The sequence below is a fragment of the Heterocephalus glaber genome, unplaced genomic scaffold, assembly GCF_053883595.1.
Source record: "Heterocephalus glaber isolate CG9 unplaced genomic scaffold, H.glaber_assembly_v1.0 deba00001547, whole genome shotgun sequence".
NCBI classification, from domain to species: Eukaryota; Metazoa; Chordata; class Mammalia; order Rodentia; family Bathyergidae; genus Heterocephalus; species Heterocephalus glaber.
In genome coordinates this window covers 14,509,586-14,570,533 of record NW_028258340.1, presented here as the reverse complement: position 1 = coordinate 14,570,533, position 60,948 = coordinate 14,509,586, and the positions used below count along the sequence as shown (strand labels likewise).

The window sequence follows — 60,948 nt, the reverse complement described above, 5'->3', positions numbered from 1 at the left end:
CAGATCCCCTTTTGTTGCCAGTTCAGTGGGTCCAGGTGGTTGAGTATCAGAGTGTTCCATCTCATTTCCCTTTGGGGTTGCTGTAGGTGATCTGGAAGTCTGGTTTTGAGACTTATTTACGTGTTTTCTCATTTCAACTGGGGAGGGGGGCTGTTAGCGCCTGCAGGGATTACCTCCTCTGAGCTGCATGAGGTGGGACAGGGGCCGGGAGCAGTGGTAGGGCTGGTGACCCAAAAGCCCCTTTCTGTGGGCTGGGAGCATCTGGAGGGATTGTGGCTGGGAAGCCCCTTCCTCTGGACCAGGAGCAGTGGGCTGGTGGCTCAGAAGCCTCTCCCTCTGGGCCGGGAGTGGTTGGAGGTATGGTGGCCTGGAAGCCCCTTCCTCTGGACCAGGAGCAGTGGGACGATGGCTAAGAAGCCCCTACCTCTGGGCCAGGAACAGCTAGACTCAGTACCTTGGTCTGGTGGTCTGGTGTCCTCTGCGTCTCTGTAGTGTGGAACCAGGTGGCTGCCTGTCTGCAGCGGGCTGACTCGGTGTCCTCTGCATGACTCAGGACCTCGGTTGGGCATGCACAGACCTTCCCGTGTGCAGCAGGCTGATTTGTCATATTCTGGGCAACTGGGGACCTCGGTAGGATGTGGGCAGACCTGCCTGTCTGCAGCAGGCCAACCTGGCGTGTTCCGTGTGACTCAGGACCTCGGTAGGGCATGGGCAGACCTGCCTGTCTGCAGCGGGGTTGTTAAAGAATAATTTAAAAGGCCTGGGATTTAGCTCAGTGGTTCCAGTGCCTGCCACGCAAACACAAAGTCCTAAGTTCGATCCCTGGTACCAAAAAAACAAAAAAAATTTAAAAGCACACCATTTAACATTAGACCCATTTTTTCTTTCTGATCCATGTGTATCTAGCATGAAAAACACTAAAGCATCTAAATTATGTAGCATATAAAATCATCTTGAGGTGAGGAATCCAAATTCATTCTAGATTTTTAATGAACGCAAGTCCATTGTGTGTGACAGCATGGGGAGGTACTGAAGACTGAACTCAGGGCCTTTGCACTGAACTACATTTTCAGCTATTTTTAATTTTTTTTGAGACAGGTTACTAAAGTTCTAAGCTGCTTGGGCTGAGCTCAAAATTGAGATCCTCCTGCCTCAACCTCTCTCAGAGCATTGAGACGACAGCCGTGCAACATCACACCTGTTCACAGATATAATCTTTAAGGACTCTTAAACCAATGAAAGCACATGAAATTATAAAGAGAAAAAAAAAATTCAGCTGAAAGTTCATCCAAAGTCAAATTTTACAAAACCCATGAGAAAGCAATTCACAGGAAAGTCAAAACTCATCAAATAGGAAGTTTTTTTTAATGTTTATGAAGCTTGATATCAAAATACCTTGAGGCAAAATTTAACTTGAAATAAAAATATTAGAGAAGATATAAAATAAATATGTAATACATTTCATATTATTAAACAAGTAAAATTGAGAAATCTTAATGAAATGACAAGAACTTAATAAAATATAGGTACTAGGAAAGAGTACCAAATAGAAATTCTAATCATGAAAAATGTGCTCTTTGGAATTCAAAACTCCATAGAAATTTTAAACAATGTATTCAATACAACTGAAGTTGAATTTGTTAAACAGAAAATAAATCAGAAAAAGTAACTTGCTGTGGCATGAAAATATAAATGATAGAAGAATGAAAGAAAAGATGGGAAGCCCCACATTTCTCTAGTAATATTTCTAGAAGAGGAGACTGAAGTGAACGTAAGAATTATCTGAAGAAGTAATTGATGAATATTTTCTCAGAGGTGATGTTAGAAATAAATCCCTAGAATGAAGAAGGACTTGGAATCGTGAGTAAAATACATTTTAAAAAATACAAGAGTATACACTTATATCAGGCATCTCTCTTCAACCCCACCTTCCCTTGTTACAGTTCTTATTAAGCTCTAGCAGAATTTTTATACGGATCACCCAACAGTGTCTTATTTACTTTTATGATCCCCTCACATCTATCCTTTCCCAAACTTTCTCCTCATTGCAGCACCTGCTGCTGTTACCAGAACAATTCTTTCAGTGGGGCCCACACATTGAGCCAGTGGATACATTCTTTCTCCTTTCTCCACACAGCCTCCGGTGGTTTTGAGATCTAAAGTTTAGTTCTAATGGAGATGTCTCAGTTGATCATCCATTTTCTCTTGGATCAACCTCCTTCCGGGCTTCCCTGCTCCTCCTCTGCACTCCTGCTCACCTGGATTATATCCTCTAATAAAATAAAGGCTTTGCTTTCTCTTCTGGAGAAACACGGCTAAAAAAATATTGCTAGGGAACTAGAGCACACTAATGGCAAAGAGAAGACTAAAGCAATGTGGAAGAAAGAATATTAAATAAGAAGAGCAGTTGGACTGGTAGCAATCTTTTTAGCAGTTACAATCAACGACAGGAAATAACTGAAAAATACTGTCTTTAAATTACTAATAGAAAAATAACCATTCAATTTTAAAATCAATACTCAACCAAACATATTAAGAAATGAGGGGCTGGGGATTTAGCTCAGTGGTTCCACTGCCTGCCTCCCAAGCACAAGGTCCCGAGTTCAATCCCTGGTACCAAAAAAAAAAAAAAAAAAGAAGAAGAAGAAATGAAATAAAATATTTTCAGACGATGGTAGAAATTTCTACTGCATAACCTTTTTAGGGAAAAAAAAGAAAAGGACTCGAGCTCCATAGCCAAGGATGGGTTTTATGTGATTAAAACCTGAGAGGGCCCACCGGTGAGCAAACACCAGAGCGCTGCTCCTCTCACAGTATGAGGGGGTTTTATGGGGTTTGTAGGAGGAGACTGTAATTATCTTGAGTTGAGATCTCTCTGCAACCTTTGACCACCTCAGTGCTGTGCCTGTGTATGTTTATCTACCAGCTGATGGTTTCAACAAGGGTCCATAAATCTTGGGCACCTGGGGGTGGCAGTTCTACCTCCCTCATTCTCGATTCTTAACAAGGGCCCATAAATCATGAGGTTTGAACTACTACCGTTCTGGTCAAGATAGCAGTTCTTTGACTCCCTCAACCCTCACTGATAGAACTTCTAAAGAATAAATTTCTGTAGAAGACCAGTTCCTGAGGAAAGAGTAGGGTTTATGAAACAGTAATGGACATAGAAATGGATACTCAAGAAGACAAATCCAAGAAGGATTAACTGTTAAAATATCACATAATTGAGTGATTAAATTTGAAACTGATTTTAAAATTAAGTGCAATTAAATTCTATATAATTACAAACAATGTGAGAGAAGACACAATCAATGGATGCTTTGAATTTTTCATTATTTCTGGGTATACTTGGAATGTAAAACATATGACTATGAAAATTCAAATAGGAATGTTATCATTTTAACCAAATAACACTACTATTTATAATAGATGACCTCCAAATCTGTTGAGGGGAATAAAAGACCATCGTGTGAAAAATTAAAGTTATAAAAAGAAATATACTATTTATGTAAAGTCAAAACACATACAACTAGGCAAGGAAAATGACATTGAGCTGGAACACTTTGAAGTGTGTGTCTAATATTTCATTTCTAAAGCAAAACTTTATTAGTCAAATACAGAACAGTTATATCTTGACTCTGAGTTTTAGATAGATTACATTTTTGGTTTTAATTTGAGAAAGTAATAAGTAAAAATTCAAAAAAATGTAATAGATATATGTCCTCTATTAACTCTTTGAATCTTGTATCTTGTTTTCTCTTCTTTTCCTCTTTGGACTAGTCTTTGGCCTCTATTCTTTCTCTTTCTTACCTATTTTTAGTAGATAATCTTATGAAATGAAAGAAAGAATTTATGTATTAAATATGTATCTGGAGCAATTCTACAGAATTTTCTGGAAAAGTAATTTCACAATTAAAATTATGATTAGGCCTAGTTCTCCTGCCTGCAAACCAGCTATGGCATGTCGAGACAACATCATTTTGGTCTCCGTTCACAACTAAAACCTCAATGATCTTGTGATGCTGTGATGCTCCAGGATAAGCCTACACCAGCTGAAGACATCCTGGGAGGAACAAAATCTTCGTCTGCATAGCATAGTTTCTCATTGTTCTAGGATTTTTGCTGCAAGTACCCTCTGAGTCACCTTTTACATTTGTTACTCTCCCATGTACTGAACTTTCTGCCCTGAGTCATCTGTTACACTTGTTTCTCCTGATGTTTTGAATAAAGCTGTGGTAAGCTTGGGAGCTTTCTTTTGCCACCCAAAGCAGCACTGATCAGGCCCAAAGCTCAGCTTCTTCTCAAAGTCTCGTTTTTTCTCTTTTCTGTCTAATAAATTAATTCGCCTTGTGCTGTTGTGGCTCACAGTAGACTAGGACTTACTGCAGAGGTTCTAGTAACATCCACTATCCCTGTTCCCTACAAATATGTACTGACATGAATAGTGAATGTGTTTTGCAAACTAAAATCATTATCATAAATAGAAACTCTTCACAAAACGTCATATTTTCCGATCAAAACCTACTTACCGTAATCTGTAATATTCTAAGGAGCATTTCAAAATTAGAAGATAAAAAATTTTATGTACCATATTTAAAAATTTATATTAAATTATTGTTTTAAATATTTTTAAATGAATAGCATCACAGTATGTGTCAGTTAAAGTTGATTGTGTCAATATGCTTGACTTGGGAGTCACCTAGCGTTTTGGTGGAGCGTACTTTGGGATGTGTCTGGGTTAATCATTGAGGAGTGACCTCAAGTACTACATCTGGACCCTCACCCCTTCCTCTATGGTGCTGCTCCCCTGTTCTGCTTCTCAGCTGCAGGTTTCTTCTGACCACACCCTTGTGCCATGATGTTCCTGCCTTGGAGGCACCCAACCATGTACTAAATCCCCTGAAAACATGAGCTAAATTTAACCTCTCCTTTTTCAAATTGTAGGTGTTGGGTATTGTGTCCCAGCAATGAGAAAACTGGCTAAGATATTATATAAACAAAAAAACTTACGTTGATGCCCTATGAAATTGTTATATTCTAGAACATTTCAGACTGGAATAGTCCTACGTATTATTTTGCCATGAATCTTCTATGTTCTTCTATGCAAGCAAACATTTCTGAGTGAAATTGCCATAAATAAACACTGAAAGAATCCAGTCATTTATGAAGAAAGCATTTATTTGTACACAATTATATATAACTTATGCGGGAGCTCTTAAATATCTAGCATACAAAGACAATCTATTAATCTAATGGCATATTTTATGAAAGAGGTGAGAGTGAACATACAATTGTTATGATAGTACGAATGCTATCAGAATTGTACTTGCAATACATTATAAAGTAGACTATTCACTGAGATAGAAAAAATAAATTTTTCAAGTGTGAGAAATTTTTAAAAAAATAGAAATTTTAACTTTTATTTCACAAAAAAGTAGAAAATATATGCTTCAGCAGTGAAAATGAAATGACAAAATAATAGAAAATATTTTCTTTCTGGTTACTAGGTTCTTCTAAGTAGACCTTTTAATTTCTCATTTCAATCCAAACAGTAATGCATTTTTCTGAAACTGAAATTTCACAGTATATAAGCATAATACTAAACTTAGTGTTGTATGAGATTTTCATATTTTATACAAATGTTATATGAGCAAAACCATCATTATCCTATGTCATCATAATGAGATTTCATAATATGAAGAGAACAAAACAAAATTGAAATAATGTATGAACATTCATATCTTATATTTAGTTCAACATTGGTGAAACACTATAAAATAATTTCTTAATGGTCATGAGCAAGAGCTCTCAAGACTGGAAAAATACTTCATATTCACAAACCTTGGCATTAATTTCATCATTCCCTTTAAACTACTGTGAACTGTGAACTTTTCTTAAAAGTCTATTTGAGAGGCCGGGGATTTAGCTCAGTGGTTCCTCCGCCTGCCCCGGAAGCGCAAGGTCCCGAGTTCGATCCCCAGTATCAAAAAAAAGTCTATTTGAGGTTATCTTTTATGGTTAACTATGATGCCCTATGTTTATTTTGTGTAAATAAAGGGAGTATTTAATTCTAACATCAGAATAAACCTTAAGTCTATTGAGACAATTGTTTCAGTCTACATATGTAACAAAAATCTGAGCTGATATTCATTACATACAATATGCTTCAGATTTATGTGTACAATGTTTGTTTCAAATTGATTTTCTATAGAACTTTATTATATGATTATTACTTCAAAAGAGATGAAAATCTTAAACCATATTATGTTTCATAAATATATGTATAGTTGGCAAAGTCTATAACCATGTCTCAGTCACTTCCTCATTGCTGGGCCAAAATACTTGACACCCACAAGTGAAAGGAGGAAGGGTTTATTTTAGCTCATGGTTTGTAGAGGTTTCAGTCCATAGTTGGCTGGCTCCAAGGCAGGGCAGCATGGCAGAGGAGAAACTGTCCACAGCAAAGCAGGCAGGAACCAGAAAGCCTGCCTTCTTCCATCTTTCCCTTTATATTCCATCCAATCTACAAGCCTATTGGTTGGTGTCACCCACACCCTGGGTGGGGCTTCCCATTACCCACACCCAGACAATGCTAAACATATCAGTGGACTAATCCAATTATCACACCCTTAATCCATATTCACACACCCTAGATCTAGCCACTTCAGAAAAGCTTCACCTATGAGTGCATGAGGCTTGGGAAACATCTAAATACAAACCATGATAAAGCACTTAAATCAAAGCTTTTAATTTGTATATTAGGTCTGTATTTTTTTGGAAAAGTTTCAAGCTTCTCAAAAAGCTGCAAGAACTCTATAATGAATGAGTATTTTAATTATCCTGGTATTAAATTAAAGCCCCCCCACCACACAAACACTCACCTCTTTTTTTATCAAACAATCTCAAATTAGGCTAATAACACCATATTCCACCCCTAAATACTTCACAATGCCACTGTGTACAATAAGGACCTTTTTCTACATATGCATGTCATTATTCCCACAATTAAGAAAATGAACTTTTTAATACTATTATTCACTGTACTAAAACTGTCCTCATTTTGCTCAAAATGTACTTTATGGCTATATGGGTAATCAACTTCAACTATCATATTTCTTCTATAATGGCTCATTAGTTTTCCATGATCTACAAGAGTTGATATGGTTTCCTGTAGTTTTAAAGGCACTGAATAAAAGGATTTGTTAATGGTACTGAATCAAAGTATTCAGTATGTTCCACATTCAGGATTCATCTGAATGCATCCTTGTGTTTAGATTCAGAGCAAATATTAACAGCAAAGACACCATATAGGTGATGTTGTGAAACATCCACTGCATTTCATTAATAGGCATATGTCACCAGACCATAACACTATTAGTGTTTATGAGGTGACCACTGAACCAGTGATATCTTCATTGTAAAGTTATATTTTCCATTTGTAATTAATAGGTAAATAGGCTGGGCATGGTGGTGCATGCCTGTAATCCCAGCACTTGGGAGGCTGAGGCAGGAGATCATCGTGAGTTCAAGGCTAGCCTGGGCTACATAGTGAGTTCAAGTCCAGCCTGAAGTACATTGCATGACGCTGTCTCATAAAAAAATAGGTGACTAAATTGATTGTGAATATCTTGTTCTTCACACATTTTGTGCCACATGGTTTTAATCACTGATACTTACATAAACCTGTTATAGCACCAAAAGTTATGAAATAGTAAGCTTTTAATTCTGAAATCCCTTTTATGTTTTTACTGAGATTAGTTGGTAAGAGAAAACATTTATTATTTTCCTCATCTCTCTCAGTTCTTCTTACAAATATTTCTTTCCCTAGTCATGCAAAATTTTTACTAATTCATTACTATTATTAGTCTCTTTAATGATCACATTGTACCAACTTTATCCATTGGACTCACATTCACAAAAGCTGAATCCTTTTGATTTACTCTCATATCTCCAAGTATATCAGCTAGGGTTCACTAGAGGAACAACAGCTTCCTGCAGACTCAAGGATAGAAGAAAGCAAAAAGGCCAGAGGCTCCAGCTAAAACTGGAGCTCACTGCAGAGTCTCATGCATGTCCATATCGGAAAGCTGAAGGGTCTGTGCTAGAAGGCTGAAGTCTGTGATGGAAGCCTGAATAAACTGGAGACAACTACCCAAAGGTGATGGTAAAGACTGGAGCTTCTCTGAAGTAGCAAAAGGTAAGACTTACTTCTTCTTTCCCTTTTTATTCCATCCAGACTATTGGTTGGTGCCACCCATATTCAGAGAGGGTCTTCTCCATTTGCCAATCACATCAATCATCCAGACACACCCAGAATTTTGCTCCACTAATCTGCTAGGTGTTTCTCAATCTGTTAAAGTTGATGTCACAATTAACTATCACACAAAGGAAGTTTGCTTCATTTCAGCAGAAGTTTATTTTTACAAATCAAGATACCAATTTTATTTATACTTATTGGTACTGGTATGCCAACAATGTCAACATTTCAAAATCTTACAGTTATTTGTGATTCTAATCATTTTTTTCTAATTTTTTTCTACAGTTAGAATATAATTGCTATAGTAGGATAGTAAGACACAGATTCATTAATGATTGACACAGTGAAGAAAAGGTGTATATTTTGATTCTGCACTTTTGTTTCATTTTTAGGACTTCTAACCTCTTCCACTTTTTTTGTTCTCTTCATTTCCAAATGCCCAGAGATGGCTTACTTTTTTCCAAGGTGCTGTTTTCTTCAACTGTACTGTCCTGCAATGACTGTTACCTCCATACCCGTACTTTTGGGTCCCTTTGAATTCTTAGTGGCCAGTGTTGTGATCCTTCTTTTACTTATTATTTTCCCACTCAAATCAGGACTTAACTTTAAAAGGGAAATGTATCTGTATTCTTGCACTGCTATTATCCTGCTGCATTTTCCCGATGTTTGAAATAGTCTAGGGTTAAATCTTCCTTGAGCCTAGGCTCCAGAGCAAGGTCTGTTGGTTTTAGAAATGTTTTCTTTTCCTATTAGATGGCAACTCAAGTTGCACTATTATTTGACTTCTGGCTATGCTCTTGGTACACGATTTATGTTGTTTTATTTACTTTCCTTGTTGATCTGCATGGGTTTTGGAGCATGTGTAGAAAGATTATGATTTACAAAGGTGCTATTATTCTACAGAAATTCAGAGGTCTGAAATATAATTCTGTGAAGCCAACCTGACTCCATTTGTGTAAAGTTGAGTAATTCCGGGGGGCTGCCTTCCCTATCCCCCTTGTGAGTCCCCTCAGTTAATGCATGCAGACTGCCATCCTGTGTGAATCTGCAAATGTTATCTTTACTGCCTTGTAAACAGGATACCTGTGTAAGTCTGCAACTATGCTTTCCCCTGGAGTGGGATTAATATGAGAAAATGGAAAAATAGGAACAAAATCTTTGTAAATAGGGAGGAATGGAGGGGTTGAAGGGAGGGCTGGGCAAGGGTGAAAAATAAGAACCAAGAGAGACTATGTAAAGGTGCAAATTTCCAATGATGAATGTCATTGTATTGTATACCTAAAATGTACCAATGATTAGAATGAATAATCGATAATGCAAAATAGGAAGAAAAGGTCCAAAGGGGTAGGGGTAGTGGGAGGGGCAGGGGAAAGGAAAGAAGGGAAAGGAAAAATGATGAGAAATGGAAAAATGGAAATAAAGTCTTTGTAAATAGGGAAGGGTGGAGGGGGTGAAGGGAAGGCTAGGAATGGGGAAAAAATAAGAACCAAGATGCATTATGTAAAGGTACAATTCCCAATGAGAAATGTAGTTGTGTTGTATACCTACAATGTACCAATAAAAGAATTTAATAAAGTGAAAAACAAATCTGCAACTATGTTATCTTTACTACCTTGTAAACAGAAGACCTTGCAAAATCAGGCATTTTGTTTTAATTAAACTGTGTGAAACTGCCCCACCCCCACTGACTTAGCAAAATTCTGCTCCTGTGAAGTTCCACTTGTGCTCTCCCTCTCCCTGAGCTTTCCCCAAATAGAAGAGCCCTTAAAAGGACCCTGAAAACTGTCTTTCCTTTGTCAAGAACTTTTGTGGCCTGAGCCATTCTCAATCAGCTGGCTTATAATAAAGGACTACATTCAATTCAGAGTTTGGCACATCTCTATAGTTCTAACTCACCCGGCCCTATTACAATTCTAAGTTTAGAAATTATTTTTATGACTTATTTCAGTGTTCAAATTGCCTTGAATTTTGAATTATTGCTCATTTAAAAGAGGGAAAGACTTTAAAAATATACACGTTACCAATTCATTGTAACATTGATAGTAACTCTATACTTAATTCTGGCTTAAGGATCATGCCTCTGAACCAAGTCACTTGATATTTTTTAAATTCAGCTGCACTGCTCTGAAAATTTAAAAACCAAACAAAGAAGTGAAGAGTACTTTTTCTTAATTTACTTGGTTCTACTAAGGAGTCAATGACTTGCTTATGTGCCTCCTGACTTTTGATGTGTTAAGCAAAAAAGTTAATTGTAATCTGTCTTTCATTTCTTTCCATGTCTTTGCTGTTCACCTTGTTAGGCAGTCGGTAAACAGATACATGCCTTTTTAAAATTAAGAAACAATAAACCAAGTGAAAATACCAAAAAATGGCATTGGGAAATGATTACAGCACCCAATTAAATATAAGAAAATCTAGGAACATATCAAAGTCATTTAAAATTCCCAGGCAGACATGATCAATGTCCTCTTAAAGTTTAACAAGTAAATTTTCCATTGTGTAAATCAGATCATTGCAATCAATTGTCTCCCTCTCTGCACTAGTTTACAAGGATTACAAAAGGGGAATTCTCTGATTTGAATATAGTTTTAATGTGTTCCCTAAAGGTTGGTGCACTGCAAACTTGATCTTCAATGTGTCAACTCTGGGAAGTAGTGAAACATTTAAGAGGAAGCGTCTCATGGGAAGTGATTAGATCATAACAGGCATGACCCTCAAATGAGATTATGTTGTTCTTATGGGACCCCAATTAGTTCCTTTCAGAATAGGTTACTATAAATGAATAAGACTGGCCCTTCTCCACTCTGTGTCTTCCTATATTGCAAAATGGGCTCTCCCTTTCACATACACCTGCCATAAGTTGATGCAGTCAAAAGACCCCTCAGCAGAGGCCAATCTAATAAGCCCCTTGAATCTCGAATGTTTTAGCCTTCAAAACTGTGAGCTAAATAAACTTCTTTTATTGTAAAGTACCCAGCCTCGGGTATTTTGTACTGATGCAAATAGACCAATAGAATAAAGATAATTTACTCCTTCTATACACTCCTCATCTTGCTTTGGGCAAGGGGAATAGTCGTGAAGCAGGAATAGAATGAAAGAAAAACCCACTAAATAGATGTAAGAAGGCCAATTGGAATTCAAAATTATAATATGGCTTCTTACCAACTTGAATCTGTGACCCCACTTCCTAATGCAAGGACCTCTGGTAAATTACTATAGATCGTAAGAGACCACATTTTCTAAACTAGTGAAACTTAAATAGCTGCAAGCCAAAGCAGAATATACAGACAATAGTCTGTTTTAATCCTTCTCTGACTTATTAAAAAAAATTTTTCCCCATTAAGTTTATTGGTACATTTTAGGCATAAAATACATTTACATACATCACTGGGATATTGTACCATTACATGAGTCTCTTGGTTCTTATTTTTTTCCCCTTCCCCTGCCCTCCCTTCACCCCTCCACCCTTCCCTATTTGCAAAGATTTTGTTTCCATTTTTTTCCTTTTCTCATATTTTTTCTTTTCCCTTCTTTCCTTTCCCCTACCCCTCCCACTTCCCCTGCTCCTTTAGACCTTTACTTATTATTACACAATATCAATTATACATTTTTAAAATTACTATATCAAGACCTAGGTGACATTACCACAGATTTTACAGAATTTAAAAGGATATAGAAAGCATATTTCAAAAATCTGTTTTGAAATAAATTTGGCAACTTCTAAGAAGTTCCTTGGAAGACAAATTAATGAAACTAACACTGGAGGAAATATAAAATTTGAATAGAACCTATTCAAGAAAGTATATTCCTAGCTTGAAAACCTACCTATATGACTACAACACGCTCATATACATTTTAACTGATAAATTATATCAAATATGTAAAGCAGAAAAAAACGGAACACTTCTCCCCTCATTTTAGGAAATCAACATTGTGCTAATCCTAAAACTGGATAAAGATAATAGAAGAAAAAAGTATGAACATAGATAGAAATTTGTTTAACAAAACAAACTTTTAGAAGTCAGATCTGGCAGTATGTAGAAAGTGGTTTTATTATAGGGATGGCAGTGTTGGTTCAGCATTGGAAGATCCACCCCCAAAAGTCATCATTTTAACAGAGGCAAGGGAAAAGCCATATGATCCTGTCACTAGTTGGAGAAAAAGTATTGGACTAAATTCTACAGCTGTTCATGGCAAAAGCTATCAGGAGACTAGGAGTAGAACAGAACCTTCTCAACAGATTAAAGGTATATACTCCGTACTTCCAGCGAGAACACCTTATATGAATGGAGAAGATACAATGCTTTCTCCTTAAGGTGGGGAACAAGGGCAGATATGCTTACTCTTTATCTGTCCATTAAACTTTGAAACCTAGGCCCAACCCAAAATAGTCTGGCAATAAAATGACACAACTAGGATAGGATTGGCAAGGCAGAAGCAAAATCTTTCTATGTAGATGAAATGATCATCTACAGAGAAAATACTAAGAAATCTCTAGGAGCCCCTAGAACTTGTATTTGAATTTACCAGGATTAGAAAACACAGGGTATGTATAAAAATTCAGGTCTATATATACTTGCTATAAATGAAGAATTGGTTATTGAAATTTAAAAGTTATGCAGGAGTACAAAGGACCTAGAAAAGTAAAACAACAACAACAACAAAAACAGTGTTGGAAGGCATTTAGTACCTAATTTTAAGACTTCTTCTAAAGCTACAGTAATCAAGGTAGTGTTGGTATAAGGAAAGACATATAGTTCATTTGAATAAAACAGAGAATCTAGAAATAGAACCACACATATATGGTCCACTGAGTTTTGAAAGATTATTTAATATTAACATTTTATAGAATATAAACTCAATTCAAGAGCTGAGGAAAAGATAGTGTTTTCAGCAAATGGCACTAGAACACCTGGTATCCGTATATAAAAAATTGCCCTCAACCCTTTATTTCCATACATAAAAAAAATTTGAAGGTATCTATGAACCTAAATATGAAAGCCTAAAAGTATAAAACTTTAAGAAGAAATTATAAGGGAAAATGTTTATGAATTTATGGTAGGCTAGAACTACCTGGGATACAAAAAACATGATGTATAAAAGAAAAAAATTGATAAATGAGATTCCATCAAAATTTAGAACTTTAAATGACATCATTTAAATGAAAAGTAGTCCTTCAACAGACCATATTTACAATGCATATAACCTATGACCAGAATATATAAAGAACTCTTACAGCTCATTAATAGACAACCCAATTAAAATGTAGACATAAGAAGATGATAAATAGCCAGTACAGCACAAGAAAATGTGTGCAACTCTAGAATCAGAAAAATACTAATCAGTACAATATCAAGATTGAATTATACACTCATTAGGGAAATGAAATTAAAATTTTTAAAAGCCTTGTCATGACTTTTTCTTTTTGTTGGATTCTCCCCCTTCGTGTTTAATTTGTCACACCCAATGGATTCATTCTTCTGGGCTTCCTAGGGTTGTGATCATCATTGTCTTTTCCTAGGATATTGTCTAAAATTTTTTGGAGTGCTGGTTTGGTATTCATGAAGTTCCTGAGGTGCTCTTTATCATGAAAGTATCTTATTTCTCCATCAATTTTGAAAGATAGTTTTGCAGGGTACATCAATCTGGGTTGGAGGCTGTTTTCCTTTAGGGCTTGAAATACATCACTCCAAGCTCTTCTTGCCTTGCGGGTTTGCATTGAGAAGTCTGCTGTGATTCTGATGGGCTTTCCCTTATATGTGATTTGTTTCTTTTCTCTCACTGCTTGTAGAATTTTGTTCTTCTGTTGGGTTTCTGGAATCCTATCTATTATATGCCTATGTGTAGATTTTTTTTTGATCAAGGCTATTTGGAGTCCTATATGCCTCATATCTGCATGTCAAGTCCTTTTCCCCTGCTTTGGAAGTTTTCTGCCATCACTTTTGTGAACAGTTGTTTTATGTCATCTGCACTCTCTCTTCTTTCTTCAGTCTTATGTTATTCTTCTTTGCATTGTCTAGCAGCTGCTGGATTGATTTCTCATGTTCCTTTTCAATTTTAAAGCAATTTTTCTTTTCCTGGTCACTAATTGCAATCTTATCATCTATATGTGAAATTCTATCCTCACATTGGTTCATTCTGATGCTTAGACATTTGATGGAGTTTTTAATCTCCTGGAAATCTGTTTGCATCTGTTTTATGGATTCCATTTGTTTCCTATGTTGGGATTCCATCATGTTCCTCAGATCCTCTATTTTTTTATCTGTGTCCTCTCTAGATTTATTAATCATGTCTTGCACTATAAGCACAATCTTTGCTGTTATCTGAGTAATTATTTCTGATTTCATTTTTCCCGGATCCTCTTTTGTTGCCAGTTCAGAGAGTCCAGGTGGCTGAGTATCAGATTATTCCATCTCATTTCCCTTTGGAGTTTCTGTAGGTGATCTGGAAGTCTGTTTTTCAGGCTTGTTCGTGTGTCTTCTTATTTCCATGGGGGTGGAGGGTGCTTCTGGCACCTGTGTGGCTCACCTTCTCTGCCCTAGGAGCGTGGAATGGCAGTGGGGGAGCCTCATTCCGGGTGCTGGGACTGGCTCACCTTCTCTGCTCTAGGAGTGTGGAATCAGTGGACAAGGAGCAGTGCATCAGTCAGAGGAGTTGCTCAGGTATCAGCCTCACCTGATTGTCCTCAACAAAATTTTTAATGTGAGTTTAAAATGTGACTATTTTGATGCTATACACTACATATACATTCTTAAATAAAATACAATTTCTACTACCTTTCCAAAGCTTACAGTGTACAGAAAAAAATAATGAAACAACGACACCAAATATGTGGAATTATAAATATTAAAATTGTTTAAAATAAAAATGAACTATTTTGAGACACATAAATATAACAGCAGTTATGATATCAGTGTGGCATTAGAAAAGACCTCTTTGATGTTTTCCTGAGAATGGAAATTAGCACTTGAGCAAGAACAGGTAAGCAGGCATACAGATGACAGGGCAGGTGTTCAAACTCAAGCTTCTTTGTTTTCAATGTTCTAGCTGTCTGAAAAGAAAAAGCAGAAGAAAAACAAATAAAACATTCCTCATTCCAATGGAGTAGCAATTGGTTTGATTAATGCTCTAGCCACTTGAGTGAAAGTAAAGGACTCACTTGGATTAACTAAAATTTAACACATAGTTTGTTTCAAAAAAAATTAGCAAAGTCTATTCATTCTAAAAAATTCAAAGACTATCCTCATACCTTTGGAAATATTCAATGACAGCTTAGGAAGGATTGGCTAGTGGTCTGATCCTTCTCATGGAAGCAGCATATCTGATTTTGAACAGTTATCAACAAGAAACAATTGGAACCATCCCTCCTCTCCTTGGCCTTTCCCTAGATTTCGGCAGTCACATCTGCTTCTTCTTTCCATCCCATTGAAGGAACTCTTATTCCAAATGACTTATAATTTTTCCATCTGAATTCTAGATTCCACAGATTATCATTTCTTCAAGGACCTTGCCTTGCCTGACTTGTACCATTACCTTCTTCACATTTACCCTCAGCACTCAAGGAAAGAATCATAAATTTAAACCACTCAAATTTTAAAAATCTTGTTAATCTACCTGCATCTTCCAATATTTTTTCTCTTCTCTTTGTCAGTAAAAAGTTTATGGCTCATCTTTATTATTGGTTCTGTTGTCATCCATTCTCTGAAAGAATATGGAAATTCACAGATTTTTTTTTAGTTCTGGTGCACATTGAATTATGAGAAGATCTAGACAAATAACAAAAATATATTATTACTTAAGGAATAGATTTTGGCAAATTTTTAGAGAGGATACAAGAAAGGATTAGGATACTATTCAAAAGGCTATAAAAGAAGAGCTAAGAACTGTTATTTGGTGAACAGAAAGGACATGGGAAAGAAAACATTTAAATAAAGCTGTGGCTAAACTCCAGACAGTTTTGTCAAAATTTGATAAACACAAAGAACTTCAATTATTTTGAAGTATATTTGGTTTATGGGCTGTATTTCTTCTATTAAAATGCCACTCTCACACTAGAATATGTGTTTCATTTATTCAGCTGCATTATCTTCAGATTAAACTGCAGATAAAATGTGTGTTTCATTTCGTGAAGATTAATTTAGCTGTCCACTTATGATTCATATATCTGTCAACCATATTTAGATAAGCAGTTTCCTCAATAAGTTTGTTTTGTCATGACTCTCATCATGATTCCTCAAAAATCATATACTACTCAGATTCCGCTCTTCAGCTACAAATATGAAATTTTAACTACATACCAAATATTTCCTTTACTATGAACTACAGTGTGCAAGTAGAAAACCTTTTCTTACTTATTTCCTATTTTTGTAAGCAGAACCATAATACATCCAGTTTTTCAGAACAGGTTATCATTCTCCAATATAATCTAGATTCTGAGTCAGTCCCAAACTACACTTGTTTCTCTTGCCCATACACACATCTATCATCTTCCCTGGTGCATGCAAAATTTTTAACCCAAAATACTGTAGGTGTCTGGTCTAGTTTATGGCATGTATGTATACCAGCCACAATTCTCCTCAATTCTACTACAAGGATACTGTTTAAATAACATCTAAACATATCCTTGTCCATTCACCATCATTGGTAAAACATAAAGCAGGCAACACTCAAAAGGTATTTGCCACATGCCAGAGGATATTGCAAAACTTTTAAATATTAGCTATTTAATTCTTAGAAAAACTTTATAAGGAAATACCATAAGTATATCTCAATTACACAGATATAAGTCTAAGGGGAAAAATATTACATAACAGCTAACAATTGGTAGAACTTGGATTTGAATGAAGGCAGTGTGATTTCAGAATTTCTGCTACTAGCAAGATTTCAAGATCTGGTACATTTTGTATCTTTCTTTTCATTGACTTTCTTTATGTTTCCTGAAAATAACATAATTGTGAAACCTTTCACATTCTTTTCCATTCACTTCAAATACTCTACTCAGGTCTATACCTATCTTGTCTACCTCACCTACTCTTATTATAAGAAGGAATTCATATTATTTTCTGCAAAACTTCGTCCTAACATCTCTATATTTATATTGTGATACTTACCTGGGAGAGGAGATACCATGATCACAAATGTGGCTTTCCCAAGGCGGGGCTTATCCATTGCACCTTGGCTAAGCTGATCCCTGACATTTCCCCAAATGTGAGAAAATCAACAGTTTAATTTGTGGTAGTGGGGGACTGTGTTCATGCTTTCCCTTGGTGGGAAAAATTAAGGAAAAATGAATATATTATGAGATGCCAGGGATATCTTTACCTTTACCACTTCTGTTATTATAATTATATTCTCTCTTAATTGTTGTACTGTTTAAGAAAAAACCATGAGGTTAATAATTATGTAACGGCATTATACACATATATTACAAGGTATAATATTTGTTCACTATATTGACTAATAAATAAAGATAATGGAGCTTCAACATTTATGTGACTGATGAGTAGCAAAATAACAATAACTGTTTTGGTGATAATTTTATTTTAATTGATAAATGAATGTTTAAAATAGTGTGAAGATTATCCTCTCAAAGTTACCAAACTTCACAAAGAAGACAAGTGAATCAGTTAAGAAAAAAAGAACAGCATCATCTAATCAAGCAACCCTGTCAAAGAAATCTACAAAGTTAAGGGTTTGCAAAGCCATCAAGCCATGACTCTCTTATATTGCACAATAGAAATTCAAAGGGGAACAACTCCATCAATGTTGTATAACCTCATATTGTCTTGTAACAAACCCACAAATACGGACAAATACAAAACAGACAACAAAACTTGTTAATACTCTACCAATGATCTGAACATGACTTACTAGAAATTATTTTAGAAAATAAACTATTAATTTTGTATGGATTACACAGCATGCATACTTATCAATTCCAGCTAGCTAATTTATAAAGTTACAATTTTAATCATTTTTACAAACTCAACTAAGTAGATTTATTTAAAAGTATGAATTCTTGAAATGTAGTCTGGAGAATGTAAGTGTAAAATTTTTGTCATATGACATCAAATTAGAAAAAAAATACAGTCCTATCTTGGAGAAGTACTCTATTGTATTTGATGAATTTGCTCAAACACAGATTTAGGTTGCAATGGGGGAAACATTACTCTGGAAAAATATTAGAAAATCCCTAATGGTTTTTCTTGTTTTCTTTTATCTGTGTATGTGTGTGTATTTCTATTCCCTATCATATTTTTTTGTTAAAATATCTTAGTGGATGAAAAACACAAACCAATCCAAATAATATGAAACAAAAACAATTTTTAAAAAAACCTATCGCAAAATATAATGCAGATTTGAATTGAATCAGGCTTTACCACAGAAACAAAATGTACAGGTCAGAAAACAAGTCAAGATAGATTGTTCAAAAATGATACTCAAATTGTCTATTATCTTTTCCATCTAAAGAGAAAATGGATCCAATGCTATCTCATGGAAAATATAAGAGTTGTTGACCATCAGGTCCAAATCTCATCTGTTTTCAATTTCACATTTCCAAATAGTGCTGGCAAAAAAATCTCTAAATGACTATGAATGCTCATAACATCTTTCAAACCACATTTCATATTCCTAAATTATCAAACTAGTGCAAATTAGTGCTTATTAATGTGATTTATTGCTGGAAATCGTATTTTTTAATGATAAGCATTAACTTTAAATGAAATTAAATAAATGTGGTCCTAGAATATTTTACTTTCCCTATAACCCTGAATTAATTGCACATAAAACAGTATCATGACATAATATGAATAGTGAACAAAATATACATTGTTGACATTGTATACTTAGCAGTAAATCACTGTAATACAGATTGTAAGCCATAGTGTTGCTGCAGTCAGAGTGAAGACTGAAAGGCCAGCTTTATTCATATTGCTTTATTCCCTAATTACAAAATAAAATGTTACAAATATAAAATGTTTTAATGGCTCAGTAGAAAAATTAATGAAGAATAAATGTATTGGGATTTTTTCTTTTTGGTACCGGGAATTGAACTCGGAACCTTGCACTTGTGCAGCAGGCGCTGGAACCACTGAGCTAAATCCTGGCCTAATGAAGAATAAATGTAAATACCCTATGATTAATATTCTTTTTGAATTCTACTGGGAACACAAAAGTTATATAGTATTATAGACAGTTAAGTTAAATAGAAATTAATATACAGTCAAGGAGGGACTGGATCCTCAAGGAAGTCAGCACAAAAAATGAAGACATCAGAATTGTGGCAGGAAGTGGATCTGAAGAAGGCCGGGCCTCAAGAAAGAGACACATGGCCAGGCCTGCATGCCTCCCTAAGGGCTAAACAATAACTTTAAATTATACTGTAATTAGCACCACCTGGACAAGTAAGTCCAGATAGGGATCAGTCACCCAGGTAGGTGACCAGAGCATCGGACCCATCCCTTCCCCAAAGTGCCTTTATTCTCACCACATACCCTTGTTACACGACTCATTTCCCTATTGGATCAATATTAGCTAAGTGGCTATACTTGTAATCCTATAAGTTGATTGTAGTTTGACCCACGTTGTACCTACATTGTGACTTTGCTATATAAATTACTCCCAACAAAGGCCTCAGTGGCCCCCTGCTCAGAACCCCTCCTAGAAATCCAGGAGCTAGTCTTCTTCCCTTTATCTCCAACAAAACTCTCCTAACTTCTTCCTTTGGTTTGCAACTTCATTCCTTGATATTGTAAGACCACGAACTCAGCACATTTGACATCTAACAAACAGGTTGGGAGTTAATTTTTTCCTATATCAATAGTACTTTGAGACAACACATTTGATTATATTGAACAAAGATTTGAGATCATCTATAGGTGGATCTGTGCTAAATAATACTGTAATGTACTAAAAAAAAGTAAGAAATCTTGCCTATGGAAAGCTTGTGGAATAGTATGCTAGAAGAGTATTTATAAAATAACTCATGCAAAGTTTAATGGAACAAAAGCTATGGAAGAAATTTCAACCCATGATGGATTAAGCAGATGACTAAAATACTTCTTTTGCTTCCTGAGGCTGGAAAGGGATTCATGCAGGAGAAACTGGCATTTGAAAGGTCCTTTAACAACTGATAGATATCACAGATAGAGATGGAGGAAAGAATAATGTAGAAAGATTCATACAACAGAAATACCTTTAAGATAGTAAAAAACAAACAAAAAAACTCTTTGGAAATATAAAGGTGTTCTGAGGCAAGTTATTTCTTAGTACAAATAATATACCATGTCTATCAGTTTCTCAAATTCATAAAAGCATTAAAAAATTGCACTTTACAATTCTTATAAATGGTAGAAGAAAATACAAGAAAATTTATAGAAACAAAATCTAAAACCATTCAAACTCCTAAAATAAAAGATTTGTAAATTTAAAAATTACCAATGTTGCTTGGAAAGTATGCCTTATACCCTCAAATTCTCTTTAAATGCTTGACTTATAATTTAGTACTTTAAAAGATTATGGCTAAATTATTTAACAATGTTTTTAGAATGTTACTCTCTGGATAGGCATAATTCATACAATAGTTTTTTTTCCATTAAGAAGAAACCACAGGATAGTTTTAATCACAATTTATGATCAACTGATTAATGCAGTAACAATTTTTTCAGGGATTCAGATGGCATAAAACCAGCAAAGGAATAATGTGGTAATTCTTCACTGTGAAATTCCATCAGTAGTAATATCAAGCCAAGAATCTGACCACTTGGTTGGATTTTGTTTCCACGTGTGCTACTGAGCATTAAAAAATAGGTATACTATGTCGAGCTTTTTCATTTCTTAATTTGAAGAGCAGCTCAATGATTTTGGGCATTGGTTAGCACAATACAGATAAAATAAGGGAAAAGTATGAAATAGTATTTTAACACCAGTGCCAGTACTTATCTCATTATGGTAATAACAAGGATATTATTAATCTGTGTTATTTGCTTTTCTTAGAACATAAATCAAACCCATTAACTTGAATTTGAGGTATATATATAACACATACACAGCCTCAAGCAAAATACTTTTTGTAAGTAACATTACATTTCAAAATATTGGAAAGAGTATGTGCTGATTTTGACTGAATGAAACAAGAAGAGAACAACATTCAACTAGAGAGGGTTATACTGATAATCAAGCTCTTTATAAATTTCACAATGTCTTCCTCTCCCTTTGTACTTACCACAGGTTATACAGTGATCTGTGAGGATTTATTATGAGAAAAATATCAATCACAGCTTCAATAAGGTACTTTGGAAGGAACTAATGAGAGAGCAAATTGGAAGGTGAAACTTTGTTGTCAAATAAGTGGTCTCAATTTTTCTTCCTCAGAAAAAATTTTAATCAGTTTATTATAAATATATCTAAACCATACAATTTTGTAGCTTTCAGGTAAAGTTTGGCACTTTGCTTATGCAAAGTCTATGAGGTCAGTGGAGATCATCTTCATCTAATTTTAAATTGTGACATCATTCATTCAAGTCCTTGGCATAATCCCCTGCCAGTTAGAGGGCAGCATGCCTGGATATGCCACTGGTGATCTTTAATAGAAGTGAGCTTTAAGAACCAGGAGATTTCTGCTACAGTCATGCATCCTTTAACATCTTGTTTATTAGCGAAAATCAGCAATCCAGCTTTCTTTAGGTCCTCATGAGCTAACGTTTTGTAGAGTTCTTCTCTAGTTACAGAAATCCTCTCTCTGTGCTGTCCACAACAAATAAAAACTCTGTATTAGTATAGTAAATGTTCCAGGAAGAGCAAAGAGCTTCCTGGCCACCAATTTCCCACATCAGGAAACATGTGTTATTAATCATTATCTCTTCTACATTACTTCCTATTGTAGGGGATATACGTACTTCATCCATACAAAATGGGTAAAGGATGGAGCTTTTCCCTGCATTATACAACCCAAAACTGATAACTTCGTGTTTCTGGAGATTGAACAGTGTCCATATCGTGGTAAAGAGAATTCCCATTCTCGGGCAGGGAAGCCCTTCCAGCCTCCCCCCGCCCCCACCCAGAAAGAGACGCCCAGAAGCCTCTGCTGATACTAAGCCTGCGCAAACCGCTGGCAGTTTCCAGGGAAGCGGAGGAAGGCCAAAACCCAGGCCGCCCTGCCGCGCAAGGCTCCGCCCATGCACTCGCAGTTGCTCTCGCTGGGCTCCTGGACTCAGAAGCCGTCGAGTTGTTGTTTACAATGAGCCGCGTGGCCCACTGTCCCCCTCAACTCCTCTCTGCGGTGGCAGCGACCACACAGTCTGGTCTGGCTAGGATTATTGTGGTTAAAAAAATGAGAAAAAAATGTTTTGAAGTCATATGGCATATTGACATCCTCAGGACATGTCAATTAATGGTAGATGGAGTAAAAAGAAAAAGAAACTTTCTTCAAAGAAGGGAGTGACATTCAGACTGTAAAGTTTGTTTTCACACTGCACTTGTGGAATGTTAATGTGAGAAACAAACCCATTCCCCATCAAAACAATTATTAACTGGTATAAACTATTTTAAAATGTTTAAAACTCTCAGTCATAGGGCAAGGGCTCTACCCAAGCCCCACAGACTAAGAACACTGGGGTACCAGTCACTCTACCTCACCTCACTCATTAGGTGGAAGGAAGTTCCACACCAGGAGTTTCACAAAGATTAGAAACCGTGAATTACACAGCTGATAACGAGTTTATATAAATAATACAAGAACTCTTGCAGGCGTGGTAGCGCACGCCCGTGATCCCAGCACTTGGGAGGCTAAGGCAGGAGGACTGATGCAAGTTCAAGGCCAGCCTGAGCTACAAAGCGAGACTTTCTCAACAACAACGACGATGACGAGGGCAACAAAACCAAAACCGAAACAAAACTCTTACACGTGAATAGTAAATACACAACACAATTGACAATGGGCAAAATATCTGCATAAATATTTCTTTAAAGAAGACAGACATGTGATTAATAAGCATATGAAAACTGTTTGACATGTTATTATTTCACATACTAGTGTTGTGCCCAGATCACGAAGTCCCCAAAGACCACCAAGGAACCGATTCCGATGTAAACACACGAGGGTTGTTTATTCAAGCTCGAGCAGGGGCACTCAACCGTCACCAACGCAGCGGATCAGGATTGAGAGCCCCGAATTTCAAATCAGCAGGGTTTTTATTGTGGCTACTGCAAGGTTTGGGGATGTTCCATTTAGCAGTTACATGATTGGTTGATATTTAGCAAGCATGGAGGGTTGAGGGGTGGCTACATGTAGAGTTTATGGGAAAAAGGAACAATCAGCACATTGACAGAATGTTCTATAGATAATGGGCCCGGGAGCATCTGTTTTCTGGGAAGACAGAGGATTGAGTTAGGAGCTGTGTCTCTTTTTTTTTTTTTATCTGTTGTCCCACAGCAAGGACATTTTATCATTAGTTTATGGGCACAAAGGAGACTAGGGGAATAGTTGACTTCAGTGAAGTGGAATTTATGTCAAGGCCACTTTACTGTCTTATATTTAAGATGGACTCAAACTTTAAAATGGAGTTAGTTAGGTCTCACACTAGTATGCCTTATAAAAGAGACTTAACAAATGTTGGTGAGGTTGTGGAGAAATTAGAACCTCCATGTATTGATGCAGGCAATGTAAAATGGTGCAATTGTTTTGTAAAACAGTCTCAGATTCCCTTTAAAGGTTAAATATGGAATGGCTGCAAAATAACAAAAATTCCACTTCTATGTATATACCCTAGAAAATTGAAAATGTATGTAATACACAAAAAAATACACAAACTCTTGTAGCAATAAGAGTCACAAAAAAATGGAAACAACTCAAATGTCCATCAACTGATAAATGAATAAATACAATGTAATATATCTACACAATAAAAAGTGATTTGGCAATAAAAAGTAATGCTTGATACAGCATAGGTAGACTTTAAAATCATTATACTTAGTGAAATAAATCAATCACAAAAAACCACACAGTCTATCATTTCATTTACATGAAATGTTGAAATGTACAAATCTACAGACACAGGCAGATTTGTGTTTGTCAATAATTGAAGATGTGGGAGGTGAAAAATAGGAAAAGACTAATAGATATAATTTTCTTTTTAGGGTGATGACAATGTTCTAAAATTGACTGTGTTGATGGTTTCAAAATATGTGAATATATCCATTGAATTATTCACTTTAAAAAGGTTAATAGTATGGTATGTAATATCATAAAACTGAAATGTATAGTAAGAATATTACACATCAGTGCATTAATATAAAGTATGAAGTGGACAAGACAGAAGGAAAAGAAGCCATGAAAAGTGTATTTTCCTGGTGAAACACATTGAAAATATAATCTATGCAAGTATAAGCAGACACATATATCAGACTTGTGAATAGACAAAAGATGTTTTTCCTTTGAGAAATCAAAAATGGTCTTGTACTTTGCTATTTTTTCCTATACAAAATATTGCATTACTATAGGGGATAACTTGTGAGTCTCCTGAGTTCAAAACCAAGCTATAGCCTTTTTGTTGGTTTTGTTTTGTTTTTCAGTACCAGGGATCAAACTCGGGTCCTTGTGCTTTCGAGGCAGGAGGCAGAACCACTGAGCTAAATCCCTGGCCCTAGCCTTGTGTTTTTCATTTCTAAAATTCAACAGTTTTGACCTCTGATTTTGCATTATATTTGCAATATTATAATGATTATTCTTCTCTCGTATAAAGTTTCTCTTTACAAAATATAGGATTTTAGTTGTTTCCTTTGGAAACCCCAGAAATAAATTTAAAATTTCACAGTCATGTTCTTTGAACTTAATTATTCAAATAATAAAATAAGAGCTTTCTTGATATTTCAGCAAGGACAAACTTTGCATGTCTCCGTACTGAAAATTAAGGACATAATTAGATGAAACTGTAGTTCAGAAATGAATAAAAATAATGAATGCCTGAAATGATTACAAAGAATTATTAAACAAGACTAAATCTGGAAAGTCTAGAAAAGCAGATGACTAAGGAAAACATAATTATATACAAATATCTGATAGGTGCCAAAAGAAGGTAAGGTAGCAAACAGAAGCCAAGAATATGGAGAAATAATTAACAATGACATGTTAATAGGGGGAAAATCAAAATTAAAACTAAAAGCTAATTTACAGTATAAAGTGTAGAATATAATGTGATATTGAAAATTATTGCTAGATTACAAGTCATCAAAAATATGTTTACTAAAAGTATAGAGGAGTAAAGTTATGGTAACAATGTTCTTTAAAACACAATATTAGCATGCTCCCTATTACTTTAAGAAGTAATGATTGGGTAATTAAACAAAGGGACAGGAACTGTACATTGATAAGCACTTTTTAAAGACATAACTTTGGGAGAATTACACAACCTAAGCATGTATTTTTTTCCCAATATTCACATCTCCTAATATTGATTTCTGTGTCCAGCATAGAAAGGATAATTAGGGCCAGGGATTTAGCTCAGTGGTTCTGCCACCTGCCTTGCAAGCACAAGGTCCTAAGTTCGATCTCCTTTCCCAAAAAAAAAAAAAAAAAATAGAAAGGATAATTAGAAGATGTTGATTCTCAAACATTAATATTATTTATTTTATTAAAAAGTAAGATGAGCATTATCTTTTACTTGCTAATTTCAATAATGGATACATACAATTTCTGTTGCAACTATATCTTTCACCTTATAGAAAAAATATGATATATGACAAAGCAATTATGGTGAAATTTCAAATGCCTATAAATGTCAAATATTTTCTAGTAACTTCCATTAACTTTAGGCAAGTTATTAGTTATTTTCTTTCAGGTGAAAATGTTACTTTTTCTTTGAACTTAGGAAGAGATGATCTATCTGTGCTTCATATTAAAGGGAATAATAATAATAATTTTTAAAAAATACTTAGAAGCAATGATCTTTGGACTTAGACAAAGTTACTGTTTTCACAGTAATCACCCGGGTTCTTATTCCTTTGCTTCTTTGTTCTAATTATATTTATACATTTAATTCTGTTTCACTGATTTGAAATTTTAACCTACCTCAATCAGTACTCAGAAAATGTATACTTCAAAAATGAACTTTGATCAAAATCTTTGAAATAATTCAAGTCCCTGACAAATTTAGTGCACAAAACAGATATGAGCAAAGCTACACAGCCACACCAAGTATCTACACATACATATTCATGTGCAATTAATATTTGTATTCTATTAGTAGCAATTTAAAATTCATTTTTTAATTTAAAATAGTAAATTGTAAACAATTGTAACTATTGTTTATAATAGACATCAACATTCTCATATCAGCTGTTTCGTTGCTTTCAAAACCTAAAAGATAACATCAGAAATAAATATCTATGAGGGTCAGGGATTTAGCTCAGTGGTGCCATGCCTGCCTCCCAAGTGCAAGGTCCCAAGTTCAATCCCAGCCCCCACAAAAAAAGGAAAGAAATACCTATGTGAACTATAATGTAAATACAAACAAAAGTCTACCACAGAAATAATCTTTCCTTCAATTGTCACACCCAAGGCAGTTTTCACACATGAAAACTGCATGTTCCATGCACAAGTATCACACTGATAGCACATATGTTTTGTTTTCCTGTCATTTTTTGTAGGGCACCGCTGACATCTTTTTGGTTTTCCTGTTGTCATAGTAGGTCTCTGTGATGTTGCACATGCCTGTTCACCTTTGAGCTCACCACTGTGCTGTATAAATTTTTTCATGCAGTTTCCAGGGCAGAAACATTTTATTTTTACTCTTTTGTAATTTATTTCTTATGAGTTCCAGTCCCAATCCTCTAAGAAAATTTCTCCATGATATTTTGGACTTGCTATTTTGTTTGTAAACTATCAAATTATTCATGCCAAAGATATTTAGGATCAAGTAAAACACAACCATTGGCCAACACTTTGTGTTTCAAGTGACATCATAGTTGCTGCATAACTCACCAACAACATCTACTCCACCTTTGGTTTTGTTGTAAAAAGTTGCCATCTCAAGCTTCAGTTTTGTCGAGATTTCTGTCAATTTTTCCATCATTGTGCATTGTTGACATCAGCAGTACCAGCTTGCTTTTCCTTTGTCATATACAAGGCCAAGGTTATATCTTTCTGAAATCCAAAGATTGTACTACACAATTCCCTGTTTTGAAATTGCAGCATTTCATTGGGAATTTCTGCTTTGTTCTTGCATATAGTTCCTATTCTGGTCAATTTGTGCTCTGCTACCAAATGTAACACCAATTGGAAACTGGTACACCAATTGGAAACTGGTAAACCAATTCTCGAATGTCACATTCTGATTCATTTGGGAGATGGAAGCAACAAGTCTGTTCACAACATCATTTGCTTCATTACTGTACTAGTAAAGAGCTAGGGGCTGAGTTCCAGGATAAATTTCTAAACTGAAGGTATACGTCTTCACATCTAGCAGAGCATATATATTTATATCATATTTTGAAGGCTTTTTTTGGCATATACTGCCTAAAGCTACAGCGACCGGGTTTATTTTTTTTATTAGTTCTTTTATTGGTACATATTAGGTATAAAATTCATTTATATTTATCACTGGGTGTTTGTATTGTAAGACCGTGGGCCTTACCAATCGCTCCAAGGAGCTGACTACAGTGAGGATCACCCAGGAGGGAACACACGGGACAAATTGAGAAAGTAAAACAGACCTTTATTAGTCTGGCCAGATGGCACCCTCCAAGCACCAAGCTTAGAGAGGTGCCCGGCTCAGAGTCTGAGGTCCTTTTATAGGGGTCGCAAGAGGGAACTTGGCAAGCAGCTGTACAGAAGCGAGACTTTGGCGGTTATGGGAGTGTTGCAACTAATCTTTACATAGCAGGCATAAGACTATCTTGAGGTTTTTCTTGGAACAACAACAAGTACATTCCGGGAACTCGATGTCCCCATGGTGACCCATAACAGAAGCAGACAAGATGGGGCCTTATTACAAAATGGAGTAACTTCTGTTCAGTCTCACAGTATCTGTACATGATATATCTTGGTAATTATATTTTCCCCATTACCTGTGCTCGCTTCATACCCTCCACCCTTCCAGATTTACATATACATCATTTCCATTTTTTTTCTTTTCTCATAGTTTTTCTTTTCCCTCTTTTCCTTTCCCCTTCCCCTCTCTTTACCCCTTTATCTTTGGACATTTTTTCCTATTTCAAATTACTAATTATTCATTTTAATCATTTTAAACCTTGTTTACACTACCAGTTTCTCACACTAGAGAAACTATTTGGTATTTACACATGTGTGCCCTATTTATTTCACTTAAGAGTATGGCCTTAGTATGCATCCATTTAACTATAAATGACTCTAGTTTTTCATTCTTTATGGCTAAGTAGTACTCCATTTTATTAAAAAAAAACACATTTTCTTTATCCAGTTTCCAGTTGATATGCACTTGGGCTGCTTCCAAGCTTTAGCTATTACAAACTGTGCCGCTATGAACATGGGTGGACATATATTGCTGTGGTATGATTCTTTTAATTCTTTTGGAAAGATACCCAGGAAGGGAATAGCTGGGTTAAATGGGACCTCTAGTCCTAGTTTTTTGAGGAATCTCCATACTGATTTCCACAGTGGTTGCACCAGTCTGCACTCACACCAGCAATGGAGAAGGGTTCCTTTCTCCCCACAACCCCACCAGCATTTGTTATTGGTTGATTTCTTGATAGCAGCCATTCTTTGTGGGGTGAGGTGGAATCTCAGCGTTGTTTCATCTGCGTCTCTCGAATGACCAGTGATGTTGAACATTTTTTCATATATTTGTTTGCTGCTTTTACTTCTTTGTCTGAGAAATATCTGTTCATTTCAGATGCCCATTTTTGAATTGGGTCTTTAAATTTGGGGGGTCTGATTTTTTTCAGTTCTTTATATATTCTTGATAGTAGACCTTTGTCTGAGGTACAGCTGCTAAAAATTTCTTCCCATATTGTAGGTTGTTTCTTAGCTCTGTTGGTGGTTTCTTTTGCAGTGCAGAAGCTTTTTAATAAGACGAGATCCCAGTTGTTGATTCTTTCTGCTAGTTCCCATGCTGCTGAAGTTTTGTTCATGAAGTCTTTTCCTATGTCAATGTCATTAAGAGTTCTACCTAACTTATCTTCCAGCAAGTTTAGTGTTTCTGTATTAATATTTAGATCTTTAATCCACTTTGATCTTAGTTTAGTGCATGGTGGTAGGAATGGTTCTAGTTTTAATTTTTGGCAGATTGAAATCCAGTTTTTCCAACACCATTTATTGAATAGGCTATCTTTCCACCAATGATGGTGGTTGGCTCCTTTGTCAAAGATGAGGTGGCTGAGCATGTCTGGAGTTGTTTCTGCATCTTCTAATCTATTCCACTGATCCTCAGGTCTGTTCCTTTGCCAGTACCATGCTGATTTTATCACAGTAGCTTTGTAGCATAGTTTCATGTTGGGGATTGTGATACCCCCAGCCATGTCTCTGTTGCTTAGAATTGCTTTAGCTATTCTAGGCCTCTTAAGGTTCCAAGTGAATTTTTGGATTGTTTTCTCTAGTTCTGTGAAGTATATTGTTGGAATTTCAATCGGCATTGCATTGAATCTGTATAGTAGTTTTGGAAGTATGGCCATTTTCACTATATTGGTTCTTCACACCCAGGAGCAAGAGATATTTTTCCATTTTCTTGTATCCTCTTCAGTCTCTTTTTTCAGAGTGCTGTAGTTTTCAGTGTAGAGGTCTTTTGCTTCCTTTGTTAGATTGATTCCTAGATATTTCATTTTTTTGGATGCTATTGTAAAAGGAATTGTTTCCCTAATTTCTCTCTCAGTGAGTCTGTTGTTTGTGTAAAAGAAGGCTATTGTTTCTTGAGTGTTGACCTTGTATCCAGCTACTCTACTGAATCTGTCAGTTAAGTCTAGAAGCCTTTTGGTGGAGTTTTTTGGGTCTTCTATGTAAAGTAACATATCATCAGCAAATAATAACAGTTTAACTTCTTTCTTTCCTATCTTTATTCCTTTTATTTCTTTCTCTTGTCTAATTGCTGTGGCTAATGTTTCCAGAACTATATTGAACAGGAGTGGGGATAGTGGGCATCCTTGTCTTGTTCCTGATTATAGCATGAAAATTTTCAGTTTTTGACCATTTAGTATGATGTTGGCTGTTGGTTTTTCAAAGGTAGCCTTAATCAGGTTGAGATAAAGACCTTCTATTCCAATTTTCTGTACCATTTTTATCATGAATGGGTGTTGGATTTTGTCAAATGCCTTTTTGGCATCTATTGAGATGATCAGATGGTTTTTGTCCTTGACTCTATTAATGTAGTGTACTATAATAACATTTATTGATTTACAAATGTTGAACCATCCTTGCATCCCTGGGATAAATCCGACTTGGTCAGGGTGTATGATCTTCTTGATGACCCTCTGTATTCTGTTTGCCAATATCTTGTTGAGGATTTTTGCATCTATGTGCATTAGGGAGATTGGTCTGTAGTTCTCTTTTTGGGTTGGGTCTTTCCCTGGTTTTGGAATCAAAGTAACACTTGCTTCCAGGAATGAATTTAGAAATATTGCTTCCCTTTCAATTTCTTTGATGAGTTTAAAGAGTAATGGCAATAGTTCTTCTTTAAATGTCTTGTAGAATTCAGCAGTGAAGCCATCAGGACCAGGGCTTTTATTTGTTGGTAAATTTTTTATTACATGTTCTATTTCACTTATTGTAATTGGGTTGTTTAGAATTTCTATATCTTCTTCATTTAACTTTGGCAATTCGTATGTATCTAGGAATCTGCCCATTTCCTCTGTGTTTTCCATTTTATTGGAGTACAGGTTCTAGAAGTAGGTATTGATGATCCTCTGGATTTCAGTTGGATCTGTTATGACTTCACCTTTTTCATTCTTAATTGCATGTATTTGTGCCTTTTCTTTCCTTTTTTTAATAAGGTTGGCTAAAGGCTTATCAATTTTATTTATTCTTTCAAAAAACCAACTCTTTGATTCATTGATTTTTTTGTATTGTTCTCTTAGTCTCCATTGCATGGATTTCTGCTCTGATCTTTATAATTTCCTCTCTTGTATGAGCTTTGGATTTGTTATGCTCTTCTTTTTCTAGCAGTTTGAGGTTCTGCATTAGGTTATTTATCTGAGTTTTCTCTGTTTTCCTAATATGGGCATTCACTGCTATGAATTTCCCATGTAGAGCTGCTTTCCTTGTGTCCCACAGATTCCTGTATGTTGTACTGGCATTTTCATTTACTTGTAGAAATTGTCTAATTTCTTCATTAATTTCTTCTGTGATCCATTGGTTGTTTAAGAGGGTTTTATTCAGTTTCCATGTGTTTGTGGGGGTTTTTCAGTTTCTTATGTTATTGATCTCCAATTTTATTGCACTATGGTCTGATAATATACAGAGGGTAACTTCAATTCTTTTACATTTACTTTTACATGTTCTATGAGGTACCATGTGGTCTATTCTGGAGAATGATCTGTGTGCACCCGAACAGAATGTGTATTCCGATTTTGTGGGGTGTGGAACACTCTGTAAACATCTATTAAGTCCATTTGTTCAATAATTTGGTTCAGTTCTAGAATTTCCTTGTTAACTTTTTGTCTAGATCATCTGTCTATTTGTGATAGTGGGGTATTGAGGTCCTCCACTACAATTGTGTTAGTGTTTATTTGGTTTTTCATGTCCATTAATATTTGTTTTGTATAGTTGTGGGCATTCATATTTGTGCATATTTAGGATTTTCTACTCTTCCTCTTGGATTGTTCCCTTCACAAGGATGTAGTGACCATCTTTGTCCCTCTTAATTAATTTGGTTTGAAATCTACTTTGTTTGCAAATAAGATGGCTACACCTGCTTTCTTCTGGGTTTCTGTGGTGTCGAGAACTGTTTTCCATCCTTTTACTTTCAGTCTATGAGCTACTTTTTGAGTTATGTGTGTTTTTGTATGCGGCATATTGTTGGATTTTGCTTCTTAATCCATTCTGCCAGTCTATTTCTTTTGATTGATGAATTGAGGCCATTAATATTGATGGTTATAATTGATAGATATTGATTCATCCTTGTCATGATGTTTTATTTTGTTGGGTCTTTTATTTCTTATTTTTTCCCCTTTCCCTTTAGTGTCTTACCTTGCCTGGTGGCTTCCCTCTGCTGGGCCTCATGGAGTTGTGCCCTGCATTGTTTTTTTCTAGGATATTGTTTAGAATTGCTTGTAGTGCTGGTTTGGCGTTCATGAAATTTCTCAGGTGTTCTTTGTCTTGGAAGTATCTAATTTCCCAATCAATTTTGAAAGATAATTTTGCAGGATACAACAGTCTAGGTTGAAAGTTATTTTCCTTTAGGGCCTGAAATACTTCACTCCAGGCTCTCCTTGATTTGAGGGTTTGTGTTGAGAAGTCTGCTGTGATTCTGATGGGCTTTCCTTTGTAGGTGATTTGTTTCTTTTCTCTAACTGCTTGCAGGATTTTGTTTTTCTGTTGTGTTTCTGGGATCTTGACTATTATATGTCTAGATGTAAATTTTTTGATCAAGGCTATTTGGAGTCCTATATGCCTCACTTATCCATATGTCCAATTCTGTACCTGTGTTTGGGAAGTTTTCCACTATTACATCTGTGAACAGGATTTTTTATGTCAATTGTGCTTTCTCCTGTTTTTTCATGGACTCCTATCAGTCTTATGTTATTCTTCTTTGCATCATCTAGCAGCTGTTGGATTGATTTCTCATGGTCCCTTACTATTTTTAAGAAATCTCTGTTTTCATGGTCTCTAACCACGATCCTGTCTTCTATTTCTGATATTCTATCTTCAGATTCCCTTAATCTGCTGTGTATACTTTCAATGGAGTTTTTAATCTCTTGAATATCTGTTTGAATCTGTTTCATAGATTCCATTTCTTTCTTATGTTGGGAGATCATAGTTTCCATTTCTTTCTTATGCTGGGTATTCATGGCTTCCAGCATGTTTCTGAGCTCATCTTTTTTTTTATCTCTTTCTGTTCTAGATCCTCTAATTATGTCTTTCATTCTGCTCACCATCTCTGTAGATATCTAGAAATTATTTCTGCTTTGTATTTTTCTAGAACCTCATTCATCTGTTTTGTTACTTCCTGTGCTATCAGTTCAGGGTGTCCAGGTTGTTGATTATAGGACTTTTCCATCTCAATTCCCCCAGCATTTACCCTTGGTGGGGTGGAAGTCTGAGTTTGTGCCTTGCTTAAATGTCTTCTCATTTTTGTTTTTGATACTGACCGTGGTTTAACTCCTGTATTGATACTTTGAAATTGCTTATTGTAAGTATCTTTGTTGCTTGTGATTAGAACCCTTATGGAATGATTGCTTCTCAAATGTGTGTTCCAGATATAGCTGGTCTTTAAGGTTTGAGTCTCTAATGACTCTAAGGCTATCTCATTTTCCTTATACTAGGAAGGATCACTGACTAGATCAATAAAAACACCTTAGCCCAAGTGATACAATCAGCAGCACCATTGCATGAACTACATCTTCGAAAATGACATGCTGTGGTAGTTATTTTTTTATTTTTATTTTTTGGGGGTACTGGGGATCGAACTCAGGTCCTTGCTCTTGCACAGCAGGAGGTGAAACCACTGAGCTAAATCCCCTGCCCATGTTGTGGTAGTTATTAATCTATCACCTTTAGCTGTGTGAATTAAATCAAGATCAAGGACCAACCCAACATATAGTGAATAAACTCTTCAATATAACAACTTTACCCTTTGGGATGGGGAGTTAGAAGGAGTTGGGGAGGGAGAGATAGATAGGTAGAAGGATAGGGGAAGGTTAGCAGTGAGGCCAGAGGACACAGGCGAGAAGGAAAAAGAGAATAATAGCAAAATAAAGAAGAACTCCGAATGGTGGCGAGAACATGGACAAAAAAGGAGATGAACAATGTGGGAAAGCAATAGAGTGAATATAAGAGAGATAAAGGAAAGAAAAAAGAAAGAAGAAAAGAAAAAAGAAATAAAGGAGAGAAAAACAAATATTTGCAAAGGGTAGGAAAAAAATTAAAGATAAGAGGAGAAAAAGAAAAGAAAAGAGAAAAAAACAAACCAATAATACTAATTTTGGAAATAAAAAATAAAAATGAAAATGAAAGGCCTCTTTCAGGGTATGTCTCTGTTGTCACAATAGACAACGTATGTAGCAGTGTGGAGATATAAGTCAAGGAGTCTCAGCAAGCCAGTGACAGACCTGTGAGATTCAGGGAGATTTCTGGCCACAAGTCCCAAGTTGAGCTTCCTGTCCTCTTGTAGGGTTGAACTCTGCAAGGTTGTACTGCAGGTTCCAGCTGCCCTTCCCCTGAAGATAGTCCTGGTTCTGATGGGAGGTGTTGATGACTCCAACTTACCCAGTACAGTGGTCTGGTGATCTGGTGTCTTCCGTGTCTTTGTAGTGTGGAACCACGTGGCCATACAGCCAAGAGGCCAGAGGAGCGGTGGGTGGGTGGGTGGGGTTGTCCAGTGGATTGCTGCCTGATGCCGGGGCTTGGGCTGGAATGGCATGTTCCGCACAGCTGGGGACCTTGCTATTGCCTCCGTAGACTTGCCTGTCTGAACCAGGCTGGATCCAGCGACCAGGCTTTTCATGTGCCATTGTACTGAACTGGGCTACTTCTATAAGAAAAATCAAGAGAAATCTTTAAAAAAATCTTAAATGCAATAAATTCAACAATGAATGGGTAAAACTCACCTGCTACTGCTTTGGAGCTCCTGTACCCACCTTGCCATTCATCTGCCACATGGGTGAATGCACAGGTGCGTTCCTGTTTTCCCTAGGCACAGCTACTGTAAGCTGCACCCAGATTCCATTATGGCATTTTATGTGCAGAACAGAAGAATGGTATGGGTATATTTTACTCCCATGATGCTCATGAATACACAGGCAAAAATGTTACACGAACCATCATGTGGGTAAAAAAAATCTCAATTTGAAACTTTTGCCCAAGTGTACACACCTTGCCCTTTGTCGTACCAAATGGGTGATTGCAAAGATTGCTTCCTATATCCCTCAGATGCAGCTACTGAGTCACACAGCTAGCTACCATTATGCTAAAGTACAAAATTTCATTGGAAAAGTATGGAATGGGGTATGGTAACCCACAATGCTCCAAGGTAAATTAATACATTCTGGGCCGGGGATGAAGCTCAGTGGTGCTGTGCTTGCCTGGAAGCACAAGGTCCTGAGTTCAATTCCTGATATCTGTAAAAATAAATGAATGAATTATTTAACACCTTTACAAATTCTCTAGACTTGGCTGAACTTAGCACCACACACACAGACAGACAGACAGACAGACAAAGTGCTCCTGCATTCCAAACTCTGGCCAATATGTCTTTCTTTATCTCTGTGTCCTTTTACAAAATCTTTTTCATGTTACAATCAAACTCTCCCCATGTAATCCTGTTTCAATATTCTCCCCCATCCAGGATAATTGTATGATTTGTTTTATTAAGATCTCATGTTTTAAAACAAGGACAGTCATTTTCTACTTGCCTTCTGCTGAACAAATTACATGAATAGTAGCGAAATCAACTACTAATGCTTTCAAAATCTGAGGAATGTCCATACCTGTTTATTCAGACCTCAGAAAGGTCACTATGATGTGGTCTGCCTCAGTGTTATTTGCCTTCTGTGGTTCTCCATTGAAACTCTGTGCTTGGTGCTGTAGCACTCACTTTCACGTGTTGTGTTCAGTTCTTTGGAGCAGGAGACAGATCTGTCTTTTCATATTTTGGTTATATAACCTTGTCCTTCACAGACTCTGTATCTTAGATGAAATGGAAATCATGTTATCAAATTCCCATTCTGTTGAGAATTAAAGGGTTCCTTTATACAAGTGCTTAAGGCCACATCATCACAAAAATGATATTCAACATATGCTTGTTGAAAGGGAAGAGGGAGTAAGAAGGGAGCTAAAAAGCACAGCAGGAAGAAAATTTAAAAATACATAATTTCTTGATGATGTTTCTTCTGTGATAGCCTTATGCTAAATTTCAAACTTAGCTATTGCTTAAAATGAAAATGTGTATTTACAGAATAAGAATCACAAATCTCATCATTTGCAGCAACGTGGCTAGAATTGGAGAAACTTCTGTTAAGGGAAATATGTCAGGCACAGAAAGGCAAATATTGAATGTTTTCATTCATATGTATAAGCTAAAGGTTTATTTCATAGATGTAGAGAATAGAATAAATTAGAATAATGGTCATTAGAAGCTATAAAGGTTTATAGGAGGAAGGATAGAAATAGGGAAGACCATGGAACTCTTATATACTATTGTTGAGAATGTAAATTAGTAAAACCACTATGCAGAGGAGTTTTGAAGTTCCTCACAAAGAAAGAGAGGTCTACTATATGATCAGCTATCCTACTTGTGAGTATACATCCAAAGGAAATTATCATACCAGAGATACCTCCACGCACATGTTTACTATGGTACTATTCACAACAGCTAAGATATGGAACCACTCTTGATGTACATCAACCAACAAATGGATAATGAATGTGTGGACATTCTGGGAGGCTGAGGTAGGACCATGACAAATTTGAGCCCAGCCTGGAAAACTTAGTAACTTAACAAGACTGTTAAAAAATAAAGGACAAAGAATGTAGATCATTGTGAATGTCCTGGGTTTAATACTCAGTACTGCAAAAAAAAGTTACATATATTTAACAAACTTGATACATTAAGGTAGAAGTAAAAATTCTTAGGGGCATAGAGCAAGGCAGGGTAGCATAACAACTGTCTAAACATCAAAAGAAAGAAAATTAATAGAATTACTTAGCCCCTACATTCAAAATTTAGGTGAAGTCTATTATGGGTGCTTGTAAATTTCTTAAATGTTTGCTTAAAATCAAGTTGAGTCCTTAATCTCTAATTTTTTATTATGTGAGAGGTTGACAGCTACATGTAATTCTTTTTTATCACTGTAAGAACACTTAGCATGAGATGTACCCTTTAAACAAATTTTTAGTACACAATACAGTATTGACAACTATAAGCACCAGGTTGTACAGCAAATTTCTAGAATGTACTCATCTTGTATAACTGAACCTTGATATCTATTGAACAGCAACTCTCTCCTTCCCCACCCAGGTCCTCGCAACTACCATTCTGTTGTCTGTTTCTATGAGTTTGACTATTTTTGATACAATATATAAGTAAAATCATGCAGCATTTGCCCTTTTATGACTGGTTTATTTCACTTAGTTTAATGTCCTTCTTTATAAGAATGAATAATATTATATATATATACACAGAGTGCACCAAAAATGTATACACACTCCAGGAAATGAAAAACTTGTATAAATATTTTAATACTAAATTTATTGAGCTATCATGAGATTAATGCAAGTTACATTTGGCTTCTACAATTAAAAGTGGTGCTCAAAGTGGTGGCCCTTAGCTTCCAGACCTTTATGATTATGGCGAACTGCTACTTGGGTAACCTTGGTCAAAGTGTCCATTGAGATTCCTGCACACATATTTTCAATTTCTTCCCTAAGGACCAGCAGTGTAGTGGGTTTTCTGCATCATATGACATACTTTTGGGTCCTCCATAGATAAAAGTATTAAAATATTTATGCAAGTTTTTCTTTTCCTGAAATGAAGAGTGGTGGACTCTATATATTACATAGTATTTTTTCTTTATTAATTTATTGATGGACATTTAGGTTGTTTTAATATTAGTGTTACTGTGATTATTGCTACAATGAATATGGGAGTGCCTAAATCTCTTGAAGATTCTGATTTCCACTCTTTTGGATATATTCCTGTAAGTGGGAGTGCTATATCATATGACTATTCTATTTTTAACTTTTTGAGAAACTGCTGTACTCTTTTTCATAATTGCTGCACCAATTTGCTTTCAGACTTACGATATACGAGGGTTCCAATTTCTCCACAATCTTCCTCACCAACACTTGTTATATGTATCTCATAACCATCCTAATGGGTATGAGGTGATAGCTCTTTTTGGTTTTGATTTTCACTTCCCTGATTAATAGTAATGTGAATATCTTCGCATATACCTGTTAGCCATTGGTATATATCCTTTGGAGAAGTGTTTACAAGGGTGATAAAAAATATGATGAATGTTTAAATTTCTTTAAAATTAGAATAAAAGACATATTGTGAAGAACAATGGGATAAGCGTGTTTGCAGCAGGAGAGTATTTTGAGAGAGAGTAATGCAGTGTGTCTTTTACTGTAATATATTTTTTAATTCAAACATTCATTGTATATTTTGATCACACCTCTTTGATCAAACATTTACACCAGTTTCTTTCATATAGAAACATGTCTTCATCCACTTTATTCAGAGGATCTGGCAATGCAGGAATTCTGGCTCTTCCCCATAGTCAAAATGAACATTGGAAGGTAATCCTTTTGATTTGATTCAAATCATCAAAGAAGCCATGATAGGGCAATTAAAGACCCTCACAAAAGAGGAATTCCAGAACTGTTCAAGAAAGTAGCAGTAATCATGAGATAAGTGTTTCAAGTGAGGGGGATAATTCTGGGGGATTAATGTCTTTTCATTGGAATTTTAAATTTTTAAACATTAACCACAATTTTTATTACACTTTGTATTCAAATATTTTCCCTATTTTAAAATCAGGCTCTTTCAATAGAGTGAAAATGGCCATACTTCCAAAACTGCTATTTCAATGCAATCCCAATTGAAATCCCAACAGCATATTTCACAAAACGAGAGAAAACAATCCAAAAATTCATTTGGAAGCAGAAGAGACCTAGAATAGCAAAAGCAATTCTATGCAACAGAGCCATGGCAGGGGATATCACAGTCCCCAACCTGAAACTATACTACAAAGCCACTGTGATAAAAACAGCATGGTACTGGCAAAGAAACAGACCCTAAGATCAGTGGGATAGCTTAGAAGATGCAGAAACAACTCCAGACATACTCAGCTATCTAATCTTTTTTTTTTTTTTGTACCAGGGATCAGGGATCAAACTCGGGTCCTGCACTTGCGCAGCAGGGGGTGAAACCACTGAGCCAAATCCCCAGCCCAGCAGCTATCTAATCTTTGACAAAAGAGAGAACTATCCTTACTGGAGGAAAGATAGCCTCTTTAATAAATGGTGTTGGGAAAACTGGATTTCAACTTGCCAAAGATTAAAACTAGACCCATATCTTTCACCATGCACTAAACTAAAATAGAAGTGGATTAAAGATATAAATGTTAAAACAGAAACACTAAACTTGCTGGAAGATAAGTTAGTTAGAACTTTTGAATTCATTGCCACAGGAAAAAACTTTATGAACAAATCCTCAGTAGCATGCAAACTAGCACAATGAATTAACAACTGGGATCTCATCTTATTAAAAAGCTTCTACATGGCAAGAGAAACCACCAACAGAGATAAGAGACACCCTACAATGTGGGAAAAAAATTTTACCAGCTGTTCCTCAGACAAAGAACTACTATCTAGAGTATATAAAGAACTGAAAAAATCAGACCTCCCAAATATAAAAAACCAGATTGAAAAATGGGCATCTGAAATGAACAGACATTTCTCAGACAAACAAGTAGAAAAAGCAAATAAATATATGAAAAATTGTTCAACATCACTGCTCATTCAAGATGCAAGTGAAAACAACACTGAGTTTCCACCTCACCCCACAAAGAATGGCTGCTATCATGAAATCAACCAATAACAAATGCTGGCGGGGCTGTGGAGAAAGAGTAACACTGTTCCACTGCTGCTGGGAGTGTAGACTGGTGCAACCACTGTGGAAATCAGTATGGAGATACCTCAAAGAACTAGGACTGGAAGTCCCATTTGACCCCACTATTCCCCTGCTGGGTATCTTCCCCAAAGAATTAAAAGAATCATACCACAGTGATATACGCTCTCCCATGTTTATAGCGGCACAGTTTGTAATAGCTAAAACTTGGAAACAGCCCAAGTGCCCATAAACTGGAGACTGGATAAAGAAGATGTGGGTTTTTTTTTTTTATAAAAAGGAGTACAACTCAGCCATAAAGAATGAGAAACTAGAGACATTTATAGTTAAGTGTATGCACACTGAGGCCATAGTCTTGAGTGAAATAAATAGGACACACACGTAAGTACTCATATTTTCTTTGGTGTGAAAACTAAAAGTGTAAATAAGGATCAAAATGTATAATTGATATTGTGAAATAGGAATAAAATGTCTAAAGGAGTAGGAGAAGTGGGAGGGGTAGGGGAAAGGAAAGAAAGGAAAAGAAAAAATATGAGAAAAGGAAAAAATGGAAACAAAGTCTTTGTAATTAGGGAAGGGTGGAGGGAGTGAAGGGAGGGCAGGGGAATAGGGAAAAAATAAGAACCAAGATACATTATGTAATGGTACAAGATCCCAATGATGAATGTAACCGTATTGTACACCTAAAATGTACTAATACATTTAATGGAAAAAAATCAAACCAAATCAGGTTCTTTGATATTTTTATTATTGAGCTGTAGGCATTCCTTGTATATTTTGGATATTAAGCCCTTATCATTCATGTGCTTTGCAAATGTTTTCTCCAACTCTGCGAGATGACTTTTCACCTGTTTTGTTTGCTTCTCTTGCTGTGCAGAAGCTTTTTAGTTTGATACAGTTGCATTTGTATATTTTGGTTTTGTTACTTCTGCTTTTAAAGTCATAACCAAGAAGTCACTGCCAAGGCCTAAATCATGAAGCTCTTCTCACCTACATTTTCCTTCTAGAAGTCCTATAGTTCCAGGTCTTATGTTTAAATCTTTAATCAATTTTGAGTCGATTTTTGTGTATGTTGTTAGGTAAGAGTCCAATTTCTTTCTTTTACATGTGGATATACAGTTTTTCCAAAGCAATTTGTTGAAAAGACTGTCTGTTGTTTATTCCTAGCTCCCTTGTCAAAAATCACTAATACCTTATCTGCCGGATTTTCTTTCTGGAGTAGGGGGGATTATGCAAATCAACTAAACATTGTACATTTGCATTATTTCCCTCATTTTCTCTTTTAAAAAAGAAAATTCGTCATTATAAATTGTCATATTTTTCACAATGCAATACAGACTATCAGTACTGGAATTCAGTGGCTCTGCATTTAGTGATCTGAAGTAACTTTATAAAATCTACCAGTCATTACATCATTACTATTAAGCCTCCAACAGAAAAAAAACTAATGAAAACACATAGACAAAGTCTAGGATTTTGTTTTATTTTGTTTTCCTAGAGATATTCTTAAAATTAAAGACAATTCAGAAAATAATAGAAGAAAACTTTAAAGGATATGTAAAAAGTATACGCTATTTTAATAAGCTTTTATAAACCACTTTTTGAAATTTAGTCTCCTTTTCAGAGTATTCTTCAGAATTTATTAATTCCAAAAGCTATTCATATTTTGCATCACCTAATAATTCTTTCAACAGAAATAATATAAGTGAGATTTCAGATTTCAGTTACTGTATGGAAAAGAAAAAATGATAGAATAAAAAGGAGGAACAAATATATTTGTCTTGTAGACTCACAACAGAAGAAAGTTAAAAATAAGGTGAACTTTTTACATAATGAATTGACAACTTTCTCAAGGGAGGTCTACTTTATTTTTTTTTTTGGTACTGGGGATGGAACTCAGGACCTTGCGCTTGCAAGGCCGGCAGCAGCACCACTGAGCTAAATCCTCAGCCCTACTTTTTAAAATAATAGCTAACATGTGTTGATTGCAATGAGCTAAGTTCAATATTAGCATCCTCCTAAATGCATCACATAATCTAATACTTATAGTAACCTGTATTATTAATATTATTTTCTGATGTATAAATAACTCAATATATGCAAATTCACACATTTTAGAAGATATGGAATCAAGCTTTCAACTGAATAAATAATATTTGATACAGACTCCCATATTTTTCACTACCTCCTAGGTAGGGAATAAAGAATGTTTATTGTATTTGTTCTGTATTTATGTACATTACATGAGAAATCTATATACAATATTTTTATATCTTATAGGCAAACGTGTATATTCACATGTTCATATGTATACATACATAAATACATGTATAACTTCTTGTCAACTGCTAGAATATCCACTACTATAACTAAACTTAATGTAAAAGGGACAATTAAATTTATAAATATATGTGATTACAAAATGTTAATGAGTGGTTGTTTCTCAAATAAAGGGATTGACTTTAACCTTTTTAGAATAAAGGTTTACAAAATGACAACATGCTGTTTAAAATATTTTAGCTATGGACTGTTTTCAAGAGGTGAAGACCTTGTGGGTATGCCTTATTTAACTGTTCTTTAGCACGATGTATCCCTTATGGCTCATTTTCTTAGTTAATGATCAACATCAGCAATATGTCTTTCTAATGTGAATATGAAATTTGTGTTCTGAAAGATGATGATGGCAGAAGATAGCAAGTTTTCAATTTATTTTTGCTTACCTTTCTTTTAAAGTAAAGCTATCCTACCAATAATTTAAAATATCAGTTAGAATAAGAGTCTTACTCCTAGGTAGAGATAGGAAAACCTAACAATGCTTATAAAATTGTATTAGCTAATGAACTATAGGTCAATAATGCACAACAATGTGCAAAAGATTTACAAATTGATTAAAATAAATACAATTGCAGCCAAAATATCCCTACCCTGAAAATATTTCAAATATTTCTGAGTATGCTTTGGTGATCTTGTTGGAGGGAAAAGTTAACTGACATCAAAAATGCTTTTCTACATTATGACCACAAAGCAGGCACTATCCAAAACAGTTCACTTTGCTACAAAGATACATACAGTTCATATACATGTTGGCTGATAGGCTTTTTTTTTTTAACAAAGCTATTGCTATGGTTTACTCTTAATCTGATTATAATTAATTTTATGCAATAAATAATGTTATACAGGGCTAATTTTAGACCTTGCCAACAGTTACTCTCCATACAGACAGATCTTGATTGAGAATATGAATAGATATATACCCAATCTTTACCAGAAATGTAAAATACTAAGATGTTAACAGAAAAATGCCTAATCAAACCTGATTTTTATCAAAAATCTATACCAGTTCACAATAACAATTCTGTCAAGTAAAACAAATATGCAAAGGGAACAATATTTTTTTAAATTCTGTGAAAAGTTCTTCAACTAAATGATTTTTAAGTATTGAAGAAATGACATGAGATCTATTAAACTGTAATGGCAAAACCTGACATTAAAAAGAAAACTTCAAAAATAAAAATAAATACAGCGGACTTTGAAAATTTCCTTTTAAGATGAAGGCAATAGTGCTACAGTGTTATTCAATAAATAGGAAACAAAAGCTTTAGTATAGAGAAAATTTTTTGTTTTGTTTTTTTTTGGGGGTTTTTGTGTTTGTTTTTTTGGTACTGGGGATCGAACTCGGGTCCTTGCACTTGCGCAGTAGGCAGCGAAACCACTGAGCTAAATCCCCGGCCCCTAGTATAGAAAAATTAATAATGCATACTACTGACAAGGAAAATGAACATCATCAACCTATTAAATAAATCTTTAATCAAGGGGAAGCTCTGACTGGAGTAACATATAATGAACAAATGAACAAACAAATGAGAATAACTACTGAAAGTCAATGGAACAAAGCTCAAAGTCTGACATTTTTGTGTGCCTGTTCCGGCCCTCAGTTGCCTACCACTCTTACTGCAGATTTAATATGATTTTCATGCCTCAGAAGACTTGGGTGGCCTAAAATCTTGGTGTCTCCCTCACCTGCATGCAGAGTCTGCCAGCCCATCTCAGTTGCCAACCACATTTACTTTGACAGAATGCCAACATTCTTCACTTTGCATTAGCCCTTGCTAACATCCATCTTCTGTGATGGTGATTTTATCTGTCATTGTAACTAGGGTATGGTTCACAGATATTTGGATAACAACTCTGCAGATGTTGTTCTGAATGTAATTTTAGATGTGATTAACATGTAAATCAGTGGACTTTGAATAATTCTGATTTACCTGCCATTTTCATCAGCTTCCCTGTTGCTAGACATAATATCCAATACCCCTAATTTAAAGAGGAGACATTTAATTTGGCTCATGTTTTAAAGGATTCAGGTCATGATTAGCAGGCTCCAGGGTAGAACACCATGATAGAAGGGCAGGCTGGAGCAAAGTTGGTTAGTTTATGCAGCAGGGAAAGCAGAGGAAGGGAATAGTACCACAGAAGGAGGGGTAAGGGACCAGACACAGACCCCAAGGCCATGCATCCATGACTCACTCAGACACACCCAGAAGTGTGCTTCACCAAATCCCTGTGTGGATCCCAAAGCCAATCAGTTTGATACTCTAAGCTAACCTCCATGTCCATACTAGAGTAGGTAGGTAGGTGTCCACCAGTCATTTGAAGACCTTAAAAGCAAAAAGACCAAAGTTCTTGCCAGGAGTTCTGTCTCTAGACATAAAAAATTCTATTGACTTTTGTCTGAATTCCTAGCATGCTAACCAGTTTTTCAGATTTCAGGTTTGTCAACCCCAATTCCTTAAATTCAGTCTCTTCCCTCTCTTTTTTCTCTCTCTCAATCACTCTCATCTCTCTATAAATACATGCATATATTCTATTATATGTATCACTGTATATATTATATTTTTAATATATTATATCATATGTATTTTCATCTATATATCTATATATAGAATCTCTGGAGGCTGCTGATTAAATCAATCTCCATTCTGAACACTTTTCTCTAGTTACACTGTACTCCTATCTTTTTTTTTTTTTAGTTAGTAGCTCTAATTTTTATTTTCTGAAGGAGAGATCTGTTTGATAATACATGGTTGCAATTAAAATTTCAACATATCTGGACTCTTTTAGGATAAAAATGCAAATAAACACTGCAGTTAATTTCTAGACAGGTTATTAATTTTGCCTAGAAAGTAACTGGGCTGTTTCTTTTCATGAAATATCATCATTACAGGTGGTTTTTAACAGATAGATTTTATATATGAAACCTTTATTTAATGCTTTAAAGCAAGCACAAAGAAAGTGAAAGATAATGAGACTTCTCCCTATCACCATTGTGTATATAAGTAACAGTAACTGAATCTTCTTTAGTGCAAAGAATCTAGTTTCTTTGACTCGTTATATAAACTGACTACACTTAACTATTTCTTCCTGGCTACATGGTTAAGATTATCCAGTCTCATCACCTAACCATACTCATATAGTATATCATCCTTTAGGCACAAGTGAAAAAACATAAAAACATGAAAGATGCTACCACAACAATATAATCTCAAAAATTAAAAAAAAGAAAAAGTGGAGGTGGGGACAGTTACTTACAATATTGTAAAAGATGACATTCATTAGAAAAACAAATGAATTTTCATCACTTTTTCATTTCCAACTATAACAGTTAACTTTAGATAAATCTAAACAGTACAGTGAACTCACAGACACTAAAAGTTTTCACAATCAAAATGGCTACTACTTCCCCCCAAACCAAAACAGAGTAAAGCACAAGTCTTTGGCTCTCCTTTAAAGAAAACAGCAGGTTACCATTCTTAACCAGACCTTTGTTTGCCTACCAGTAGGGCAAATACCACATTTGTGCATCACTGAGTAATAACACCATTAGAAAAGGCAACTTCACAGAAGTTATTGGCTAAGCAAATTCATTTGAATGCTCTGTTTTGAGGCAGCAAACTGTCACTGTTACAGATTGGGAAGGGTAGTGGGTAAGTCAAGGGGGAAATTGTGGAATGCAAAAGGATTAGGTAAAAAAAATTATTTATAGGAAAACTAAAATTAAATTTTGAGCTCCAAACTGAAGACCCATGGAAAGTCTGATGGAGCTGTATACTCAAAGTAGCAAATGAGAACATTACCAATTTTCTGATTTTAGGCAAAAGAATAAATACATGGGAAAAAAATAGGAAAAGGGAAGGGAAATAAGATGGGAGAAAGGAATCACATTAATGTTGTACCAAACAAATTTTTTATACATTTTAAGTAGCTGAATATTTGTAGTTGACATTCAGAATAGTGCTTATCATATGAGTAATATTACTACAAACTTATGTTATAATTAGAAAAGTAATAAAGAATAGATCTTTGGTCACTTTAGGCTCTTTATATTATCCAAGACAGGGTAGTTATTACACATATCTTATGACAGTATCTAGAAATCAGTCCAAAGAACTATATGTAAGACAGAAATTAGTGTCTGGATATATTATTAACTCAGTTCTTCTACTCTTTCCTATGGACTTTTCAAAACAGAGTAAGCCAGAGTACTTATATTCCTCACTATAATAAAACCCCTGGCTTTGTTATCTAAATAAGAATGACCATAATGCTCATTACTCCTACCTTAATCCTTTTAGAGGTGTTCATGTTCATATGAGATGTCCAAGTCTTATTTTGAATTCAGGAAAAAGCAAACAGTTTTATTAAGAAGATACTAATATTTAAATAAGAAAGCATGGAATTGTATTACCTATCTAATTGGTTTCATGTCTTAATGTTTCTAAAGGCACTAATAAAATTTAAAAGCCATAAGAAAAAATCAATGCTTTGTGAATGTGGATTTAAAAAGCAGGTAAAAAGTCAATTAGTTATGCCTTAATTGGCTATTTATCCTTATTGGCTCCTCATAGTATAGAGTGTATCAGAGAAAAGTAAAAGGAAAAACTCAAAACCAACCAAACCAAATCCCAAAGTTTGGGGGTTTCATTGAATTCATGAACCTTCTGGTGGGTACTAGAAAAGCTGTAAGAATTTTTCATTAGGCATTAGGCAGAATGACCAATCTAAAATATAAAATAGCTGAATTAGACACAACAGAGGAGTACACCACTATTCCTATCCAGCCAGACTGTGTCTACAGTATGGGACCTTCAAGGGGTACAGCCAGAATTCAAACTACAATTTAAAAATTATGTTGCCCCTAAATGAAATTAAAGGAAGACACTAGCATACTTGGAGGAATAAAAACAAAAATAACAGATTTTGAGTTATTAGGAGTCTCAATCAATACATATTCAAAATGGAACTACATTTTTTCTGAATCTCAACCAACCCAACATCCATAAATTATTTTCCAATTCCAGAATCAATCATTCTAACTTCCAAAGTAAACCAACAGCTTATAAAACTTAGAAATTATCTGACATATCCAAAGAAGAAATAAGATCTAACCAAACCTCCCTATGGAAGGTAACAGGCCAATTATTTTGTCTTTTATAGTTTGTTTATTTGTTTGTTTTTTGGTACTGAGGATCAAACTCAGGACCTTGCACTTGCAAGGCAGGCGCTGGAACCACTGAGCTAAATCCCCGGTCCTATGTCTTTTATAGATACACAGAGAAATGAAAACTCTTAAGACTCTGTCAGACACAACAGAAGTTTCTTTCCTTCTCCCAACAAAGTATTTAAAGTATAAATTAAGAGGGTTTAAGTTTAAAAAAAAGCCAAAAAAGTAAATGCATGAATGTGAAAAAAAGAAAGGAAAATGTATGTTTCAACTAAGAAAAATGCCTCAATTTCGTTCAGTGCTTTTACCTCCCAATCAGTCATTTTATCACAACAGCGATAGAAGAAATCTGTAAAACATACCCAATATATATGCAGATATAGCTATGTATATATGTATATATAATATATATATAAATTTTTATTTAAATAAAAAAGAAAGCTCAAATCCCAAGCCAATATGTGTATATCAAATCCTTGACCAGCCAGGTCTGTAGGGCATAATCAAATTCAATGTGAAATAGTATAAAAACACGGTGCCTTGACTGGGCAAATTAAATAATTGCTACTCAAAAGAGTGTTCTGTTTGGACTCTGCTACTGGTAGGCAACGGCAAGACTGTATTACCCTCCCCCCAATTTGTTTCAGTTAATATGATGGGTACGGAGCTTAGACTGAGGTTGTTACGACCTCAGCAGGAGTTAAGGGTTAGGAATATAAGAAACAAGAAAAATATAAACGTTTGCTTTACCCAAGCAAAGCAATGCAGTAACTTATTACATAACCAGTGCTTTCTGATTTAGTAGTATAATCCAGAAAGGGAATTGAAAATATAAGGCAAATATAGGATGGAGAGAGAGAAAGAGTGACTATAAAAACAATCCCAGTAAACTTTTTATAGGGGTTAAGTATAGACTTGTGGCATCAGAATATGTGCAGCATAACCAAATAATAAAAACATTCTTCCTTACTCTTTTCACCATTCTCATGAAGAAACTTTTTTTTCATTTTTAGGTACTAGGGATTGAATCTAGGGCCTTTGTACTGAGTTCCATCTTCCAGCCCCTTCTTTAGTTTTTATTTTGAGACAAGGTCTCACTAAGTCCCTCAGGCTGGGCTCCAACTTGGAATCCTTCTGCCTCAGCCTCCCAGAGTGCTGAGCTTACAGGTGGGTGCAACCACATCCTGTTATGAAGAAGCTTTGTTAATGCTAGAAAGCTAGTTCTATGAAAGCTGACTGCTAGGTTATTTACTACCTATTTATGCTAGTAATTCTAATGAACTATCCTTAAGACTCAGTTTGTATTTGCCAAATCTCTGAAAGCCAGGAGCTCCAGTATACAGGAATTTTATTTTATGCTTTTAGGTTTTGAAAGTGAAAACAAAAATACCCACTGAAATAATGTATTCCTACCTATTAATTTTTTTTCCTACCTATTAATTTTGAGTTCAAATCAATTATTAGTTTCTAACATGGTTAATTATCCTATGATTTCAGCAAGTTTAATTCAGAAAGCACAACTCCAAGTTTCTAATTATAAACATGAGTTCAACAGGCAATACACCAGCTCCATATTTCCAATGCTAGTAAGTTCCAGTACATTCCTAAAATAAACTTCATATAAATTTAATCAAACAATGTAAACAATGGATCCGTTCTTTGATTACATTAAGAAAATGCAGAGGATCCTTAACATGCAAATGAGGAACTCAATGTTTCAATGTCATAAGGAAAACATAATCTATTCCTGAAGTCAGTGGTCCAGAAAGGAAATAATTCCACAGAACAGCTCTGAGAAAATTTAATAACTTAGTCTACCACTGTCTCTACCACCACAGAAGTCTCAGAAATGCTAGTGCTTTTTTTCTGGTTTAGTTTATGTGGTGGTGAGAGTTAGGAAGGATTGGAGGTAAGGAATTATACACTGGGTATGTAATAATACCAAAGTACAAGAAAACCTACTTCATTAAGATCATACAATTAATCAAACAGAGTGTATATATAATATCTTCTTCTTTTTTAAAGGCCTGGATCCAAGGCATCCAAAGCTATTAAAATAAAGTTCATTCACAGAACAAAAACAAATTTAATCTGAATTGCTTGCAGATACTGCTAATTTTTTTTTACTTTAAATTAAAAAATGCATTAATGTGAACTATGTGCAGGGTTTGTTTTTAGTAGTGGTGTTTGTGCACATTACCTTCGGTGCTTTTCCTGGATTTCTCTGACCGCTCTTAGAGAAAAAGTTTAGAAGTCATCTGTTCTTTTACCCCTGTGCCTCATAACTGATTAGGAGCAGTAGATCAAAGCAGGACTCCTCATGTTTTAGGGAGCAGAACTGGGAGTAACTCTCGATCTCTGGGAGTCACTGTCATCCCCTCTGCCCTTGGGTTCCTCTGACAGGTTCAGAGAGCTGGTCTTGTTTGACAGGAGGCTGATATCCTCTTGTGCCAAGGATGATCCGTTCAGTACATCACTGAATGTCAATGTAAGGTCCTCAGTTGGAACCTTGTTTTGTGGTTCTGGTTGTCCATTTTCTGGTCGCTTACTTGTATTCAATTTGCTTTTCATGTCCAGAGAACACTGATTCTCCATACTGAGCTCCCGAGTTCTCGTCCCGATTTCACTTTCCACCTGGTGCAGTTCCAAGCTCAGCTGCTCACTGGAGATCACTGCAGGCCACTTTGGAGGTGGAGGTGGGGGCTGCGGCTGGCCTCCCAGGGCGTTTGGCTCCCTCTGCAACACCAGCCTGTTACTAACAGCCTCCAATCCACGTAACTGGGTCTGCTGGCTAATCTGATGGTTCAGTTGTTGCAGTTCTAGTCGAAGCTGTTCTCTCTCAGCAGATGGAAGGGGCTTTCCATGACTGGCCACTTCTGCCATGGAAATTCTCTCCCTCTCACTGAAGTGTCCCTGAGAAGGTACATTTTGATGGGGAGAATATGGAGAGGCTCCCCAGCCACCATGGGCTCCATATGGACTATAATTCGAAATGTTAACAGATTTTGTAGGAGCTCCCTGAGGTGCCATAGCCTGCATTGGGCCAGCACCCTGATATATCGTTTTGGACATTCGAGAGACGGCACCAAACCTAGATACTGTTGATCAGTCTCCAAATGGGATAAGGTCATCATCACTGGTTTCTACTGCTCTTCTTTGAAGATCCAATCGCTGGTCTCGCATTCCTTTAGTGTCTACATTCATCATTTCCACACTCCCTGCTGCCACAACATCTTTGGGTTTTGCATCTTTGGTTCCAATGTAGGAGCCGATGGTGTCACATGACCAAGGAGAGTATTGGCTATAATCATTTGTTTTGTATTTCCCAGCTACCTTCAATTCGTCATCCAAAAATTCCTCTTGATGGAATGCAGGCGGTAATGTTGGTGAAAGTGCAAAAGGAGGTGGAGAGATAACCTTTCTTTCCTCTAACTGGGCCATTATTTCCTTTCGTCTACGATGCAGTTCATCCAGACTAGGATGTGGCTGTGGAGGAGGAGGAAGTCAGCCATAAGGAGGCTCTCTGGGATATGAAGGTCTGATCTGAGTTGGATGAGGAGCCACTGGGTAGTAACCTTCCATCTGCTGGTACCTTTCTCTGGTCTCTGGTATATAAGATGGTACTGCTGCAGGCGGAATCTCAATGGGTATAGGACTTTCTCTGAAAATCTCTTCTCTTGCTGTGCAAGACTGAGCAGGGTACACTCGATGGCTGTCATAGTGAGGTGGGTACATAGCTGGGTACAGTTGAGGCTGTGTGCCATATTGAGAGCTTACAACACGATCTTGGAGGTAGGGTAGATAATGATCCAAGTATGGAGGACCAGCTTCAGGAGCAGATGGTGGAGGTCGGACAAAGCAGGACACACACTGTGGTGGTGGAGTATAATACATCCCCTGCTGATAAGGTGCTGGTTCAAATGGTGGGGCAGCTCCTCGAGGATCCTGATAATAAACATCAGCTTGTTGTGGTGGGTATAACTGAGAACCTCGAGGTACCATCTGAAGGGGCTTGGTGACAGGAAGGGGAGGCAGCTCTGGTGGCCCCCTCTGAGGTACAGGATGTGGAGTCACAGGTAAGGCAGAAATACTTTGAGGGACAGACTCTAGCAGATCAGGAGGGGATCCGGGAGCACTACTGCTCAGATGATCTATCTTTCCTGGTTTCAGACTAGAATCATAGCTGGGGTCCGTGCCTCGTGGGATGAGCTGTGTTACTGTGTTCCCTGCTGACACAATTCCATTGTGCAGAGCAGAGGCTTTTCTGCTAGGCAGATCCACTGCAGCTTCATCTGGAAGGATTGCTGCTGAAGGCAGGCCCACCTCATTAAGCTGACCCAAAGAGGCACTCAGGGGTCTTCTAGGGACCAGACGTTTGTTCATTTTACGAAATTTTTCCAGTTCCTCCTGGGAGTGTGCAAATGTACAGCTGGCTCCACGAGGGCATCCTCCCCTCTGCTTCATATCTTGACACATGTATGTTTTATATTTGCTATGCTGTGGAGGCTGCTGTTGATCTGCTCCTTTTTTGCTGTGGTTCTGAATATAATCAACCAGGCCATGTACCATGGTACGCACAGCAACCAGCCCATTTTCTAGCTGTTCCCATGTAGGAGGAGGAGCATCTGGACCAGGGTCAATATTTGCTAATAGCCCCAAATGGGGTCTTAGGCATTTCAAGTTTGCTGGGTCTCCAGTCCTCTGGAGAGCAATTGTTAGTTCCTGAACGCTCTGTGCAAAAGAGGCTGGGGTCTGCAACTTGTCAATAATGGACTGCATATGAGATTTATGAGACTGGTCTCCATAAAGCAGAGAGGACCACTGGTCTGGTGCAGTTCTCAAGCCCGCTTCCATAGCAATCTGCACTATCTGGGAATCATGCTCTCGTCGCAAAGCTTCATAGGTTCTGAATTCTTCTTTCAGCTGCATCAAAGAAGAATCTTCATCACGCTTGGTGACTTTAAAGCAAGAAGCTCTATAAAGAAGCTGAACAACATGCCCAATGCTAGTCTTAGAGGCTTGAGGAAACCGTGGCTCCAACCTCTGCACCACAAAGAGAACCAATACTTTTCTTGAAAAAGCAGAACCGTCTTCTAAGGCCAGGAGAACTAGCTTTAAAGCTTCCTCTTGGATTGCTGGTCCAAGGAACTGACAGCCCCTACCTCTGACTGCTGCCCAAAGGTTGGAAGAGAGTTGCTGAGGATTCTGGTGCTGGAGAATGAGATCTGTAACTGTTCATTCACCTAAAGATCGAGCAGTTCTCATGGCACGAATTCTGCCTTCCTCCACTAGTTGACAGTGGACCAGAGTCACAAGCTTCCTTTACATCAGGTGACTGAGAACACTCTGAGTAGTGCTATTCAAACCCACTCCTCTAGCACTGCTGAGCAGTTTCAGGTACAATGCTAATTCTTCTACACATTTCTTGGCTTCCTCATAATGCTTTGTATCTTCAACACCACTACACAATGTAATGGGCTGCTGCTCAGGGACCTGAGCACCCACTAGCTGTAGCAATGCTGAGTTCACAGGGAGGAGCTCAATGTCTGTATTGATAGTGGTCTGGTCAAATGGGCAAGCCTTGCAGTGGAGTTGATTCAGGCACATCTTGCAGACAGTATGGCCACAACCCAAACTGATAGGTTTTCGAATTGTTTCATCGAAAGTCTGAGTGCAAATTGGGCAGGAAAGGAAATCCGTCCATTGTGGAGCTTGTACAGGCATTGCTTCTGGAGTTACAATTCACTAACACACACACACACACACACACACACACACAATCTAAAGCAAAGATTCCACTGGAATCAAAATCTTTGAAAAAGGTTTATCTTTTTTTAAATTATCTTCTGTAGATACAGTCAGCACATAGTGTGAAATTTAACTGCGCTGGTCCGAGCCGCAGCTCCTCTCAGCTATCACCAGTGCCTCCTCCAGCCCCCCACCTGCTGCTGCTGAGGCCGCTCCTGCAGCAGGGGCCATCTTGTTGGTCGGCCTCCTCTTCCTCCTCCTCCTCTTCCTCCTCCCGGTCCTCCGCCGCCCCCTCCTATCTTCTTATAATGAGATACATCATAGCTATTTTACCACTGTTCCACCTACTGGCATATTTACTTAGCAAAGTTAAGCAAGTTATAAATAATATATAGACTTAAATATTCCCATTTTGTTATTTGCACAAAATAACAAAGAATAACTATTCCACATCCTGGGTGAATATAAGAATCATTTGTGGCATGTCTTAAAATCACATATGCCAGGTTTTACCCAAGATGTGCTAAATCAGAATTCTCTCAATTGATTTTAATTCATAGCTGAGAGTTGCAATCCCTGGATAGAAATAATTTGAACACAGGATATAGTCCAAAACAACTACTTTTTTATTTCCTCGCTCTAAGTATCTAACCCAGGGCCTCAAGCATATTAGACAAGTACTCCGTCACTGAGCCACACTCCCTACCCCAAGACTACTGCACTTAATAAGAACTTGATGCTAAGTGAGAACAAATGACTTAAGATATAAAAGAAATTCCTAAATAAATAAACATGAACAATGTCAGGTTATGTTTTTTCATAGTACTGGAGATTAAATGGAGACATGCTCTTGCTGGGATTACACGTGTGTGCCCCTGTGCCTGGCTAGGCTACTTTTTTTCTATATTTCTAGAAAGTTCATTATATTTTCTTATAGAGCTAAATACCAAAAAATTATAAAAAGTGTTCTTGCCGCCTTCTGTGTATATTTTATCATCTGATCCACTGTTCCAATTCACTAATATAGATGAATCATAATATTTAGAAAATAAGCAAAGACAGATCAATTTTATAAGTTGATTCATGCCAGATTACTATAAAGTGGTTCAGGTACACATGAAATTTTCTGATGTTTAATTGTTGTCTACTGTTAAAATAGTAAAATTCTGCAGACACATAAATGTTACTGCATTATATCCACTGACTTCAAAAAGAAAGCTGACCTCATTTTATTATTTACTGAAATTTGGTAGATGTATTTGGGGAGGTATCAAAAATTTTAGCTTATTTCCTAGTGACTAGCAAAAAATTTCCACAATCATTTCATATTAAGAAATGAAGTATACTCTATAATCTCAGTTATCCACTAGTGATAACTTAATCTTGCTCCTCAGATTTAAATGCAATGTTTGAATTTTTAATACAATTAAAAATTCACATATGTATTCCAGTAAATTCTACTTTATCTGGCAAATGTTCAATAAAAAAGTCTGAATGTTTTTATTGACAAGAAAAAGTAGTGGACTCCTCATTATTTCATTAAAATTAATGATTCCTACTTCCACTGCACCCTTCTACATTTGTGACAAGTGAATAATCTAAAGTTTTTCACAGCCGCGGATGTAGCTCAGTGGCGCCATGCCTGCCTGGCAAACACGAAGTCCTGAATTCGATCCCCAGTACTGAAGAAAAAATAGATAAATAAATAAATGTCAGCTGAGGATTCAGCTCAGTGGTGCTGCACTTAGGTCCTGAGTTCAATTCCCAGTACTGGAAAAAGAAAAAAAAAAATTCATCTGTTAGCTACAACCACTGTAGACAAACTGATTCATTGAAATACATTGATTTTACAATTATATTCATTAATCTGTAATGGTTGAGAATTGATTTTCATGATTTGGAGAATATGCTCTTTGATTCATTTATAAACTATTATCTTTTTTTCTAAATATTAGAGATTAATTAATGTAAGAAAGAAAAAATTAATGGAGGAGGCCCACAAGGAAGAAATCATATTTTTCTCCACAAGATAATTGAGGAATACATTTGATTAAAGTAATACTTTACAGAAACTAAAAGCATTTGTATTTGACAGGCTCCTGGAGAAGTAGGAAAGCAATTCTAAATAGATCATTTTGGATATGGAACAGACATTTCCAGTTATCCTTGCAGTTTTTAGTCTTGGAAAGATCTAAGGAATGCTAAGCAATGTTTCAATGGCTGAATGAACAAGAAAATATTTGCTGCCACTAGAGCTTCCCACAGCACAGCTTTGCCCCGCACTCTAGACTAAGGACTTTACCACAAACACAGGCAATTTCCAGTTTCAACAGGCTTTTCTCTTTCAAGTGGCTGCCTTTGGCCTCATCTTCCTTCCTGGAACTGTCAGTTACTCTTCAACAAATATTCAATTCATGTCCTACAAAGAAATGTCCTACAAAGAAACACTTGGTTTTGCCTTTGCATTCAATTCTTCTTCATATATATATATATATATATATACACACATAACCTCATATTAGTGCAAATCACTTTGAAGAATCAACACTTTTCTGGCAGGAGAAAATCAAGAAATAGCATTATTAATAGAGAACCAAGTCGTATTGCCTACAGCATTTGACAGATTATTAATGAACCTTTCCTCACAGACATTTTGTCATGTAAGAAACTGTAACTTAAGAGCACCATCTACATAAGCAAAAGGGAAATATTAATAATCTTTTTCTACCTAAAGAATATATCCTAACCCATTAGCTCACATTAAAATAAATGAGGTTTAAAGTCACTTTGGGATAGAGCTACTAAAACTAAGATGTGCCCTAGAAAATTGAAGATCTCTAAATAATTTTCACTGACCTTAAATATTCAGAGGTATATTTGGTAAATAACAAAAAGCCTTCAAAAAATAAGTCAGAAGAATATTATTCATGGCTGAGCAAGAATTGAAGAATAAAAAACTCTGAGGGAAGGTAACAAATGAGAATAATACAAAGGAATCGCTTGACAAAACTTTTACTTTTGTAAATTGTGTTTTTCCCTGAACTTTAACATTGGCTGTTTGAGATCATTATAATATTTTTATGAAAGAAGAGATCAGCAAATAGACCACTGAGATGGTGGAAGAAAAGTCTAGAAAATTTTAAAATGAGAAAAATTACTCATCAAATTATAAAGAATGATCATAGTACTGTAAATGTATTCATTCTCTAATAACATAATGTCTTCATATTGTATTGCAGTATCAAATCCTAAGGAATATTTCATAAGTATTATTTTTTCTCAATATATTTGGAATTACACTTGATTTTAGTGAAATAAAATATATGCAGCTTCAACAAAGACATTCCGCGTCTTTAGGTCAGCTAACAATTCCATCAAATTTATTTTCCCTAAACTTTGTTGCTATGTAGGAAAAAGTGTGAAAAATTCTGTAGCAATGTCTGTATCTTTAACAATAGAAGTAATTATATCAAATATAATATTGAATATATATGTATATTTCAAATTAAATACATTTTATATCATATAATTATCAACTTATTAATAACTAATTTCATATTGGTAATATATTTTCCTTTGACAAACAAAATAAACTGAAACAGACTCTCAGGCCTATGAGACTAAAGTCAATATTTATTGCAATCATTCAGCATTTAGCACAAAGGTTGATGTATACTAGATCCTTAAGAAATAGTTATAAATCTATAACTATAACTGCTATAACTCAGTGATAAAGCATCTTCCTAGCATGTAGGAGGCCTTGTATTGATTCCCAGGACCAAGAAGGAAGAACGGGAGGGAGGAAGGGCAGAGGGAAGGGTTACTATGGTGTGTGGATGCCATTCCAATTCAGTGTTGTCAATCAGTACTTGAGAATCCCATAGATCTGCTCTTACCTTAATATATAAATGAAAAATTACTATGAGCATTTTCAAAATTATCTTGATCTCTTTATAACTCAACATGGGCACACAAATTCGTTGTCCACATTTGCACATCTTTTGAATTGTGCTATGTATAACTGCTGCTAGAAGGCATGTCCTAATGTAAAAATAACAAAGTCCCGTGTTCACACTTATAGTCATGTTAACTTATTTTACCAACTGCAAAGACTACAATTTCCTTCTAAAAGATTGATTAGGAAATGAAAAGTGAGTTAATAGAAGAAGATTTCAGCATCTTCAATTACTGAAGTTAAGGAGATTATGGTAATTCACAAAAGCAAACTGCATGAGAATAAAGTATCATTTTACTTTTTGCATATTAATAAATAAGAATTTTAAGGATAGCCTACACTACGTGAAAAAAAGTTACATTATAAATTATCACAAACTAAAGTTGTCGGTCATTTTAGCAAACAAAAGAATGGTCAAGAATTGTCTACATCAGGGTAAGCATAAGGCACCTAAAAGAAAACTTGCACCATGGCAATTAGATCAGTTTTCAGTACAATGTGACTGTGTTTAAAACAAAAAGCATTAATCAGAAGCAGAAATTTAATTTTTAATTTTAATTTTACTAGCTTAACAGTTTCATTTGTAATATTTATATATTATTAGTTGTACAGATATAAAACATATCTTTAAGTATAGAGATTTTTACGTGTGCATATTTAAGCAGATGGGAGTTAATAATAAATCTCATCCAAAAATACAATTTAAATACATATTCAACATGCACTCCTACCCATTGTTTTAAATGGCAGTAGTAATAACAGCAAGTTTTTGATAACCACTTAATCCATTAATTTATATTTTAACTCTTTTTTTTTTGTACCGGGGATCGAACTCGGGTCCTCGTGCTTTCGAGGCAGGCGGTAGAACCACTGAGCTAAATCCCTGGCCCCATATTTTAACTCTTATTATGAAGAATTTATCATTAGCTAAATTAAACAGTCTTTGTGCTAAAGAATCCATCAACCTGCCCATCTTACAAACTACCTAGGGAATAATTCAGTTAAGAGTGTCATTCTCTGCTATTTACAAATTGTGAGTTTGAAAGATATGGAAGCAATCTAAATGCACATGAAGAGATGAATAGAAAAAGAAACTGTGATATAAACATAACAAAATACTACCCAGCCTTTAAAAATAAGAAAATTCTCCAATGCATAACATAGATGAACCTTGGAAAGATTATGCTAAATAAATCAACCATAGAAAGATAAATACTTAACGATTCCACTTGTATGGTGTATTTAAAAGAGCCAAAATCAAACAGTGAGATTTTGGATGCCAAGGCCTAGAGGAAGGGGCAGTGAGGAGTTACTAATCCAGAGATATAAAGTTTCAGTAAAGCAAGATGAATAATCTCTAGAGACTTCTCGTGTAACATGGTAAATGTAGTCCACAATACAGTACTAGACTTAAAATGTTGAACGGGTAGATCTCTTGTTAAGTATTCTTACCATAATTATAATTTTTAAAAGACATATTACATTCTGTCTAATTCACAATTTCTTTACTTATAAAATATGAGTGATGAGAATAAAAATTAACTCAGTGTTTCTCTGGCAATAAAGGAGGATCCAATTATTAGTTTAACTGAGTCCATTTTGTCTTCCTCTGGCCAGTCCTTTTCTGAGTTACTCTTTCCCACAGTTTATTCTCAATTTCAGGATCACAAATCTGATAGATAAACATCAAAATAAGCAAACTGAGATGAGCCCTTGGGCAGAAGTAATTTCCAGTGCACCAAATGGAAGCATTTTCCCAGGCACTGAATGGAGTCTGCCATCCCCATAAGACTCTGTGTGCTATCCAAACCCCCTGACTTTTGCCTTTGCTCTTTCCACTTGTAACCAGAAAGTTGCTACTGGCAGCCCTAAGACAGTTTGTATCCCTTGTGTTGTCACATTAGAATTAAAGTTCCTAGTTTGATCTCACCAACTCCTTCTCTACCTGGTTTTTTTTTTTTAGGATAAGTGGCCAGATCTGGTCAGTGGGGTTTCCCAGAGTCAGGCTTCTGTTCTGGGACTCACTAACAATCATGATATAATGTAGAATGAATGGACCAGAGACCAGTAATATTGACTTTGCCCTGATATATCACTTTTCACTACTCTCATTATATAATGTTTTTGTTTATTCATACACATACAAACACATACACACATATATATAAATACAAATATACACACAAACACACACATGGACAAAGAGACAATCCAACAACTGCCAGTACTTATGGTCCACTTTTCCATGAATACAACATTGAGTCTCTTGTATAATACAACATTTTAAAAGAGAGAACTATATGAAACCCAGAAGAGCACTTAACTATAAAAATGTATATATGAGGATTATAGAAAAATTTTTGCATTAGTTTTTTTTAAATACTTGGCATACATAAAGATGAACTACGATAAATAATAACAAGAATGAAAAGGTGGAAAAGGGAACTACAGGAGGAGGGAGGGGGAGGGAAGGGGATTAAAAAAAGAAACAAACTGTATTATGTAGATGTACCGACTCTCCAAGATGACTCTAAAATGCATGTACTGCAAACATGTACTAATAAAGTAAAATTAAAAAATACATTAGCAAATGGAAAAAATCCTTAGCATATGATAGGTGATCAACAGCAATGTACTGAATGAATGAATAAATGAGAGCTAATCACTGACCATGAGTCAGCACTTATTTTCTATCATCAGTTGTGTCCCTGCTACTTCTGTGTTATGGCTTGTGTCCAGATGTCCCCTTCATGCGATTGAGGTGGGGCTATTTTGGAGGTGGGTGGATCTAGAGTGTGTGATTCATGGTGCAATGCTAGGCCTGAAAGCATTAGAATTAAGAGTGTGAGGGCTACTAGCCCTAAGTAGTCTAAATAAGATAAAAGGGACAGGGAGACACTGTTTAGGTCCCTTGTTGCTTTTGCTACCATGTGGGTGCCATGAACTGTTTCTCTTCTGCGATGTCCCTCTGCCATGTGCCACTCGGCCTTGGAGCCAACAGATTATGGACTGAAACCTCTACAAACTGTGAGCTAAATAAACCTTTTCCCCTCTAACTTTGGGTGTTGGGTATTTTGTCTCAGCAACGAGAGCAAAGTAACTAACACACTCTGTAACATTTTTAAATGATGAAATAAATGAAAGTTAAAGAGTTTTCATAGACTATAGAACTAAAATTCTGTTCACTTCAAACTTCTTACAAATAATACTGTGATGGTTAATTGTGTCAACTTGACTGGGCCACAGAGCGCCCAGATGTTTAGTCAAACATTATTCTGGGTGCATCTATGAAGACAATTGTAGGGGAAATTGACATTTGAATCAGTAGATTGAGTACAGAAGAGTGACCTCCTTAACATAGATAAGCTTTACCTAACTAGATGAAGTCTCAATTAAAACAAAAGCTTATATTCTCTCAAATAATATAGAACTCCTGTATGACTGCCTTCAGTCTAAGACATTGTCTTTTTTTCTGCCTTCAGATTCAAACTGGAATATTAGCTCGTCCTGGATTTCCAGCCTACTAACCTTTGGACTGGAACTACACCACTGATTCTCCCCAGGTCCCCAGCTGCAGATGTTGGAACTTGTCATCCACCATAATTGTGTGAGCAAATTCCTTATAATAAATCAATCTCTGTTCCTTTTTTCCCCTCCCCTCCCCTCCCCTCCCTTCCCCTCTTTTCTCCTCTCCCCTCCTTTTCTCCCTTCCCGTCCTTCCCCTTCCTCCTCC

The 60,948-nt window shown here is 35.9% G+C and overlaps 1 non-coding gene and 2 pseudogenes across 1 annotated transcript; 1 reads left to right on the top strand and 2 right to left on the bottom strand.

Annotated features, from left to right (window-relative positions):
* Positions 1–17,359: 17,359 nt before the first annotated feature.
* On the top strand, positions 17,360–17,523 carry LOC147824352 (U1 spliceosomal RNA). Its single transcript, XR_015442465.1, has one exon. It is a non-coding gene; the product is annotated as a U1 spliceosomal RNA (small nuclear RNA).
* Positions 17,524–21,745: 4,222 nt separating this feature from the next.
* LOC101717995 (ADP-ribosylation factor-like protein 5A pseudogene) lies at positions 21,746–22,275 on the bottom strand (annotated as a pseudogene).
* Positions 22,276–49,707: 27,432 nt separating this feature from the next.
* Positions 49,708–53,271, bottom strand: LOC101714171 (roquin-1 pseudogene; annotated as a pseudogene).
* Positions 53,272–60,948: the final 7,677 nt, after the last annotated feature.